Here is a 52,398-nt window from a genome sequence, read left to right on the forward strand (position 1 = left end):
CTCCAGGGGCATTTGTATCAGCAGCAGGCAGACGCGCTTCGGGGGTGTTGCGCGCCGTGGGGAGCTTGAAGGGCCCGGGCCCCCGGGGCAGGGCCGGGCCTCGTGGAGCCCAGCGGCGCCTGAGGCTTCACTCTGTCACAGCGAAGGCGCCCGTGACGTGGTCTAACCTCGGGAGCAGCGAGCGCGCCGCCCTGAGGGGTTGGCTGGGGCGGGCGGCCTGCGTGGGAGGGGCGCCTGGGGGCTGTGAGGGTCGGCGCGGCAGCACGCGTTTGGGAGGGGGGCTCAGGAGAGTTACCGGGGCCTGTGGGCGGTCGTGAGCAAGAGGAGAGAGCACGATGGCAGCGTTGGTGGCGGAGGCGCTGAACGGCCGGGGTTGCCTTTCTCTGAGGTGGTCGCGTCAGGCCAGCCAGTGCTGCCACGCTAGGGCCCCGGCAAAGCAGCGAGCAGACCGCGCGCTGTGCGTCAGGAGGGCCGCGAGCAGCAGGGCTAAGCGACAGACGTGCGTTCGGAGCCCAGGCGAGAGGTGGGGAGGAGAGACCGAGGAGGGAGACGGAAGTTAGTCATCTCGGGAGAAGTATATAACTCGGAAGGTGTGACAGGCCCGCGTGTGGAATGGCCACCTGAGATGCGGCGCACGCCCAGCTGTATGAACGGAACAGAGTGGGGTTGTTCCAGGCAGATGTCACAGAGCGAAAAAGGAACAAGGGACCAGGGTATTTGCAGGGGCGTGGTGATCGCGTCGAACCACCAACTCTGCCCCAGCCGAGAAGGGAAACTAGGACTCGCGTGGGGTGGCTGGTGAAAAGGCAGGGTCAGCAGATGAGGTCAGACAGCCAGCTACAGGACAGGTGCGGAGAGAAGGTGCTGGGTCGGGGGCCACTCACACACTCGGACGGACGGGGAGCCGCTCCCGGTAATGAGCGCAGGGGTCGCGGTGGGGGAGCACAGGCTTGCAGAGTCGAGACGTGCTGGGGGAAAGCAGGTGGAGCTGGGGTAGCCAGTTAGAGGCCGGGTCTTGGGTGGCTCCTCCACAGGTGTTAAAGGTGCGGGAATGAGGTGCAGGCGTGGTGGGACCTCCAGGTGCTGCCCGAGAAGACGACAGATAGAACTCTTGGTGGGGAGACCTGACCTTCGGAGGAGGGAAGGAGGTTTGGATCCGTCAGTAACCCAGGAAGGTAAGTGGACGTAGCCACCCCTACCCCGGCTCCCATGCCAGGGAGCTACAGCCGGTCTGGCACTGGGGGACTGAGTGATCCAGGGGCTGAGAGGGGAACGGCTCTCGTTGCGGAGAACACTGTAGAGGAGTTAGCTTCCAAGGGAACGCGACGAGGCTGCCTTTGAGTATTTTGTCGCCTTTTTCTCACTCGTCTTAATGTTGGACCGAACTAAGAGCATGTTTATTTCACACGTTCATAAATATGTTCAAGTTTGAGGGCAATTGACTGCAGACATTTTGCACCTGTTGAGAAGACAATTTCTCAACTCTGCTTAGCATCACAGAAACGCATTTTATGTTCTATCAAGTGGGCAAGCATCTTCAGTAGTTTATGATCTTTCATAAAATGAAAAGTGTTGGAAAGTAAATACCTTCGTTTCCAAGTAATGGGAGGAGAGAGAAGTTGCCATGTTATCACACAATGGAAGATATTTTGTTGAATAATATATAGAATGAGCGGTCTGGCGCTGTATCGCCTTACCTTTCAAAGGATGAAACTGCTGTCTCCTAAAGGATTCCCACACTTCTACCACATTTAAAAAAAACCAGTATGTGTTCGTGTACTGATATGTTTATTCCCATTTTACCAGAAAGAACACAATTTCTCTACTAATCAGAAAAAAAGTTTTGTAACCTCAAAACAAACGTTTACTCACCAAGCTGTAAATAGCTTAAATGGCTTAAATTGGAGATTTCTGTGGGATTTTGAGCAGTTAATAGGACCATCCCTAAACTCTTCAGTTATAGAATATTCAAGGCATACAAGTGTTGTTTTTCTACACAGCATAACTGAAATGTAGTTTAACCAGTGATTTACAAGGCAGTCAAATACCAAAGCTGGAAAGCATTTAGAGAACCATCAATTATGTATTTTCTATACCTTCGAAAACCTTTCAGCTGTTATCAATCATTTGTTTTCATTGGCCAAGTATGACTGCCGTAAAATGACCGTATTCACTAGCCCACCACCTAAAAAGCATTAAGCATTCATTTACAGAATGAACGAACGAGCACGTTTGCTTTGGTTCTTGAAATAGAATTCCCTCGTGTTAAGTATATTTTCTTTATTTACAAAGTATTAGGCTTATTTTACATGACTGCGCGCGCTTACAGTCCCGGCATCACGAAGCAGGAGTTCCCGACCCTGTAGCGCCCAAGGATGCCCAGTTCCGGCCATAGAAGTGCAAGCTGGGTAGAATGTTTGGTGCTTGGATTTCGGAGGTGCTAGTGGGGCAGATAAGGACCGCTTCCTGGTGTCTGGGGGAAGGAGAAGCGCCCCCGCCCCCCGTTCGGAACGCTCTCCATCTCCAGTCCCTCAGAGGAAGTCGTGGCGAAGAAGCTGCTTCCAGGCCCCGCGCGCGCCTCTCCAGGTGCCCGTCCCGCTCCCGCGGCGCCTTCGTCCGGGAGGCTCTTCGCGGCGGCCGGACCCGGCCGACTTCCCTTCCAGCCGAGGCGCCTCCTTCCGCTCAGCGCCGCGCGGCTCCGTTCGGGACGTGTCCGCGCCTCCGCGACCACCGGAGCCACTTCGGGGCGATGCTGGGGCCGCCGGTGAGTGCGCGGCGCAGCGGCCGCGTCTCGGTCCCCGGGCGCCGCCGCCCTCCGTCCCGGGCCGCCTCGTGGGGCCCGCGCGCCCAGGACACGCGGGGGCCGCCGAGGGGCCCGGGCGCCATCATAGGCACTCGCAGCCCGCGGCGCAGCAGCCCGGCCGGCACACGCACACGCGCACCGCGCACCCGCGGCCCACGCGGACCCCTGCTCGGGGCGGCGGCGGCGGGGGGCGAGCGGGCCGCCTCGGGGGAGGGCCCCGGGGTGCCCGCGGGCGGCGCGCGGGCGGGGAGGGCGCGCGGGGGCCGGCGTGGTCAGCACCCATCCTCCGGGCGGGGGCGCGGGGCGGGGGGCGCGGGGCGGGGCCCCGGGGGCGGGGGCGCGGGGCGGGGCGCGGGCCCCTCCTCCGCGCGGCGCTGAGCGCGGCCTGTCCCGCAGGTCTGGGCGCTGGTGGCCGGCGTCCTGCTGGCGCTGTCGCCGGGCCGGGCGGAGGGCGCCCCGAGGGCGGGCTGGCGGCCGGCGCGGGCGCGGGGCTGCGCGGACCGGCCCGAGGAGCTTCTGGAGCAGCTGTACGGGCGACTGGCGGCCGGCGTGCTCGGCGCCTTCCACCACACGCTGCAGCTGGGCCCGCGCGAGCAGGCGCGCAACGCCAGCTGCCCGGCCGGGGGCAGGCCCGCCGACCGCCGCTTCCGGCCGCCCACCAACCTGCGCAGCGTGTCTCCCTGGGCCTACAGGTGAGCGGGCGCGCCGGGGGGCGCGGGGGGCGCCGGACCTGCAGCGGCTCTTTCCCGCAGAGGCCGGGCAGCTCCCTCCGAGGGACCCGCGTACTCCGTTCACCTTTCCGGTCTTTCCGACGCCCCAGTTTCTTGAGCACCTGTACCTTGTCAGGTACGTGGTTAAGAGAGGTCTACGCGGCCGAGCCCGGGGACCCTTCGTTGATTGTTAGAGGACTCTGTGCAGGAGGCCTGTGCGGGGTCTGACGTGGGGTCTTGCGGACGTTTCTCGGGCGCCTGTGCTGGTCCAGGTGCTGCTGGCCTTCGACCCTCCGAGCTCGTCAAGCCTGTGGTCGACAGGAGGGAGGGTGGCGGTCATTGGGAGCAGACGAGGCGGGACGTGATTGGACATGAGGAGTTAAGTGTGCGGTGGTTTAAGCGGGGGGAGGGGGAGGACGGAGGGGCATCGAGCACGCTGGAGGACGGGCGTCATTCCGGGGTCGCTCGGGGGAGAGGTTATCTCGCAGGAAACCAGCGGCGTGCAGACAGGGCACAGTGTGGTCAGAGTGTCTTCAGCGCACGTATGGCCGTCCGCTTCTTTCCCTGCTGTCGCTGCGGAGTGTCACCGTCCCGAGGGGCTCTCAGGCTGGAGAAGGTGGGATCCTTCACTGCCACAGCCTCGGGAAAGGGACGGGGTGACCCGGAGGAAAGGGAGGGAGGAGCTCAGGCCGGGGCGGCGGGGGGCGGGGGGGAGCGGGGGACGGGGAGCGCAGGCCTGGGTTTGCCCTTAGCAGTGTTGCAAGGTTGACATTTATCCTTGAGAGTGTTTTTTCGTTCGAGGAAGCCATACAGCCACTCGTGTTTCGAGAAGCTGTCCCTGAGGGGGGAATACTGGACACACGCAGCTAGGATGGTGGAGGAGGTGAGACCAGGACCAATTTGAATGGCACTGCTTAAAGGAAAAGGGACAGGATTTAGTGGAAGATGGTTCCGTGTGGGACGGAGGGGCCCACAGCGTCCCAGTCCCCACGGTGTGCTGTGCGGGGACGTGCGAAGACCTCCCCCGCCTGCCATGGCGCCCAGCCCCCTCCGCCCCGCGTGCCGGCTCTTCCCACCAGCGGCTGGTGCCCTCGGGACACACCTGCCAGCCATTCACGCTGGTGCTTCGTCTCCGCCTTTTCCTCTTTCTCCCCACCAATCCCAGGGCCCCAAAGGGTGGGTTATTGTCCCGCCCCTCTCTTTCTAGCCTCATGTCACACCCTTGATGTGCGAGGTGGCATCGCGGAAAAACAGACTACACTCTCCTCCCAGGCCAGGCCTTGGCCCGTGGACCACGAGGACCACGAGGCAGCAGGGAAACTGCTAACTCAGGACCTCCTGTTGGGCGCGTCTGCCACGCGTCTGGCTTGGGTTGTGGACGCATTTTAGCAACAGGACGAGGAAGCAGGCTCCCTGGAGGTAACGAGTTTAGTGCTGGGCTGCTGAGTTCGGTCCCTGAGAGCACGCGGGCGGAGGTGTGGTCTCGCGAGAGGTCGGGGCTGGAGCGCAGACCAGGAGTTGTCAGCCCGAGAGCTCCCCGTGGTGGAGTTGAGCTGCCCTTGCACGTTGCTGGCACTGACGCCTGCGTCTCCCCAGGAAAGACCCCAGAGTGGAGGGAGCAGGGCGCGGCCTGGGCAGGTAGCTGTCAGGAAGGAACCCAGCATCGCGTGGTTCTGCTTGGGGAGCCTTTGCCCCTCGCGGGCCTGGGCCAGGAGCTACGCCTGCGTCGTTTTTCAGACATTTCGAGCCTCGTGAGGTTGCCCCTCAGTGAGCACGGGGAGGCCCAGTGGCTCCACGCTCTGCGGGAAGGATGGTTTCCAGGATGGGCACGGGCCGGGACTGCTGGTGGCTGGCCGCTGAAGCCGGCCCTGCCTGGTGCTGCCGGCAGACCCCGACCTGCGCCTTGACCTCGGATCACCTCCCCACCTCCCGAGTTTCTGGGAAGATTAGATAAAGCAATACACGTGGCACCCCAGAGCCTCTTCTAAGCGGTGTGCTTAGATGTTACTGCCGGGCGGGATCGCGGGCGGAAGAGTGGCCTCACCTGTGCTGTGTCAGCTCAGACTCAGAAGTGCTATTTAAGGCTACAAACAGAGAACTCTTCAAGATGGATAGGGAAATGGACTGCACGTCAAACCTGAAAGCCACAGAAAGGATCACTTCAGCTGGGTAAGCTAGGCTTTAAAATAGAAATTTGGAGTATAAGGTGGCTTTCCGTATCTTTAGGGGAGAGATGGATCATTCGATAAATAGCGTTGGGACTGGGTAAGCAGCTGAAAGGATACAATTGGATCTCACTCGTGTATGGAAATAAGTTCCCGATGACTCAGACTTAAACGTGAAAAGTAAAACCACAAACACACATAAAAACGCAGTCAATTATATTTATACTCTTGAGTGGAGAAGGCCTATTTTGTAGCTCACAGGCCCCCAAAGTCATTAAAGAGGAGATTGATAAATTTAATTACATAATTATCTGCCATTTCTTCTTGGCAAAATTGGAAAAAAATACAAGGCTAAACTTGCAACCCATGTGACAAAGGGCTTGTTTCATGAAGAGCTCCTACAAACCAAGAAAAAGACCCAGTGAATTGGTATAGGTGATCTTATTTACGAAGCAGAAATAGAGACACAGATGTAGCGAGCAAAGCGTATGGATACCAAGCGGGGAAGAGGGGGTGGGATGAATTGGGAGATTGGGATTGACATATACACACTATAGATACTATGTATAAAACAGATAAGTAATGAGAACCTACTGTATAGTGTAGGGAACTCTACTCGGTGCTCTGTGGTGACCTAAATGGGAAGGAAATCCAAAAGGGATATATGTATATGTATAGCTGATTCACATTGCTATACAGTGGAAACTAGCAACATTGTAAAGCAACTGTACTCCAATAAAAGTTAAAAAAAAAAAAAAAAAAAGACCCAATGAAAGGAAGACAGAGGCCATGGTCAGTCCTCATGGAGGGAAGTCACATGACCCCAACTCTGAAAGGAGGACAGACTTCGCCCTCAGGCGTATTAAAACTGTACTGGGGGGCTTCCCTGGTGGCGCAGTGGTTGAGAGTCCGCCTGCCGATGCAGGGGACACGGGTTCATGCCCCCGTCCGGGAAGATCCCACATGCCACGGAGCGGCTGGGCCCGTGAGCCATGGCCGCTGAGCCTGCGCATCCGGAGCCTGTGCTGCGCAACGGGAGAGGCCACAACAGTGAGAGGCCCGCGTACCGAAAACAAAAAACAAAACTGTACTGGGACTTCCCTGGTGGTCCAGTGGTTAAGACTCCACGCTCTTAATGCAGGAGGCCTGGCTTCGGTCCCTGGTTGGGGAACTAGATCCTGCATGCCGCAACGAAGATCTGAGTGCTGGAACTAAGACCCCGTGCAGCCAACTAAATAAATATTAAAGGGGCTTCCCTGGTGGCGCAGTGGTTAAGAATCCGCCTGCCAATACAGGGGACAAAGGTTCGAGCCCTGGTCCGGGAAGATCCACATGCCGCGGAGCAACTAAGCCCGTGTGTCACAACTACTAAAGCCCACGCGCCTAGAGCCCGTGCTCCGCAACAGGAGAAGCCACCGCAATGAAGAGCAGCCCCCGCTCGCCGCAACTAGAGAAAGCCTGCGCAGCAACAGAGACCCAACACAGCCAAAAAGAAAAAGAAAAAACAAAGCCAACTCTTCTTAAAAAAAAGAAAATCACTGTGCTGAGAGAGGTGTTTTGGTGGGAGTGCCCGTCCAGCCGAGCTGGCACGGTGTGAGGGGAAGGCTCTCCCTATACTGGGGATGTGACTGGTACAGCTTTTATGCAGTTAGGTATTAACTACGACAATTTCAAATCCCTATTTGCCCCTCCCCCTTCCCTCTCCCCAGTGGTAACCAACCACTAGTTTGTTCTCTGTGTCAGTTTCTGTTTTGTTATATTCTTTTTTCGGATTCCACATACAAATGACAACATGGTATTTGTCTTTGTCTGTCTGAATTATTTCACTAAGCATAATACCCTCCAGGTCCATCCACAATGCTGCAAGTGGCAAAATTTCATTCTTTTTCTATGGCTAATATTCTGTGGCTAGTATGTACGTCTTCTTTATCCATTTGTCTGTTGATGGACACTTAGATTGCTTCCATATCTTGGCTAGTGTGTAAAAAAAATGCTGCAGTGAACATTGGGGTGCATGTATCTTTTCGAATTAGTGTTTTCATTTTTTTTTTTTTGGATACATACCCAGGAGTGGAATTGCTGGATCATATGGTAGTTCTCTTTTTGTTTTTTCTTGAGGAATCCTCACACTGTTCTCCACAGTGGCTGCACCAATTTACATTCCCAACAGTGCACAAAGGTTCCCTTTTTTCCACATCCCTGCCAACATTTGTTATTTGTGTTCTTTTTGATGATGGCCATTCTGACAGGTGTGAGGTGATACCTCATTTTGGTTCTGATTTGCATTTCTCTGATTAGCAGTGTGGAGCATCTTTTCATGTGCCTGTTGGCCATCTGTATGTCTTCTTTGGAAAAATGTCTATTCAAGTCTTCTGCCCATTTTTAAATTTTTTTTTCTGTTTGTTTTTTGATATTGTGTTGTATGAGCTGTTTATGTATTTTGGATGGTAACCCCTTATTGGTCATAACACTTGCAAATATTTCCTTCCATTCAGTAGATTGTCTTTTGTCAGTAGTTTCCTTTGCTGTGCAAAAGCTTTTAGATTTGTTTATTTTTGCTTTTGTTTCCTTTGCCTTAGGAAACAGATTGAAAGCAATATTGCTACAATTTATGTCAGTGTTCTGGTTATGTTTTCCTCTAGGACTTTTTTTTTTTTTTTTTTTTTGCTGTACGCGGGCCTCTCACTGTTGTGGCCTCTCCCGTTGTGGAGCACAGGCTCAGCGGCCATGGCTCACGGCCCCAGCCACTCTGCGGCATGTGGGATCTTCCCGGACCGGGGCACGAACCCATGTCCCCTGCATCAGCAGGCGGACTCTCAACCACTGCACCACCAGGGAAGCCCTCCTCTAGGACTTTTATGGTGTCTGATCTTACGTTTAGGTCTTTAATCCATTTGAGTTTACTTTTGTATATGTTGTTAGAGAATGTTCTAATTTCATTCTTTTACATGTAGCTGTCCAGTTTTCCAAACACCACTTATTGAAGAGACTGTCATTTCTCCACGATGTATTCTTGCCTCCTTTGTCATAGATTAATTGCCCATAAGTGTGTGTGTTTATTTCTGGGCTCTCTATTCGGTTCCAGTGATCTGTGTGCCTGTTTTTGTGGCAGTACCATACTATTTTGATTACTGTAGCATTGTAGTATAGTTTGAACTCAGGGAGTGTGATTCTTCCAGCTCTGTTCTTCTTTCTCAAGATTGGCTTGACTATTCAGGGTCTTCTGTGTTTCCATTCAAATTTTAAAATTATTTGTTCCAGTTCTGTGAGAAATGTCATCAGTGTTTTGATAAGGATTGCTTTGAATCTGTAGATTGCCTTGGGTAGTATGGTCATTTTGACAGTATAAATCCTTCTAGTCAATTAACACAGTGTATCTTTCCATCTGTGTCATCTTCAGTTTCTTTCATCAGTGTCTTATAGTTCTCTGAGTACAGGTCTTCTACCTCCTTAGATTTATTCCTAAGTATTCTTTTTGATGATATGGTAAATGGGATTGTTTCCTTAATTTCCATTTCTCCCAGTTCATTGTTAGTGTATAGAAATGCAATATATTTCTGTGTATTTATTTTGTATCTTGCAACTTTACTGAATTCATTGATGAGCTCTAGTAGTTTTCTGGTGGTGTCTTTAGGATTTTATGCGTATAGCATCATGTCAGCTACAAACAGTGAAAGTTTTACTTCTTCTTTTCCAGTTTGGATCCCTTTTATTTCTTGTCTGATTGCTGTGGCTAGGACTTACAATATTATGTGGAATAAAAGTGGTGAGAGTGGGCGTCCTTGTCTTCTTTCTGATCTTAGAGTAAATGCTTTCAGCTTTTCAGCATTGAGTGTGATGTTAGCTGTGGGCTTATCATATATGGCCTTCGTTATGTTGAGGGATGTCTCCTCTGTACCCACTGCTGGAGAGTTTTTATCAGAAATGGATGTTGAATTTTGTCAAAAGCTTCTCCTGAATCTATTGAGATGATCATAATGGTTTTTATTCTTCAATTTGTTAGCGTGGTGTATCCCAATGATTGATTTATGGATGTTGAAAAATCCTTGCATCCCTGGGATAAATCCCACCTGATCATGGTGTATTGTCCTTTTAATGTATTGTTGGAATCAATGTGCTAATGTCTTGTTGGAGATTTTTGCATCTGTGTTCATCAGTGATATTGGCCTGTAGTTTTCTATTTTGTGTGATATCTTTGTCTGGTTTTGGTATCATAGCATGAGTTCAGATGCAGTCTTTCCTCTCTGATTTTTTGGAATAGTTTTAGAAGGATAGGAATCAACTCTTCAACTCTTCTCTAAATGTTTAGTAGAATTCACCCATGAAGCCATCTGGTTCTGGACTTCTGTTTGTTGGGAGTTTTTTTCTTTTTTTTTTCCAATTACTGATTCAGTTTGATTACTGGTAATTGCTTTGTTCATATTTTCTATTTCTTCCTGGTTCAGTCTTGGGAGATTGTACACTTCTAGGAATGTGTCCGTTTCTTCTAGGTTGTCCATTTTATTGGCATGCAGTTGTTTATAGTAATCTCTTATGATCCTTTGTATTTCTGTGGTATCAGTTGTAACTTCTCCTTTCTCATTTTTGGTTTTATTGATTTGGACCCTCTCTCTTTTTTCTTGATGAGTCTGGATAAAGGTTTATCAACTTTGTTTATCTTTTCAAAAAACCAGCACTTAGTTTCATTGATCTTCTTATTCGTTTTGTTTTGTCTGTATTTCATTTATTTCTGCTCTGATCTTTATGGTATCTTTCCTTCTACTAACTTTGAGTTTTGTTTGTTCTTTTTCTAGTTCCTTTAGGTGTAAGGTTAGGTTATTTATCTGAGATTTTTCTTTTTTCCTGAGTGTGTATCGCTGTAAACTTCCCTCTTAGAACTGGTTTAAAAAAAATTTTTTTTTAAATTGAACCATAGCTTATTTACAATTTTGTGTTAGTTTCTGGTGTAGAGCAAAGTGATTCAGTTATGTATATACACACATATATGTATATATATTCTTTTTCATATTCTTTTCCATCATGGTTTATTACAGGATACTGAATATAGTTCCCCGTGCTATACAGTATAGCCTTGTTTATCCATTTTATATATTGTAGTTTGTATCTGCTAATCCCAAACTCCTAATTAATCCTCCTCCCCTTCCCCTTTGGTAACCACAAGTTTGTTTTCTATGTCTGTGAGTCTGTTTCTGTTTTGTAAATAAGTTCATTTCTACCATATTTTAGATTCCACACGTAAGTGATATCGTATGGTATTTGTCTTTCTCTGTCTGACTTCACTTAGTATGATAATCTCTAGTTCCATCCATGTTGCTGCAAATGGCATTATTTCATTCTTTTATGGCTGATATTCTATTGTGTATATATATCACACCTTTTTTTTTTTTTTTTTTGTGGTACACGGGTCTCTCACTGTTGTGGCCTCTCCCGTTGCAGAGCACAGGCTCCGGACGCGCAGGCTCAGCAGCCATGGCTCACGGGCCCAACTGCTCTGTGGCATGTGGGATCTTCCCGGACCGGGGCACGAACCCGTGTTCCCTGCATCGGCAGGCGGACTCTCAACCACTGCGCCACCAGGGAAGCCCCTATATCACACCTTCTTGATCCATTTATCTGTTGATGGACATCTGTGTTGCTTCCATGTCTTGGGTATTGAGAATAGTGCTTCTGTGAACACTGGGGTGCATGTATCTTTTAGAATTAGGGTTCTCATCTTTTTAAAAAAATGTTTATCTATTTGGTTGCACCTGGTCTTAGTTGCGGCAGTCAGGCTCCTTAGTTGCAGCTCACCAGCTCCTTAGTTGTGGCTTGCGATCTCCTTAGTTGTGGCAGGAGGGCTCCTTAGTTGTGGCATGTGAACTCTCAGTTGTAGCATGCATGTGGGATCTAGTCCCCTGACCAGGGATCAAACCCGGGCCCCCTGCATTGAGAGTGCGGAGTCTTATCCACTGTGCCACCAGGCAAGTCCCTAGAGTTTTCATCTTTTTCAGTTATGTGCCCAGGAGAGGGATTGCAGGATAATATGGTAACTCTATTTTTAGCTTTCTGAGGAACCTCCATACTGTTTTCCATAGTGGCTGCACTAATTTACATTCCCACCAATGGTGTAGGAGCGTTCCCTTTTCTCCATACACTCTCCAGCATTTATTGTTTGTAGACCTTTTTAAAAATTTTTTATTTTATTTATTTATTTTTTGGCTGCATTGGCTCTTCATTGCTGTGTGCGGGCTTTCTCTAGTTGTGGTGAGCCGGGGCTACTCTTCACTGCAGTGCACAGGCTTCTCATTGCGGTGGCTTCTCTTGTTGCAGAGCACGGGCTCTAGGCATGCAGACTCAGTAGTTGTGGCGCACAGGCTTATTTGCTCCGCAGCATGTGGGATCTTCTCGGACCAGGGCTCAAACCCGTGTCCCCTGCATTGGCAGGTGGATTCTTAACCGCTGCGCCACCAGGTAAGTTCGCATGTATCTTTTTGAATTATGTTTTCTTCTGGATATATGCCCAGGAGTGGGATTGTGGGAGCATATGGTAGCTCTGTTTTTAGTTTTTTAAGGAACCTCCATACTGTTTTCCATAGTGGCTGCACCAATTTACATTCCCACCAATGGTGTAGGAGCGTTCCCTTTTCTCCACACACACTCTGGCATTTATAGTTCTTTTTTTTAATTCTTTTTAAAAAATTAGTTTTTATTTTTGGCTGCATCGGGTCTTTGTTGCGGCACGCGTGATCTTTCCTCGCAGCATGTGAGCTACTCTCTAGTGGCGCACAGCCTTCTCTCTAGTTGTAGTGTGTGAGTTTTCTCTTCTCCAGTTGTGGTGCGCAGGTTCCAGAGTGCGTGGGCTCTGTAGTTTGTGGCATGAGGGCTCTTGAGTTGAGGCATGCATGCTCAGTAGTTGTGGCGCACGGGCTTAGTTGCCCCATGGCATATGGGATCTTAGTTCCCCAACCAGGGATTGAACCCATGTTCCCTGCATTGCAGGACAGATTCTTTACCACTGGACCACCAGGGAAGTCCCGCATTTGTTGTTCGTAGACTTTTGGATGATGGCCATTCTGACTGGTGTGAGGTGAAACCTCATTGTAGTTTTGATTTGCATTTCTCTAATAATTAGTCATGTTGAGCATCTTTTTATGTGCTTTTTGGCCACCTGTATGTCTTCTTTGGAGAAATGTCTATTTAGGTCTTCTCCTTTTTTGATTGGATTTCTTGGTTTTTTTGATATTGAGCTACAGTGTTGTATATTTTGGAGATTAATCCCTTGTTGGTTGCATCATTTGCAAACATTTTCTCCCATTCTGTGGGTTGTCTTTTCATTTTGTTTATGGTTTCTTTTGCTGTGCAAAGCTTTTAAGTTTAATTAGGTCCCATTTGTTTATTTCTGTTTTTATTTCCATTTCTCTAGGAGGTGGATTCAAAAAGACATTGCTGAGATTTATGTCAAAGAGTGTTCTGCCTGTGTTTTCCTGTAAGAGTTTTATAGTATCCAGTCTTACATTTGGGTCTTTAATCCATTTTGAGTTTATTTTTGTGTATGGTGTTAGAGAATGTTCTAATTTCATCCTTTTACATGTAGCTGTCCAGTTTTCCCAGCACCCCTTATTGAAGAGACTGTCTTTTCGCCATTGTACATTCTTGCCTCCTTTGTGGTAGATTGGCCATAGATGCGTGGGTTTATTTCTGGGTTTTCTATCCTGTTCCATTGAGCTATATTTCTGGTTTTTTTGCCAGTACCATACTGCTTTGGTTACTGTGGCTTTGTAGTATAGTCTGAAGTCAGGGCGCCTGATTCCTCCAGCTCTGTTGTTCTTTCTTAAGATTGCTTTGGCTCTTTAGGATCTTTTGTGTTTCCATATGAATTAAAATTTTTTTGTTCTAGTTCTATGAAAAATGCCATTGGTAATTTGATAGGGATTCCATTGAATCTGTAGATTGCTTTGGGTAGTATGGTCACTTGAACAATATTGATTCTTCCAATCCAAGAACATATCTCTCCACCTGTTTGTGTCACTACACTTTCTTTCATCAGCATCTTATAGTTTTCAGACTACAGGTCTTTTGCCTCCTTAGGTAGATTTATTCCTAGGTATTTTATTCTTTTTGATGCAATGGTAGATGGGATTGTTTCCTTAATTTCTGTTTCTGATATTTTATTGTTAGTATATAGGAATGCAACAGATTTCTGTGTATTAATTTTGTATCCTGGAACTTTACCAAATTCATTGATGAGTCTAGTAGTTTTCTGGTCGTGTCTTTAGGATTTTCTATGCACAGTATCATGCTCCTATGTATACGCTCTGCCACTACTACCCGTCTCCATCTCAGTGTGCTTCCTTCTTTATATCTTTAGTTGTAGAACATCTTTTCTGGTAGTTTCTGGTCTTTTTTTTATTGGTAGTTGCTCTGTAAATATTTGTCATTTTGGTGAGCTTGGGGGTCTTCCTGCTCCACCATCATGGCCAAGCTCCAAGAAAGGGGCCGAAACATCTTAACTTTAAAGTGGAAAGAAGGGAAATTTACCAACCGCGAGGAAAGAGCAGACACTAAAGAAACGGAGCTTCAGCGGGTCACGACAGCCGTCGATTTCCCAAGAGTCTTGGCTCCAAGGGAACTGTTTGCTCTCGCCGGTTGTGGGCTCCCGGCAGAGGCCTTACTTGCCTTCACGGAGGTCAGAGCCCCCGGGAGCCACAGCCTGGGGACACAAGGAACTGGGTGGGGAAAGCCAGGACCCAGGTCCAGACCGCTCTGGTTCCCCTGGCTGTGCTCCCCACATATGGGCTGTTAGAAAAGCAACATTCAGCCTCCAGAATATAAAAATATTTTCTCACTTACTTTGTGTCATCGTGTTTGTTTCTCTTAAGCTTTAGAAACAAATACGACAAAAATAAAATCAATGTGATTGCTCAGTAAGTTTTTTAAAGTCACATTGACACAGTAAGAAACATATTGTAGGAGTACTGAGGTTTATTACAGTTTAAAGATACACATTGACACCCCGAAGATACACACCCACCAACACTCCAAGTAACTTGTTTACCTTTCTCAATTTTGGGTCTTAGTCTAAAGGTAGCTTTTCTCTAGGATGTGAATAATGCACACAATTTATTTTTAGGCTTTGCTACTTTTCTTTATAAATTCCTCCTGGGCATTTAAGCAACTACACCTACGTTTATTTTGCAATAGACAACTCCATGGGTCACAATAGCAGCAAGGGAATAAATGGAAAGAAAAAGAAACAGGACAGGGAGGTCGAGGGACCTAACGGGAGGGGCAGGGGGGCCACCCGCTTGTGGGCACATCGGCCCTTTACGGGTGAGCCTGCACTGGGGGTACCAGCAGGGGCGCTGGCCAGGTGTTAGGAAGCGCCAGGAAAGTGGAATCTTCGCACGGAGAACCGAGGTTGGCTCTGCTCTGTGGCCGGGACTCTCAGCAGGGGACTCTGGGAGCAGGGCGGCAGCAGCGACAGCCCCCAGCTCGTGGCGGGGGGAAGGTCACCACTGTCTCTGGCCTGCACGTTCCCACGAGCCGGTGGGTGGATATCTAGCCACGCTAGTTTCAGGAGGGCTGAAACAGGAAGGGCGCTTCTGCTCGCCCCTCCTCCGACCCTGAGTCCGCCACGCCACCCCCGAGCGTCGCCTCCGCGCCCCTTCCCCAACAAGTGTCGCCCAGTTGTCCAATCCACTGTGCGAGGCGGTGCTGTGGACATCGCTTTTTCTTCATTATGTTGTCCTTCAAATTGTAAAAGAATGTTAATTAGAGAAAGTACAGAGGTGAGAAGCATCATGTTAGAGAAGGTCCGCCCCCTTTCTAATGTTCCCGCTTGTTTCTCTCGTGCGCCCCCTCCCCCCGGGTGCACGGTCAGACTGTGTCCCGGCACCGAGAGCCCAGGTCCCCACAGACAGGAGCCGCGGCTCCCAGGGAGGTGGCCGGCAGGGGGCAGCACCGGCCAACCCACCCGCCCGCCGGCCCCGGTCATCTTTGAACCTGGGGAGACCTTGCTTCTGTCTGTTTTCCGCTGGCAAGTTCACTGACGCCTGGCGCCGGGCTTCGTTATTCTAATGATTTAGAAGCACAGCCTTTCTGCCTTCCCGGGTTTCTCAGTACAGGTGTCGTGTCCTCTCTGTTAAGAAGGGCAGGGAGGGAGGAAAGGACGGAGGCAGTCGACTGCCATTGGGGGTGGGGCTCCAGTGACAGCACAGGACATTGGGCTCGGGAGGGGACATCGTCAGACTCCGTGGTAGAGAAGGAGAAACTCATCGTTTAAGGCAGCTTGGTAGGAAATGGTGGTGTTTCTCCCCCCAAATATTTTTATGCGTAAGTGACTCTAATGAGCTGCTCGGCACACAGCGGGCTGGGCTGCGGCCACCAGCGTTCCAGAGTAAGAAGTAGAAGCGTTGTCGGGAGCGCCGTCGTGGGGTGACGGTCTCTCTTGAAAATAGGCCGTTCGTTTTGCTTTGAAGGTTGTCTTCTCTGACTGCTGGGTCTTGTTCTACGTAAGATGAGTGAATATTCCATCCCGTCGTCCCCTGAATAAAACGTCTGTGTCCTTCACGCGGGTGGAAGGATTGGGTGGCGAGCACGCCTGCCGCGTGCTCTTGGCCTCGGTCTTGTGGAAACGACACACGAGGCTTGAAGGAGGGCAGTGGGTGCCTGGCTCCCGCGGTCAAGGGGAAAATGACCTTCCAAAATGCTCCCAGGATGAGGCGCAGCGTCTGGGCTCGTGTTCCGTGTGGATTATTCCTCACACCGCGCACGAGGTGCTTGGCCTGCCCGCCCCAAGGACGGACGCAGCGGACGTGGCTCTAACGCCAGATTCTGCGGCTTCCCTGGACAGAGAGTCCAGGCCGCCGTGGCAGGAGCTCTGTTTTTCCTCTGAGGAGATTCTTCCCAGCTGCCCGGAATGTGTGGCATCTGCCCTGAGGGAGAAAAGGGCCCTAGAGAAGCTCTGGCTCATTCGTTCCCTGGTTCCCTTTCTCTGTCCCTCGGAATCGTCTTCCAGATTCTTTCCAAGTGTCTCTGCTCTTCCCTGAGCTCCCAGGTGGTCAGGTCTTGCATGGAATCAGCGGGTCACCCTTTTCCAATGGCCCCGTGGTGGTAGGGCTGAGCCCCTGGGGGCCTCGGGCCCCTTGTGCGGGGCTGGGCCTTGGGGGGTGGGCCGGGCCTTCCAGGCTCCGCGGGGACCAGCCTGGCGGCAGAGGAGCCGGTGGGTCTGCATCGGCCTCCCTGGCTTGGGGTCAGGGCTGTCCGAGGCCAGGCTGAGGATCGCAGCTCGGTGGCCTCGGCCCAGGGTCACTGACCCCTGGACGTCCTCGCCGGCATAGGGCCAGGTGCGCCCGCGGGGATGGCCTCAGGGTCCATGCGGTCAGGTCCCTCTGCCTCCCAGCTGGTCCCATGTCCTCTTCCCCAGGGACACACACTCAGGTTCTCGTCGGGTGGGGCCGTGTTCGGGGCTTACTGGCAGCCGTGGTGAAAGCCCGTCCGGCTCGACCGGAGCAACAGGAGGGCCGGCGGCGCCGCACGGGGGGCTGCTGTCTCCTGTCCCTGCGCCCCAGGTGGTCAGACCCGTTGGCACAGGGAACCACAGACCTGCCTCAGTGCCCTGTGGTCTCTCAGACCCGGGCCCAGTGGCCTCCCCCGGGTCTGGTCAGGACTGTCCAGGGGGCTTTTAGACCTGGCCCGGCCCAGCCCTGCGCCCCCCTGAGCTCCACAGCCCTGGGGAGGGGACAGCGTCCCAGCAGGGAGCAAGCCAGTCGCAGCGCTGCTGTCCATGCTGGCTCAGCAGTGACCTTGTGGGCTAATTAGACTCCCTGGCATGGGTGTCCAGCGGGAGGGTCCTGAGATGGGGGCTGGGGGGATGGGGAAGTGCCCCGGTTGTGTGCAGTCACCCCCTCGGAGGTGCTGGGGGGCTTCTGTCTGGGGCTCCCAGACACGAGCCAGGCGGTCACTTGGCAGCCAGCGGGCTGAGCTCCTGAGTGTGGAGGGAAGTGTGGGAATCCGGGGTTGAACAGGCCCCATGCCACACGGTTCTGAAAACCACAGTTTGGAAACCTTGTTTCTGCCTTAATTGCCCACGTCCAGGAGAAACAGCACTTGGGAAAAGACACTGTCCCCCTCAGCTTCCCCGAGGGCCGCCCGATGTCCTCCCGTTACCAGCGTCTTGAAGGCGGGTAGAGCAAAGCCCTTCCTGTTCTTCCTCGCAGCTGCTTAGACTGCTCTGGGCCCTTTTCTCTCTGTACGAGTTTTAGGATCCGCCTGCCAAGTCCTAAGAGAAATCTACGAGAATTGCACTGACTTCATAAATTACTTCGGGGAGAGTCTCTGATATCTTAGAAACTCAGGGGATTACAGGCGTCTCTTCTAAGCAGAAAACGTTGATAAAAATATCACTTTATTAGTCCTGCCATCAAGAAGGTGGAGGAAGCAGCCCGCCCATCAAATCCATCCCATGCACTTTGCAGAGAACCAGCAGGGGCGATGACTCGTCCAGTGTCACTGGTTGGTAACCAGGTTGGACCAAAATTGTAGGTTCAGGACACTGACTCCAGGCCACCCCTTTAAGAAAGTCTGTTTTGACCTTGGGATCTGGGGACCCCGGACTGTTGAGGCCACTTGGTTCCATCCGTTGCTTCTGGGCGGAGGGGCCTTCCCCACTTCTTCCTGGCTTTGGGGCCTGGGGTCTTGGGATTGCTGTGAAAGAAGTGATCACACAGCCTCTGCTGTTTGAAATTAAACTCATTTGTGTTTTGCAAAGAGGGAGGATGGGTTTATGCATAAACACGGTGGCGGCTCTGCCGGTGACCTGCTGCACTCCTCGGGGAACTGCCTCGAATTGTTTCCTACCCTGTCCAGGGCCCGAGCGGCTCTTTTTCTGGCCCTGCCGTCACTCACATTCCTCTGGGCTCGGTTTCCATCCCTTCTCCTCACGTCCTTTGTTCCTGGATTAAGCTGGGCCAGCTGTCGCTCCCTGCGGCCAAGCTTCACACGTGGGGTCCCTGCAGAGGGGACCTGGCCTCGCTCCTGCATGTTCCCTCTGGCTGGGTGCGCGCGCACGGTGGCAGCAGAAGCGGGAAGGCTGAGGCAGTGGGCGCTGGGGGCCATTCGACCGTGTGTCCTTGCGGGGCGACAAAGGATCCCTGCTGGCAGATTTCTTTACCCCGAAAGCACTCCTGAGGATTTTCCCAGAATCTCGGGGCAGGGGGGTGGGGTGACGGGCCTGCGTCTGTCCCATGTCCCGAGGCTTCTGGACTTTGCTCCTGAGCCCCACACCCCGTCGTGGTCCCCGCCGGCCCCCACCTGCAGTGCTGGGTGTCGGGTGGGATGGACGCGTTGCACCCCGTCCCGTGGGAGCACATTTCTATCCTGAGAGAAACGCCGGCCATGACTGCTGAGCCATCCATGTTCCCATCCCAGGTGGGGTGGGCAGGGGTCCCATGGTCACAGTGCCTTGGCCAGAGGTGTCCCTGTGACAGTGGAAACTTCAGTCCCTCGGGCCAACTGGCGGGAGTCGGGGGGGTATTTTTAGTCGGATGAGGCTTCTGACCTGTCACCACATCCAGGCGGCCATCAGGTCCACCTACAAAACTAGCACGTGACACGGGGACTGTCACCTGTGTAGAAAGAGAAACCCCAGTTGTTTGAAAGGAATCTTTACGCCCTCAGGTTGGGGCCTCCCTCCCACACCCGATTCTGTCCCATGGCTGCGTCCACACAGCCGTCTACACTGCCGTCGGCACGAGCTTCCTGTTGTCAGCCTGAACCTGTCTGCGTCTCACAGCCCCTTGTGGCTTCCGGGACCCGTAACTCCAGACTCTCTGCTCTGGGCTCAGGGGTCCTGCCACGTCACAGATTCCTTCGCAAGTCCCTGCCCCACCACACACACGCGTGTAGACACACACACACACACACACACACACGCGCGCGCGCGTGCCACTTCCCCTGGCTCCCTCCCCCACTACCTGCGAGCCCAGCCCTCTGGCCTCACCTCACCCCTGGGCCTCCCCTGGGTCCTATGCGCGGGTGTGTCCGACCCCTGGCTCCGCGGCGGGAGCTTGAAAATCGAGGCTCACTGCCTACCTGCCGAGACAGGTTCAGAGGCACACGGTCACTGTGTGTGTGTGTGTGTGTGTGTGTGTGTGTGTACACACAAGTTTGGTAGTTTCTCTAAAAGGTAAAGACTCTTTGTTAAACAAAACCACAATACCATTGAACACACCTAAAATTGAATACTGCCTTCATATCTTCAAATAGTCCAGTTTAGATTTTCTTGATTGTCTCGTATTTTTAAAACTTAAAGTTTTTTCTTTTATTACTTAATTCTTTGCTTTGAAATTTAAACGTAACAGGAAAATTTGTGAAATTAGTACAAGGAAATCCCTGTACCCTTTACCCAGACTGCCCAAATGTCAGCATCACAGCTCAGCAAAGTTACCAAGATGAGGCGCTGCGTGGATACGGCGCCATATTCTGAACTGTGACCTTCAGAGGGTTCCTACTCGTGCCTCTTCCCTGCCCCAGGGTCCAGCCTCTGCAACTCAGGGCCCTTCAGTCTGTGACAGTCCCTCAGTCCTTTGTCTCTCGTGGCTGTGACACTTCCCATTGTTTTGTCCAATGTCCCTAAGGGTTTGATATGTTTTTTTAAGCAACCATATGGTTTCTCATCCAAATGAAAACACTTGGGAATTGGGGCTCAACTCCTAGCTGCACCTGGTCGGCTCGTGTAAACCAGGTCAGCGATGCCCCAGTACTTATATCGCTCTGCTCAAGGTGCTCCATTTTTTAAATTGAGATACAGTTGACATGTTATTATTAGTTACAGGTGTGCAATATAATGATTCAGTATCTGCATATATGGCAAAATGATCACAGTAAATCTAGTTAACGTCCGTCACCACAGAGTTACACATCTTTTGTGCATGATGAGAAATTTTAAGATGTACTCTCTTAGCAACTCTCGAATATGCTATATTGGTTTTTTTATACATCTTTATTGGAGTATAATTGCTTCACAATGCTGTGTTAGTTTCTGCTGTATAACAAAGTGAATCAGCCATATGCATACACATGTCCCCATATCTCCTCCCTCTTGTGCCTCCCTCCCTCCCACCCTCCCTATCCCACCCCTCTAGGGGGTCACAAAGCACCGAGCTGATCTCCCTGTGCTATGCAGCTGCTTCCCACTAGCTATTTTACATTTGGTAGTGTATATATGTCCATGCCACTCTCTCACTTTGTCCCAGTGTACCCTTCCCCCTCCCCATGTCCTCAAGTCCATTCTCTATGTCTGCGTCTTTATTCCTGTCCTGCCCCTAGGTTCATCAGAACCTTCTTTGTTTTTCAAGATTCCATATATATGCATTAGCATACGGTATTTGTTTTTCTCTTTCTGACTTCACTCTGTAGGACAGACTCTAGGTCCATCCACCTCACTACAGATAACTCAATTTCGTTTCTTTTTATGGCTGAGTAATATCCCATTGTATATATATGCCACATCTTCTTTATCCATTCATCTTTCAATGGACACTTAGATTGTTTCCATGTCTTGGCTGTTCTAATAATGCTGTGATAATAATGCAGTGATCATACGTCTTTTCAAGTTAGTGTTTTTGTTTCCTTGGATAAATACCCAGCAGTGGAACTGCTGTATTATTTAGTAATTCTATTCTTAATTTTTTTGAGGATTCTCCATATTATTTTCCAGTGTCTGCACCAACTTACGTTCCCACCAACAGTACACAAGAGTTTCCTTTTTCTCATCTTCGCCAACACTTATTTCTTGTCTTTGGGTGGGTGGGGGGGGGGCGTGTTGTGTCTTCGTTGCTGCGCACGGACTTTCTCTAGTTGCAGCGAGCAGGGGCTACTCTTCATTGTGGTACACAGGCCTCTCGTTGCAGAGCACGGGCTCCAGGTGTGTGGGCTTCAGTAGTTGTGGCCCATGGGCATTGTTGCTCCGCGGCATGTGGGGTCTTCCCGGGCCAGGGCTCGAACCCCTGTCCCCTGCGTCGGCAGGTGGACTCCTAACCACTGCGCACCAGGGAGGCCCCTTGTCTTTTTGATAACAGCCATTCTGACAGATGGGAGGTGCTTTTGATTTGCGTTTCTCTAGTAATGAGCGATGTTTGAGCATCTTTTCACGTGCCTATTGGACATTTATATGCCTTCTTTGGAAAAATGTCTATTCAGGTCTTGAGTGCATTTTTTAATCAGATTGTTCTTCTGGTATTGAGTTATATGAGTTCTTTGTATTTCGGATATTAACCCCTTATCAGATATATGCTTTGCAAATACTTCCTGCCATTCAGTGGGTTGCCTTTTCATTTTGTTGATGATTTCTCAAGGCTCTTTTAATATTTAGGTTCCCCTGCCTCTTTTTTCCCTCTTGGAATGAAACCTCTGTTGAGTTTCTTTTATTTGGTATCTATACACTTATGTGAATGATCTCACTTAACTACTATTCATATCTAATAATTTAAAAATCTCCGTCTCCAGCCAAGATCTCTCTTGGGCTCCAGACCGGCTTCCACTCTAGTCTGAGAGACCTAAAATTCCGTCTGACGGGGTCACTTCTCTTTAATATCCTTCCTCTTGCCTTCAGGGTCAGATCCAAATTCCTGTTAGGAACTGGAGGCCCCCCCGGAGGCCCCCCCAGATGGCTCCAGCCCCAGCTCTTGGTTCTTCTCCTGTGCTGCGGCTCCTATAACTGACGTGGTCCCTCACATCTAGGCTTTGACCTCTGCCCTAAATGCCCTTTCTCCTTCTTCATCTGGATGAATCCACCCAGGTTCCACTTTACCAGGAAGCCTCCTCTGCTGTGATGGCCTGCTTTAACTCTTTGTTTCTTTGTATATTTATCCCCTGAGAGGGTGAGTCCTTGGATGGTAGATTATTATAGTATTTCATCTATATTCCTACTGCCTGAAACACCACTGGCCCTTAGGTGTTTGTTGAATGAATGTTGAATGTGATTGCAGACATTATAAATTTCTTTTCCTTCAATGTAAGTTAGGGTCTAATCTTGACCTAAGGGTCTGGAGGACAGGAAGCTGAGGAGTCCAGACTCACCACCACCCTCTTACCGTCTACTGAACTCTTCCTCTATGCAGGCGCTGTGGTGGGCTTGTTAGAGCATGAGAGTGAGTCCAGATACAGTCCTTACCCTTCCCTCCCAGGGGAAGACGTGGAAAATGTGCAGTTCTGTCTGAGAGGCCCAAGGTGTTATGAGAATATGGGGAAAGAAGAGGTTAAATCTGACGAAGGAAATCTGAAAACTCTGTAAGATAATGATTTGGCATTGGACCTTAAAACATGGCAAGTCTTCGCTGAGTTGAGATTGGTCTGGGGGAGAGTTCATCTTGAGCCAAAGCTTAGCCGTGGCCCCTGCCAGGCGTCCCGCTCTGGGGGCGGGTGTCGGGCACGCGGGCGGCTGGGAAGGTATGTGGGTGAGGGGCAGGTCGCGGAGGCCTCTGAAGGCGAAGCCGAGGAGCTGGGATTTTTCCTGACATGACCGCCCCTGCCCGACAGGGGACGTGGGGGGCCTGTGCCCCGGGAGGGGGTGGGAATGAGGCATTATGGGGGTGGAAAAGCTGGAAAAGTAAAGTTCTTCCAGAGGCAGCACTGAGGGAAAAGCGATGAGACGCTTATAAAAGATTTTCACCTCCTTGTGGTCATGCGGGCCGGGTGGGGTTGCTGTGGGTCTCCGTGTCCCGGGGGCAGGCAGGTGCCTTCGCAGGCCGGCCGCGCTGCCCTCCTCCTGGCGCACAGATTTCCAGGGCCCCTCCTTGCACAGCAGTGAGAAGGGAGTCAGAGCCAGGCCTCCCTGCCCCCCCCGTTGCTATCCTCCTGGTCACCCCGACTTCTCCCCTGACCTCATCCCCACATCCACATGGTGGCCAAGGACTCAGAAATGTCCCTCTGGGCTCTGGGCTGCTCAGGGGCAGGGCGGTGTGGTCCGAGTTTAAGCACCACCCTCCGTCTGGTCGCATCCTGAGGCCCGCCCCTCCCCGCCCCTCCCCACCGGCTTCCTCCCTCCCTCGGGCCCAGCTCGGGCCCAGGCCTGACCCCGCCTTAGTTCTTTCCTGCTGTGTAAGTGGCACGCAGTTGGTGTCAAGCGTGAAGATACCGTTCCTGAGGCTGTCCACAGGCCATGGGCAGCTGGCCCGGTTGACGCGGCCTCCAGTCCCCCACGCTTGACAGCTGGTCAGGTTCTGCCTCCCGGCCCAGTTTGCCCAGTTCACCCATTGTGTGCCTTCCCACCTCTGCGCTTTCGTTAACTGGTTGTCAGAAGGTCCTTCTCATCTGGAAACTTCTTAGCTTGGCTGGTGCCCTGCAGTCCTGCACGGTGAGGGCCACTAGTCCACAGAAGTTGCGTGTGAGGGACAAGAAGCTTCTGGAAGCCTGGCCACGCCCTCCCCGCGGAGCCCCAGGTCCCAGGGGTGGGCACGCTTGGGCACATCTTGCTTGGCCCGTTTCCTTCCTCGGCTCCCCTCGGGCCAGCGCTCGGGGGCCTTCCCGGGCGTGGTGCTTGTGGACGTATGGATGCGTGTCCCTTGAGAGGTCAGGTCACGGCTGTGACTCAGACTTCAGCGTCACAAGGACCAGCTCCAAAAGTGAGAAGGCAGATGAACAGAAGTGAGGTTTGGGGTCTTGGCAATCCCACGCGGCGGGGCAAGCGTCCCCATACAAGGGGCCGTCAGGAGGGCCCTGGGCTCCATCAGGGCCTCCTGGTCTCAGGGAGGCGAGGGCAGGGTCCAGCCAGCAGCCACAGGATCGTCCTGGGTGCCGACACTTGGCATCTGACCAGAAAGCAGGGAGACCTGGAGGAACACGGAAGTGGTCCAGTTCAAGGCATCCTTCACTTCCCACCTGTCCTGGGCAGCCAGTCCTTCCTGCCCGCCCCCCACCGCCTGCTGTGACTCGGCCCCTTTCCCACACGCGGGAGGGAGGGCACGTGGACCCTGATGGACAGTGGGATGCAGGGTCTCCTGGACAGGCAGTGTCTGGCACCCGCCTCTGCTTGAGGCTCTGTCAGTGGCGGGGAGGCCAGGGTCGGCCCAGCCTGGGCCCGTGGGGTGGTGAGGGCCCAGAGCAGGGTGGCTGGGGGCACCTCATGGAGCACGCGGGCTGTGTGGTGTACACCTGTCCTGCGGGCACTGGTGCAGAGTCTGAGCGTTTTCAGGGAACGTGGCGGCCGTCAACCGTCTTCACTTTAATACAGTGAAGGCCAGGGGCTGCTCGGCTTCAGCCCCTCGCGTAGTCAGTGACCCCAGCCCCACCGGCCCAGAAGCCAAGCCCTCAGGGCCCGTCCTCTCCCCGCAGGATCTCCTACGACCCCGGCCGCTTCCCCAGGTACCTGCCCGAGGCCTACTGCCTGTGCCGGGGCTGCCTGACCGGGCCGCGCGGGGAGGAGGATGTGCGGCTGCGCAGCGCCCCAGTGCTCGTGCCCGCGGTGGTCCTGCGCCGGACCCCGGCCTGCGCGGGCGGCCGCGCCGTCTATACCGAGGAGTACGTCACCATCCCCGTGGGCTGCACCTGCGTGCCCGGGCCAGACAAGGATGCAGACGGCGCCAACTCCAGCCTGGACAAGCCGGCCCGGCCCTGAGCACCCATCCCCAATCCGGGGACCCCGAGGCCCCGAGGAAACTCGGACGGAGCACCCAGCGCTGGACTGGACTGGACTGCGTGTGAGCGTGTGAGCCTGACCTCCTGCATCCCCCAGGCTTCCTCTTGGGCAGGAGCGCAGGGCGGTGAAAGGTGGCGGGAACCACCCACGTCGCAGCCCTGTGTGGGCGGCCCAAGGCTGGGGCCACCACAGGTGACCCGCTTCGCCAGAGTTCTTTGAGGCCCCCGGCCACCGGCCCCTTGCAACCACGGGTGATAGCACTGCAAGGACTGCTGGGAGGGGACAGAGCCTCGAGGACAAACACCACCTTTTTTTAAAAAAGTAGAATATATACCTTCTTGTTTATTCAGGTATTTTCAGTAGGGGCAGAAACTTTTTATATTAGCCGTTTTGAGCAAGTATATTAAAAACACTGTACCTGACAGGTAAACGTTCTATAAACATTGTTTCCACTTACTTCCTCGGCAGGAGTTTTTAGAAGCACACCCTCTAGCCCGCCTTGGGGCCTGGGTCCCTGAACCCCGCCTGTTGCCGACGGTCACCAGTGGACATGGCTGCCTAGGACCTGCCCTCCCTCTGGGAGGCTCAGCTCACCCCAGAATCTCACACTTATAAGGTTTATACAATTAGAAATTTTTTTCACTTGCAGACTTACGATTCCCAGAAATCAGGAGTGGAGTCCTCTTCTACGACCGCAACGTGAGCTAAACCTTTATTTACCCTTTTCTTTAGGCTTAAGAGTTCTTTAAAATCCTTAAAACAATGTAGGGGAAGGGCATGCTGGCTGTGCATTTCTCTCTGGGCTCCACTGATTTTCAGAGGAAACAGTGGTAATTAAGGTCTATCACTGTATCTTAATTTTATGGTTAACGTTCAAGGAAGATGATCTGCAGAGTCGGCCTCGTTTATATGCTCTTGTCCCTACTTACAATCAGTCTTGGTTTGATCTGGACAGAAGGTCAACCGAGAGAACTTTCAATCTGTACCAAATATTGACAGAGGTTGTGCATGAAAAACACTGCTGAGCAAAATTCCAAATAAAAAATTCAAAACTGAAATTGATAGCTGTGGGTAGTTCTATACCATTTGGGGAACTTAACTTCTGTGCTCAACCTCTGGGGAAAAAAAAAAGGTAAGCCTAGTGGTGGTATATCTAGCATACGTCAACAAAGAAATCCACAAATTAAAAAGAAAAACTGCCTTTCAAACCTTGGGTAATTATTTCAAGCATTGCCACTGTGGTGTAACATTTTCTAGCCACTCCTCAAACGTAAATAGTGCAGACATCAGAGGAGCGGACTGAAGCAGAGTAAACAGCTTGCATGGGGATAATACTGCTATTCCATAAACTGTATTAAGCATCAGTTTAACTAACGTTAGCTGTTAACAGGTAACGCATTTCCAATGGAAGAATCAGCTTTCCCTTCCAAGATCTAGAAAGGCAACCTGTATTTGCATTTTTTCTCTGACTGGAACACTCAACAAATACTTACTGAGCATGTGCCCTCTTCTGGGCACTGAGCTCCTGGAAGGCAATTGCGAACTGGACACAAACCTCGTCCTCAGCTAAAACTCCAAACCGCATGGCTGTCAAAGCACACGCAGGTGTCTGCAGCCACCCGTAGTACACAGGATGCGCCCAAGGCAGAGGCCAAGGTCCTGGCCAATCACTAAGCCGCCTGTACTTCTGCTCTTTACCTGCGTTAAGTGGAGAGTAGACTAGATGGCTTCTATGACTTCTCCAAATATAATTCCACTGATTCAAGTTGGCACAAGCATCCCAAGCTCTAGGGATGCCCTCACTAAGGAAATCACAACAAGATGTTGTCTTCTTCATCTTGAAAGTTAGGCCAGGGGAGCCCCAGTTTGTGAGGGCGGAGGGGAGGTCGTAGCTTTTCAATCTACTAAGAAAATAAAAAGAGGGAAATGTCACATGGGTCCTTTACTACATTGTATTACCAGCTGCGTTCACAGTTCACGGTCCAGCCCAGAATCGTAATTCACGTAACAGCGAAATTCATTTCCCAAGGTTCGAGTGTGTTTTGGAATAAACTTGCACATCTTCACTCCAAGAAGTTTTGCTGCCTCTTCCTCCATGACGGCACCTGAAGAGAACAACCAGATGAACCTGGAGACTGAGGCACCAACCATGTCTCAGCTCCACACCCACCAGGCCGGCCAGGGAGGTATTCTCGACCAGATGCGGGAAGCGGTGAGTTGACGGTACCACTCAGCGATAAGGGGGCAGGTCAGTGCTCTATATTCCTTTTTTACTTCCTCCAACATTTATGCATATTACCTATGTTTTCCCTTCTCTTTTTCATTTAATAATTTTCCTACATCTGCAAGGCTGAGATAATAATTATATTCCACAAAGTAACATAAGGAAAGCAAAAATAATTACTAAAAACCACCATTTTCCAACTTCGAGTCAACAACCCCTTTTTCAATAGTAGCAAATCGTGCAAACTTGTACCAATACATTCACACCAGCCCATTCCTCCCTCCAGCCCTGTCCTCCGCACCCACTGCACTGGGGGAAGCAGGGCCCACACAGCAGGCCTGGATGCCAAGCTGCCCGGAAGTAGGGAGACCAGCACTTAACGTTTTCGTTCTCAGTCAGATGCCAGTATATCCACCTTAAGAAAATAGATCCACATCACCAGTGCGGAAGTCTCTTTCTCAGCTTTGGTAAACCTAATCTAATGTCTAGCGCTGTAACCTTTGGCATCCACTTTAACCCCCGAGATTCCTTATCAATTGTACGGGCTGAGTGAGATACTGTTACTGTTACTGCCGTTGATGAGTACAAGTAACACTCCTGGTGCACTCACCCGGTGGCGAACCCCGATTCCCAGGCATCATGCCACTTAATTCTCCCCAACCCTGAGAGGCAGGCAGCATCTCAGCCCCACTGTACAGATAAGGCGACTGGGGCACAGAGAGGGGAAGAACCTTGTTTATTAAAGTCATGGGATGTGTGTTGCCAATCTGGCACCTACCTGTGCACAGCAGAATCTTGCCCCGGGTCAGGTACTTGATGGTTTCCGACGTTTTTCTGAGACATTCCTCAGAGAGATAAGGGGGATCTGCTATTACAATGTCAAAACTGTGTGCAGCAATTTTCTCAGGTAAATCCACTGGGTTATTGTAATCATAGAAGATAAACTCCTCTCCGTATATGGCAAACCTGTGGTCATATTCGAAGATGCAGATGGAAAAGTCGTCTCTGTGCAGCTCTCGTAGCTTCTGGTAAACGCTGGGGGCACTCACACATGCTACTCTGGAACAGAAGGAGCCAACTCGTGACTGAGCTTTGTGACAGCACATGGCGTCAATAACCACTTCACTGAAAAGCCACAGTCCCCGTGTCCAGATTTTCTTAAAGGAAACAATAATGCAAACTGAAGTAATAACAGCAGTACATTTTGAAAGAAGACTTTCTACTGCCTCACTTTTAAGGAATCTACTGTTTACAAATCTACAACTCATAATTTTAAAGTATGAAAGGATAAATGTGCTTTTCATGGTAAAAAAAAAAAAATGTATAACATTATTAGGACAAGGGTTATGAAGCCCATGGCCTGAATTTACTTAGTATTTTCATGGTGGTCTCTTAACATTTATTTCAAATACTTGTTAGCCTCAAACTAAATATTTTGAAGTTACTTTGTAATATAGTCTTGAAGAAAAAACTCCAAATAACTTCCTAAACAACTTTAGTTTTCCAAAAAAGTACATTAAAACTAGGTCTCAGTGCAGACAGACTACTTCGAATTTCTGCTGCTGTTTTGTATAAGTAAATTAAAGAATCTGTCTCATTACAAGCATCTCCAGTTTATGAATGGGTAGTGTTCCAGTAGTTAACTTTTAAAGCCAACTGCCAAAAATGCTAGAAGTACCTTAAATGTTGAATTACTCAGTTGACTGTGGTACGTCTATTACAGTGGAATACCATGTTGTCATTACTCTCCAACACAGTCAAGTTCCCCTTTGTCACTTTTAGATTTTTATTATACACACACACACACACACGCACACACATAAAATCATTCAGAAAACTACTTATTTAGAGAATTAAACTCAGCTTTAAAACTGTGAGATGCATTTCTTCAGAGAAGTGTTACACGTCTGGTTAGGTGCCCACGCTGGGCTCAAAGGCTTCTTGGCCCAAATGCACGTGAAGCACGTAAGAAGTCTGGGGGCATCCTGACCGCCTTCTGTGGGGACCAGACCCCAGCCCGCCTGCTGCCAGAGCTCTGGGCCGGGGGTGCAGAGGACCTGAACCACAGCAGCACCTCTTTCCCTAAAAACCCCAGAGGAGGTACTTCCGGCGGAAGGACAGTGATCTGAGGTGGAGGACGGCACAGGAGCAGGGTGTGGCAACAGTGGCAGGGGAAGCGGACGGCCTGCTGCTCCCAGCTGGGGCCCTTGTGCGAGTGATGTGACCGCGTGGGCCTCAGCGTCTGTCTTTAGGATGGAGAGGATAACAGGAACTACCTCCAGAGGTGTGAGGGTTAAACAAGATGACCCTCAGAAAGCACTTACCCAGGAGACAGGACACACAGTAAGTACTCAATAAATGCTACTCTTACTACTCATCTTTAAAATTATGACATAACTCCTAAAAATACTGAAGATGCCTTTCAGAAAAAATAAGTTGCTTCCAAAGCCCTTATATGTAAAAATAAGAAAATACAGGTAAAAACATGTCATTAAGAAAAACGTAATAAACTACATAGAAAAAGGACAGAAAAAAGAAAACTTTTGTACTTCCAGTTGAACTTCCAGCTCAAGATGGCAGAGGGAACACATTCATTTAGCCAGGTCCCCAACTGGCAGCCAGGAAGGCTGAGCAGGAACCCGGCTGACAGCACAGCACCCGTGGCTCAGGAAGCTGCACAACCAGGTGACTCAAGGAGCGGGGGGGACGGTGGGGCAACAAACAGGAAAATGCACCCCCCCAGGATTCTCTTCCCTATCCCAAGCCTCCATAACTGTGGTAGGAAACTGGAGGGATGTTCTCTGGATTGGGGGGGGCTTGAAGGGTGGGTGCCAGGCACCATGTGGAAATGGCAAGGATCACGTTAAACCCATTGGATGTTGGGACCCCCAACCCTCTTTCAGAAATAAGCCTTCTGGGATGAGGTCAACGAGGTGCGTGACTTCCAGGCAGGAAGACTTCCTGGGGCTCTAACCAGCCCACAAGGAAAGGCCTGGACATGCTGACCCTGGGCGTTGATGGGGAAACAGCCATCTGCAGACACCCAAGTAGAGAAGTCCTGCCCAGGTATCAGAACCTCCAGCCCTAGAGCGCCTCACCCTTAAATACGGACGGACAGCAGACATTCAATAATACCATTAATATTATTAGAGGTATTAATATTAATAACTCTAATAATACCAGAGGCCAAAGTAAACAGAAGATGCATGTGTGCAGTTCGTTAGAGACTGCGTAGGGAGCTCTTTTTTTAAAAAATCCTATAATATCCTCAGAAGGATGAACAAGATACAATAATAAATATTCAGAGACCCAAAAAAGAACTATGGTATAGATGACTAAGTACATGACAGCGGAAATGGTAAATTCAGTAGAAAGTTTCAAAGATACAGTTGAGGAATTTTCCCAGAAGAAGGTCAAAAGACGGAAAAAGGACAGAAAAACAAGTAGATAGGTCCAACATTCAAATAATAGGCATTCCAGAAAGAGGAATCGAAAAAAAAAGTGGGAAGGAAATCAAATAATTTAGGACTATTTTCCCAAACTGAAGGACTTGAGTTATGAGGATGGAAGGGCTTTCACCCAGTACAACAGATGGACGCTCCACACCAAGACACATCGAATACTGGGGATCAAGAGAAAATCCTAAGCTAGCAGTAGGCAGGGATGGGAAAACAGGTTTCCCACAATGGCACTGTATTTTCCAATAGCACTACCGAAACGTGCAGTCAATGAAGCAATGCCCTCAAAACCTGGAATTCGACAGCCAACAAAACTAACACATGAAGAGAATGGGTGGAATAAAAACATTTTCAGACATGAAAGGTTTTAAGAATTTCCCTCCCATGGAAACTATTGAAGGATATACCCAACCAGGATAAAGCTGTAAACTAAGACCTGGGGTACTGGACAGAGGGAGTCTGGAACACGAGAGAGGTAGACCAGAGCTGCAGCAAACCCAGAAATCAACCAGTCCACACGGAACAGGGTGCAAAGCCCTGGAAGTCATTTTTTTCAAGGAGCTGAAAAATATGTTTGAATTTGTTGATAAGAGATTCACACCACTGGGGAGAATTTGAGAGTTAATTAGTAATATGGACATAGAAATACTAAAAAAAAAAAAAAAAATTATTTTCTTCAGGGAAGATGAAACATTGCACAGAAAAGGAAAAGACTCAGCTGTAAAGAACATCTATGTTGTCCTAACAACATAAACCCTGTTCTAACCAAAATTAGGATATAACTAACACCAATTCTACACAATCACTTCCAGGAAATAGAAATACAGGCAATACTTCCCAGCTCATTTTATGAAGCTACCATTAACCAATATGAAACCCAAACCAAGAGAATAAAAGAAAACTTCAAACCAATATCACTCATGAACATAGAAGCAAAAATCCTCAACAAAATATTTGCAAAGATGGGGCTTCCCTGGTGGCGCAGTGGTTGAGAGTCCGCCTGCCGATGCAGGGGACGCGAGTTCGTGCCCCCGTCCGGGAAGATCCCACATGCCGCAGAGCGGCTGGGCCCGTGAGCCATGGCCGCTGAGCCTGCGCGTCCGGAGCCTGTGCTCTGCAACGGGAGAAGCCACAACAGTGAGAGGCCCGCGTACCACACACACACAAAAAATTAGCAAAGAGTCCAGCCATTAAAAAAAAGAAAATGAAAAAAGGATATAACTCTATCGGGAGAGTGGACAGAAAGCAGACACGTATGTGGCAGTTGTGGCCAGCGAAGGGAGCCAAGTCCTCATTCTCTTAAAGTGAGAAGTCAAGAAATAAGGTCCATGAGTGACAAGTCAAGAAGTGCCAAGAGAAACGTTATTTAGAAATGTCTGTAAATACCAAGAGGCCAATGAAAGAGCTGAAAAGGCGAGCGGGTGGACCAGGGGAAAATTAACAGTGGATTATTTTCTGAACAAGTCTTTTAGGACCATTAGACTTTATATGCGTGCAGAGTTTTGACAGAAGTAAAAACCAAATTTAAAAAAAAATCTATTCTTAAAACTTCAAAAAGGTCAAGATTTTTTTCTTTTAAAGCAAACTCTAGGGGTATAAAAGTAACAGGTAGAAAATGTTAAAATAAGGAACAGAGATAAGGTATCTTACACTGAATAGATTTCTGTGTGTGTCCCCAGACTCAACAGTGAAGCAGTTCTTATTTCCTCATGTTCTGCGAATCACAAACTACAGGTTTTGCAGATTACAGTTCAGCCTTCTTACCAACCATGTCTCATCTAGGAAGGACATTTAAAATATTACTTTAGATTAAAAGGCAAAAGAGAAATGAAACTGATCTCACCTGCCACCTTCCCCAGCAGCTGCCATGGCTTCCTCTGCAAGGCGCAGGGCGGTCTCTGGAGTGTACCAAAACTGGCTCAGCTGCTATGACAGAGGAATGAGTGAAATAATTTTACAACTGGCATAGAGTTTATCCTTTTAATTTATATCTACTATATCAATATATACTATATCAATTATCAGTGTTCACTGCTGGGCCAAGTAATATATGGTACCTCGTTTTTCCTAGAGTTAATACATGATTGTTTCATTTGCTTGGGTTCTTTGAACCTATCCCTAATTCTCCCAACATCCTGCATTCTGAGACGTGGTGCGTAGGAGGTAAATGTTGTGAGACTTACCATGTCTAAAACATTTTACTTTTATCCTCACATTTGACTGATAACTCAGCTGGGTGTAGAATTCTAGGCTGAACAAATTTTCACTCTAAATCTTGAAGGAATTGCTCCACTTTTTTCTAGTTTCTAGTAAAGCTACTGAGAAGTGCAATGTGACTTGTAGACCTGAGACTCTGTAGGTGTCATGCTTTTCTCTGGAAGGTTCTAGGATCTTCTTTGTCACCTATATCCAGAATTTTCAGTCATAATAATGTGTCTCAGTGAGGGTCTTTGGTTCTGGGAAATTTCCTAATATCATTCTTAGAAGGTTTCCTCCCCTCTTTGTTTTCAGTTCTATTTTTCTGAAACTCCAGTTACTTGAATATTGAGCTTCCTGGATTTATCCTCTAATTTTATGTTTTCTATAATTTGTATCATTGTCTTTTCCCCCCCCCCTCAACTTCCTGGGAGATCTCCTTAATTTTATAAACAAAACAAACCAAAAGAAAGTGTCAAAAATATACAAATAGTTAATTCAGGTAGTGGAGTTACGACTTTTGTTTTTTTGTTCATGTTTTTATATATTTTCTACAACAACCATAGATTACTTTTAGGATCAGAAAAAAGTACATAGTATTTAAATTAACAGAAGGAAAAGAGAAAAAGACCACCTCAAGAATAATAACGTACTTCAAGTTTCTAATATTGACTATTCAAAGAATCAGGCTAAAGACAAAAGCACATAAAGAAGGGAAGCAGTGAGAAAGAGGCATCTGAGTAAGTGGAACATTTAGAATAAATGTAAAGGAACATTTTTGTCCCAGTCTCAAACAGATGGTAAACAGGGAAATTTTATATAACTTAAGAGATCTGAACTTGACACAAAATGTAAACGTCTGCTTAAACACACACACACCCCTCCTTCCGGCTGCAAAGAGAGGCAGATCTATTATCAAGGGGTAGTCACAGACAGAAATTTCAAGCCTCATCTATTTCTCAACTATCTCCTTCAAAAATGTAAATTTCTACATTCCAGGTTAGGTTAGTTTTTCTGAACTCACTTTTTTTAATTCCTATTTTTATTTGGACCATAAAAATACAATTAAAGTAGTGTGCCCCAGAAGCGATTAATATCTTCTTAAACACTCAGTTTCATCTATTTGTTTACTACATGTTTAAGTCCAGTTACCCCATTACTGCAATGATCAATTTTTCCCTTTTCTCAAGGATTGCTGGGCTCCGTAACAACCAACAGAATGCATCTGTATACAAGAAGGAAGCAGTTTGTGTTGGATATAATGATATGCTGTTCTTCTATCTGAAATGTCCCCTCCTCTGATCACCGGGCAGCCTGAGAGTCAGAATTAGGAAAATCTGCATTTATACTGTCTTAAAATGTTCGTGGACTGCTTTCTGTCTTAGCTCCTGAACAGGTTATCAGCTTCGTAGTGACAAGTGAGATAAACTTGGGTATTAGGTCAGATACAGACAAACACTGGACTAGGTACAGAATAGGCTCCACACCAACACTTCCTGATGGGTGGGGAATGCACTAACTTACCCAGTTCTCTTCTATTATTCCAATGTTATACTTGTCATCGCCACCAAGGTCGGTGTACTGTTTCTGCTCAGCATAAAATTCCTGCAGAGCTGCCAGGGCATGGGAAGAGAGCTGGGGGAGGTCCTCATCTTCAGAGTTGCTCATTTCACACCTGCAGGGAAATGAGTATAAGTGATGTTTGTTTTTTCTTTTCCATCAAACAACAATTAAAAAAATTTTATCTCACAGCAGGGATCCAAACTGAAAGTGAGTTGTATAAAGGAAACACACCTGTATGATCCCTTGCAGAGTGAAATCTTTACCATAAATACTATAAAGACGTTTCACTTTCTTCTGGTGCCCCAACGGCCACATGCAGCTAATTCACAGTAGATTCTCTTAATAAGATCTTTTTATGTGTGAACGTCACTGTTTTTAGGTGACCTAAGGCTCCTGGGTGTCACTGACAGGATAAGTGAAGGATCATAAGGGAGGGGTATAGGAAGAGATATGAAAAATAAAAAGGACGAGAGAATGCAAATTATGATAATAATGAGACACCACTATATACCTACCAGATTGACTAAAATTAAGAAGACTGATAATACCAAATGTTTTGGGGGATGTGGAGTAATGGAAATTGCCTGTTCTGCTGTTGAAATGTAAACTGATGAAAACATTTTGGAAAACAATTTGACCTTACCCCTGCTTCAACTCAGTAATTCTGTATATACATATAGATCATATAACTATATGAAACTCCTGTAATTCACATAAATGGACATGTAAAATACGTTCAAAGTAGAAATGTGTACTAGCAACAACTAAAACTACTGAAGTATCCACCCACTGGACATTATAAAATATACTGCTATATTCCTACAGTGGGATACTACTATACAGCAATGAAAACATTTTGTATCACCCTTTTCTCCTTTGTTGGCTTGCTACCTATAGCTTTGTTATTTAAGTGGTTGCTTTAAGGTTTACAGTATATATATATCACAGCATACATTCAAATAACATATCACTTCTTGTATTACATAAAAATTTTATAATTGTTTATAACTTCCATTTCTCTCCTCCAATCCTTCGTGTTACTGTTTGACCAACATCTTATTTTTACATTTGTTATAAACTCCACACCACACTGTTAAATTTAAAAACCTTATGTATTTACCTACTTCGTAACCACTTACACTGCACTTCATTTTGTTGTACAGATTAATATTTCCATCTGTTGTCATTTTCCTTCTGCTTGAATGGCTTCTTTTAACATTTCCTGTAGCACAGTTCTACTGCTGATGCATCCTTTCAGCTTTTATGTCTAAAACTGTCTTTACGTTGCCTTGCTTTTTGAAAGATTTTATTTTTTGGAGCGATGGAATTCTAGGCTGAGTTTTTCTTCAGTACCCTAAAGAGATTCCTCCACTATTAGCTGCATTATTTCCAACATAAAATCTGCTGTCACCCTTAGTTTTCTTACTTTTTGTTTGTGTCTTCCTTCCCTGGTAGCTTTTAAGATTTTTCTGTCACTGGTTTTGAGCGTTTGGTTATGATGTGTCTCAGTGTAGTTTTCTTCATGTTTCTTATGCTTTGAGTTTACTGAGCTTCTTGGATCTGTGGGTTTACAGTTTTCCTGAAATTTGAGAAGTTTTTGACCACTATTTCTCCATTTTTTTTTTTTTTTTTTTGCGGCACGCGGGCCTCTCACTGCTGTGGTCCCTCCCGTTGCGGAGCACAGGCTCCGGACGCGCAGGCTCAGCGGCCACGGCTCACGGGCCCAGCCGCTCCGCGGCATGTGGGATCTTCCCGAAGCGGGGCACGAACCCGCGTCCCCTGCATCGGCAGGCGGACCCCCAACCACTGCGCCACCAGGGAAGCCCTCTCAAATATTTTTCTGCTGTCCTTCTCTTTCCGGGATCCAAATACATGAATGTTAGGTAACTTGAAATTGTCCCAAAGCTCTCTGATGCTCTGTTCACTTAAAAAAAAAAAACAAAAAAAAAAACTTTTTTCTTTGTGTTTCATTTGTGATAAGTTTCCATTTCTGGTCTTCGAGTTTGGTAATTTTTTATTCTTCAATGTCTAACCTGATGTTAATCACATCCAGTGTATTTTTTTTTTCGTGGTACGCGGGCCTCTCACTGTTGTGGCCTCTCCCGCTGTGGAGCGCAGGCTCAGCGGCCATGGCTCATCGGCCCAGCCGCTCCGCGGCATGTGGGATCTTCCCGGACCGGGGCACAAACCCACGTCCCCTGCATCGGCAGGCAGACTCTCAACCACTGCGCCGCCAGGGAAGCCCCAGTGTATTTTTTATTTCAGATATTGTAGTTTTTATGACCAGAAGTTTGACTTGGGTCTCTTTTATTGGGTTGGCCAAAAAGTTCATTTGGGTTTTTCTGTAAGATGGCTCTAGTAGCACTTAGATGTCTTTACCTTCATTTGAAACAGTTTTGTTAGATTGTATTGTGACAGCTGTCATATCAGCATGCATTTTAAAAAAACTTACTGATGTGGAGTTTGCATCTCCTCACAATTAGGGCACCTACCAGCTGCTGGTGGGGGACCTCGGACACCTAAGGGGACGGGAGGAACTCCCAAGTGACTGGGTAGGACGTGGGGGGGAGGGAGAGGGGAGGAGAAATGGAGGCAGGACAGGACCAGCATCCCTGAGGGGTGGCTGGGGGAGGGGCCCACTCACAGTGAGGGGATCAACGGGGACAGGGAGAGACCCTTGGGGGATCAGAGGATCAGAAGGGAACACAGCCAGAATTTCCCCCGCCCACTCAGGCCCCGGGGAGCCTGCTGAGGTCCCAGGCCTGATCCTCCGCACTCTGAGGCCCCCTCCAGGCATGCTGAGCCTAAGCCCTGTGCCTGCCCCGCCCACTCAGGGCCTTTTCTGGCTGTGAGGGTCCAGAGCCTAAGCCCCGCCCCCCACAGCCAAGGCCTTTTCTTTTTTTTTTTTTTTTTTGCTGTTGTGGTTGTTTTAACTTGTTGTATTTATTTATTTATTTGTTTTTTTGGCTATGCTGGGTCTTAGTTGCAGCACACGGGGTGTTCGTTGCAGCATACCGGATCTTTAGTTGTGGCAATGTGGACTCTTAGTTGCAGCATGCATGTGGGATCTAGTTCCCCGACCAGAGATCAAACCTGGGAGCACAGAGTCTTACCCACTGGACCACCAGGGAAGTCCCTGTTTTACCTTGTTGTTGTTGTTTCATTTATATTTTTATTTTTTCTAATATATTTTTTATTTCTCTAATTTCATTTATTGTTATTGTTCAGCTCTTTTGTTTGTTTGTTTGCAAGATCTTGGTTCCCAGGCCGGGGTTCGGGCCTGAGCTCCTGTGGTGGGAACACCAAGTCCAAACCTCTGGACTAACAGAGAACTCAGGCTCCAGGGAATATTAAGGGGAGTGAGGTCTCCCAGAGGTCCTCATCTTGGCACCAAGACCCGGCTCTACCCAACTGCCTGCAATCCACTGCTGGACGCCTCAGGCCAAATAGCCACTAAGACAGGAACACAGCCCCACCCATCAGAAAAAAAAAAAAGAGATGACAAAATATGTTATAGGTGAAGGAGCAAGGTAGAAACCTACAAGACCAAATAAATGAAGATGAAATAGGCAACCTACCTGAAAAAGAATTCAGAGTAATGATAATAAAGATGATCCAAAACGTCAGAAATAAAATGAGGAACAGACTGAGAAAATACAAGAAATGTTTAACAAAGACCTAGAAGAACTAAAAAACAGTGATGAATAACACAACTGAAATGAAAAATACACTAGAAGGAATCAACAGCAGAATAACTGAAGCAGAAGAACAATAAGTGAGCTGGAAGATAGAATGGTGGAAATAACTGCTGAGGAACAGAATAAAGAAAAAAGAATGAAAAGAATTGAGAACAGTCTCAGAGACCTCTGGGACAACATTAAACACACTAACATTCAAATGATAGGGGTCCCAGAAGAAGAAGAAAAAGAGGAAGGATTTGAGAAAATATTTGAAGAGATTATAGTCGAAAACTTCCTTAACATGGGAAAGGAAATAGCCACCCAAGTCCAGGAAGCACAGAGAGTCCCATACAGGATAAACCCAAGGAGAAACACACCAAGACACATAGTAATCAAACTAACAAAAATTAAAGTCAAAGAAAAACTACTAAAAGCAGCAAGGGAAAAGCAACAAATAACATACAAGGGAATCTCTATCAGGTTATCAACTGATTTTTTCAGCAGAAACTACAGGCCAGAAGGGAGTGGCAGGATGTATTTAAAATAATGAAAGGGAAAAACCTAAAACCAAGATTACTTTACCCAGCAAGGATCTCATTCAGATTCAATGGAGAAATCAAAAGTTTTACAGACAAGCAAAAGCTAATAAGAGAACTCAGCACCACCAAACCACCTTTACAACAAATGCTAAAGGAACTTCTCTAGGCGGGAAACACAAGAGAAGAAAAAGACCCACAAAAACACACCCAAAACAATTAAGAAAATGGTAATAGGAATATACATATTGATAATTACCTTGAATGTAAATGGATTAAATGCTCCATCCAAAAGACACAGATTGGCTGAATGGATACAAAAAGAAGACCCATATATATGCTGTCTACAACAGACCCACTTCATACCTAGGGACACATACAGACTGAAAGTGAGGGGATAGAAAAAAGATAATTCCATGCAAATAGAAATCAAAAGAAAGCTGGAGTAGCAATACTCATATCAGATAAAATCGACTTTATAATAAAGACTGTGACAAGAGATGAGGGAGGACGCTACATTATGATCAAGGGTTCAATCCAACAAGATGTAACAATTTTAAGTATTTATACACACAGCATAGGCGCACCTCAATACATAAGGCAAATGCTAACATCCATAAAAGGGGAAATCAACAGTAACACAATAATAGTGGGGGACTTCAACAGCCCACTTACACCAATGGACAGATCATCCAGACAGAAAATAAGGAAACACAAGCTTTAAATGACACAACAGACCAGACAGATTTAATTGATATTTATAGGACATTCCACCAGAAAGCGGCAGAATACACTTTCTTCTCAAGTGCACATGGAAAGACAACCCTCAAAATGGGAGAAAATGTTTGCAAGTGAAGCAACAAAGGATTAATCTCCAAACTATACAAACAGCTCATGCAGCTCAATATCAAAAAAACAAACAACCCAATCAAAAACATGAGCAAAAGACCTAAATAGACATTTCTCCAGAGATGACATACAGATGGCCACAAGGCACATGTAAAGATGCTCAACATCACTAGAGAAATGCAAATCACAACTATATAATGTGATATCACCTCACACTGGTCAGAATGGCCATCATAAAAAAGATCTACAAAGAATAAATGCTGGAGAGGGCGTGGAGAAAAGGGAACCCTCTTGCACTGTTGCTGGGAATATAAATTGATACAGCCACTCTGGAGAACATTATGGAGGTTCCTTACAAACTAAAAACAGAACTACCATATGACCCAGCAATCCCACTACTGGGCATATACCCTGAGAAAACCGTAATTCAAAGAGACACATGCACCCCAATGTTCATTGCAGCACTATTTACAATAGCCAGGACATGGAAACAACCGAAATGTCCATCGACATATGAATGGATAAAGATGTGGTATATATATACAATGGAATATTACTTAGCCATAAAAAGGAACGAAACTGGGCCATTTGTAGAGATGTGGATGGCCCTAGAGTCTGTCATACAGAAGTAAGTCAGAAAGAGAAAAACAAATATCGCACATTAACGGATATATGTGGAATCTAGAAAAATGGTACAGGTGAACCTAATTCCAGGGCAGGAACAGAGACACAGACATAGAGAATGGAAGTGTGGACGTGGGGGTGGGGGTGGGATAGGGAAGGGGAGGGTGGGATGAATTGGGAGATTAAGTTTGGCATAAATACACTATACCAATGTGTAAAATAGCTAGTGGGAACCTGCGATATAGCACAGGGAGCTCAGCTTGGTGCTCCGTGATGACCCAGGTGGGCAGGATGGGGGAGGGTGGGAGGGAGGTCCAACAGGGAGGGGATCTATGTATACATATAGCCGATTCACTTCGTTGTACAGCAGAAACTAACATTGTAAAGCAATTATACTCCAATTAAAAAAAACTTATCAGGGCTTCCCTGGTGGTGCAGTGGCTGAGAATCTGCCTGCTAATGCAGGGGACACGGGTTCGAGCCCTGGTCTGGGAGGATCCCACATGCCGTGGAGCAACTAGGCCCGTGAGCCACAACTACTGAGCCTGCCCATCTGGAGCCTGTGCTCCGCAACAAGAGAGGCCGCGATAGTGAGTGGCCCCCGCTTGCCACAACTAGAGAAAACCCTCACACAGAAATGAAGACCCAACACAGCAAAAATAAACTAATTAATAAACTCCTACCCCCAACATCTTTTTTAAAAAAATAAAAAAACCTTATCAAAATTGGTGAATTTTTGTGTAGCCATTTTAATATTGACGATGGAAGAAAAAAAGCAACATTTTTGGCATATTATGCTTTATTATAGGTAAAAACACAACTGAAACGCAAAAAGGGATTTGTGCAGTGTATGGAGAAGGTGCTGTGACTGGTCGAACGTGTCAAAAGTGGTTTTCAAAGTTTTGTGCTGGAGATTTCTCACTGGACAATGCTCAAGGTTGGGTAGACCAGCTGAAGTTGACAGCGATCAAATCGAGACATTAATTGAGAACAATCGACATTATACCACACAGGAGATAGACGGCATCCTCAAAATACCCAAATCAAGTACTGAAAATCATCTGCAACAGCTTGGTTATGTTAATTGCTTTGATGTTTGGGTTCCACATAAGTGGAAAAAACTTCTTGACTGATTTCCACATGCGATTCTCTACTTAAATGTGATAAAAATGTTCCATTTTTAAAACAAATTTGTGAAGAGCAATGAAAAGTGGATACTGTACTCTTGGAAGAGACCGTGGGGCAAGCAAAAGGAACCACCACCAACCACACCAAAGGCCAGTCTTCATCCAAAGAAGGTGATGTGTATATGGTGGGATTGGAAGGGAGCCCTCTATTATGAGCTCTTTCCGGAAAAACCAAACGATTAATTCCAACAAGTACTGCTCCCAATTAGACCAACTGAAAGCAGCATTCACCAAAAAGTGTCCGGAATTAGCCAACAAAACGCATAATCTTCCATCAGGATAACGCACGACAGCACGTTTCTTTGATGATCAGGCAAAAACTATTACAGCTTGGCTGGGAAATTCTTTTTTTTAATATTTATTTATGGGACTTCCCTGGCAGTGCAGTGGTTAAGAATCCACCTGCCAATGCAGAGGACATGGGTTCAAGCCCCGGTCCAGGAAGATCCCACATGCCGCGGAGCAACTAAGCCCGTGTGCCACAACTACTGAGCCCGCGCTCTAGAGCCCACGAGCCACAACTACTGAGGCCCGCGCGCCTAGAGCCTGTGCTCTGCAACAAGAGAAGCCACTGCAATGAGAAGCCCATGCACCGCAATGAAGAGAAGCCCCCACTCACCACAACTAGAGAAAGCCTGCGCGCAGCAACAAAGACCCAAGGCAGCCAAAAATAAATTAATTAAAAATATATATTTATTTATTTGGCTGCACCAGGTCTCAGTTGCAGCCTGCATGTGGGATCTAGTTCCCTGACCTGGGATCGAACCCGGGCCCCCTGCATTGGGAGCACAGAGGCTTAACCACTGAACTACCAGGGAAATTCCAGCTGAGAAGTTCTGATTCATCCTCCGTGTTCACCTTTGCACCTTTGGATTTCCATGTTTTGGTCTTTACAAAATTCTCTTAATGGAAAAAATTTCAGTTCCCTGTAAGACTGTAAAAGCCACCTGGAACAGTTCTTTGCTTAAAAAGATAAGACATTTTGGGAAGGTGGACTTATGAAGTTGCCTGAAAAATGGCAGAAGGTAGTGGAACAAAACGGTGAATACATTTTTCAATAAAGTTACTGGTGAAAATGAAAAATGTATCTTTTACTTAAAACCCAAAGGCACTTGGCCAACCCAATCTTTCTTTCATATTTCTACTTAACATGTTCGGTCTTTCCTCTAGCTTTCTGAATGTGCAGAATACAGTTATAACTGTTGATTTTCCTTGTCTACTAGTTATAACATCTGTGTCTGTTCTGGGTCAGTTTCAACCAACTGATTTTCTCATTATGGGTTATATTTTCTTCTTTGCATGGTTGGTTAATTTTTTTATTGAATGCTAGATATTATGAAATGTAACTTGTTCGATGGCAGGTATTTTTGTACTCCTTAAGTATATAAACATAAATTAGTATTTATAAATATAAGTATTCTTGAGATTTGTATTGGGACACAGTAAAGTTACCTGGAAACAATTTTAACCTTTCGGGTCTTGCTTTTAAGACTGTTAGTAGAGAGGAGAACAGCAGTTAGTCTAGCACTAATTACTGCTCACCACTGTAGCAAAATAGCAGTATCTCTTAAGTACTTTATCCAACGCCCCATGAATTATGAGGTTTTTCAGTACAGCTGGTAGAAACAGTCACTATTCCCAGTCTTGAGTGAGTTCTGTTCCTTCAAATCCTTTCAGGTATTTGTCTTCTCTAGCCTCAGGTCGTTTCTCAAGGAGGTCCCTCTGCAGTTCTCTAGGGTTCTTTCTCTGGTACAGCACTCTGCCTTGCACTCTGGCCCCATGTGGCTTCCCCAGGATCTATGAACTATTTCCTCAATTCAGAGAGGTCTCTGGATTCTGTCTGGGTTTCCCTCCCCTGCACAGCAGTCTGAAAAGTCTCTCAGGTAGTAAGATGGGGCAATCATCAGGCTTATTTTGTTTGTTCCCCTCTTTCAGGGACCACTGCCCTTTGTTGTCGTGTGGCCAATATTTTCAAAGACATTTTTTTCCCACATATTTTATCTGGTTTTTTTTGTTGTTGTTTTTTAGTTATATCAGATGGGAGGGGAAATTTAGCCCTTATTACTCCAAGTGGAAATTCACAACAGTAAAAAATAATTAACTACAGCCATATATATGCTAACAGGAATGAATCTCAAGAACATGTAAGTCACTAAGTTACAGAAGAATACGTATAGTATAAATAATTCTATTTAAATGAAGTTCAGAAACATGAAGATAAAAGCAAGTTAATGAAAAACTGAAGCTTAAAGATAGTGATTACCTCTGGGAGTGAGGATACACATAATTTTTTAAATGTTTATTACATATCTGCAGAGACCCATGGACTTGATTATGTAAGTAAAAGTGCCTAAAATGGCTTCCAAACAGTTTGATGCCACCCCAGGGCACTAAACTTTTTGAAAGAACTTAGAATAAATCTCGTGGAACAGCTCATCTATTCTTCTATCCGTGTTTTTCACACTGTACAGTGATCTCCCTTAAGTTATGAAGTCAATATAGTAGGACAACATCAGCTTTTTTTTTTTTTTTTTTTTGTGGTACACGGGCCTCTCACCGGTGTGGCCTGTCCCGTTGCGGAGCACAGGCTCCGGACGCGCAGGCTCAGCGGCCATGGCTCACGGGCCCAGCCGCTCCGCGGCATGTGGGATCTTCCCGGACCGGGGCACGAACCCCGTGTCCCCTGCATCAGCAGGCAAACTCTCAACCACTGCGCCACCAGGGAAGCCCAGCATTTTTTTTTTAAATAGAAAAAGTTGTATCGAAGTATATGGCTTATAGTAGAAGTTAAGTATTGCTCTGTGAAATGTTTTAGCAAAAAATACACATGTGTGTACAGGGTCATGTATCACGATACAACACTTCTTACTACAGGCTGTCGTTTTAAATGTTTGAAATTTTTCATTGTAAACTATCTGTAATTTGTGCACACACCCATCTCAAGATGTAGATGTTCTAATACTTTACTGGACCAGATCATATAAACAACTCTTACTCGAAGCAGATGATCACATTTTTTATACTTGATAACATTTTTTATACTGATTGTGAAAAAGTATTTCTGCTATTATTTAGACATTCAGAAAAACATGATACAGGATTAAGAGCATGGCCTCTGGAGCCAAATTACCTAGGCTTAAATCATGGTTTTGCCACTTACTAACTGCATAGCTTAAAGCAAGTATTTAACCCCTCTATGCCTCAATTTTCTCATCTATAAAATGGACAAATATTAACAAACACCTACTTAATAGGGTTATTTTGAGTTAGATGAATTACTATCTATAAAGTGCCTAATAGTCCTTGGCACACAACAGGAACACAAATATTACCTTCAGTACTCCCTGAAGTTGTAAGTATACCACTAATAATATGGTATCTGTTAGAACCACTAAATAAGACAGTTTAGTACCTTCATATGACTGTCTACTTTACAAAAAGTGAATTGGCAGAAGAGGGAATGAGTGAAACTGGAGCACAGGAAATTAGTAACTAAAGGGAATACTATGAAGTGTGACAGGAAACTGCGTGGAGCATGGTGAATGCTGTCTGCCTGGAGCACGGTGGATGCTGTCTGCCTGGAGCAGGACTGACTTTGACTGACTTGTCACATGTATCACATTCAGACTTAAGATACACATTTTTTTAAATTACTTTAACAAATGGCTTTAAAATGAGTGTAAGTTTAATTGTCAGCATGTTTTCTTGAGATTTGATAAAATACAGTTACCACTATTATCACTTTTAGACAAAATGCAGATATAGCAGATCTATCATTTTACAGCCTCAGAATAAAGTGGTCAGAGACGTGAGACTTGTTCTGAAGGTTGACACCATCAAGGTGGTATCAGTGGGAGTGAATGGTGAGAGAGTGTGTATAAAGGTTATTAGAAGGTTCTGGGAAGACTGTCTCCATACCTAGATAATTTTACTGGCAAAATCTACCTGATGTAACTATCTTGGATCCCTAGAGTCTATTCAAAGGCTTGCAACTCCCAGGGGAAGACTTAACATTTGGTTAATTTCACTCCATTTGGGCACTTAACTGGGCAGTGGCTACCCATTCCTCACTCCTCATTCCTGCCTCAGGAAGGTGTGCACAAATACCTGTTTTGTGCTCAGGGATTAATTTATACAGCTGAATGAGGATATGGAGAGGTCAATGCCACTGAAAGAGGAGTTTGTTATTCACAGTTCCCCAGGAAATGAGAGGCACAGCACATGGTGAAGGACCACATGAAACCTGTCACATGCAGGAACAAGGAAGCAGAGAGAGAACTGGGACAGTGTCTTTATTGTTAAGACAGTGGGCAAGAAGGGAAAACACACATTCTATAATGTGTGGTTTGGGAGGTCTGTGATGTGACTTTCACGTGCCCATGAGAGCTAATGTGCAGAGAAGATGTGAGGAATTACAGGGCCATTACTTTGGCCCTGTAATTAATGGATGCCAAGTAGACAAACATAATAAAGTCTGAGAACACACAATTTCAACAGCTCCAGGAGCAGCCTGTGGGAGCAAGGTGGGCAATAAGGACCCGCCCTTCAAATAATGGGGATCTGTATTCTGATCGTTGACAGCTACTTCTAATCATGGAGGCAAAGACAGAGTCAGGCAGCCATCGCTGCAAGGCTCATATTGTTGTTAGCACTTCCCCCCTCCAGCAGAAGCAACTTTGAGGGGATTTAAAGTGCCAGCACCTCCCCCACTTCCATTTTTCTCTTTTCGCCCTTTTGGGGGCCACACATTTAAGGACTAGACCATTATAAGCAGCAACTGAATATATGGAGGAATTTAGAAGGTCACTATGCATGCCCAGGAAAAGGTGTAGGCTTAGAAAGACCTTAAGTTTCCTCAGGCTGATCCGTGGCACAAAAACAGCCTACAATAATAGCAACAACAACAGAATGACAAAAAAAGCAAATCCTGGGGAAGGGGGAGAATCTGAGATTTCCAGCGTTTTCCACAAAAAAATCACAAGGCATACAAAGAAACAGGAATGTATGGCCCACTCAAAGGAAAAAAGTAAACCAACAAACCATCCCTGAAAAAGATCAGATGGCAAAACAACTGTCTTAAAGATGCTAAAAGAACTAAAAGATGTGGAGAACAGTAAGAAAACAATGTTTGAACAAAATGGAGATATCAGCAGAGATGGGGTACACCTTCAGGTGGCCCAACATACGCACTGTGGGAGTCCCAGAAGAAGAAAAGAAGAAGAGAGAATTATTAGTGTGTGCAATGCTGAGCTGAGGAAGTCTGAGAACACAGCAAACTTATCTGCAAAGTACTAAGAGGCTTCATTTTAGTCCTGTATTTCAAGAGTCAGAATCAGGCAAATAGTAAAATCCAACGTCTCCTGAGAAATTTGAAGTGTACAACCGATTCCTGATCCAAGCTGCCCCACAATACTGTCTAGAAGAATACTGTCTAGAAGAGTACTGTCTAGAAGAAGGACAAAGAAAAACATGTGTGTCCACATACAGTCATATATACACATATACGTGTGTATCCTTCATACAGACAGGGATATCTGAATTTTTATTTATTAGTACTAAACACTTTCCACAGCTGCATTTGTGGACGGAGAAAGGTTTTCATTTGCAACTTGGAATCTGTTAGCTAATTATTTAGAAATAACACATGAAAACCATAAAAAAAAAGTTGACTTCGTTCAAATGAAAGAATTCCAAAGAGCAATTTAAGAAAACTGCCTACTTTTGTGGCCGTAAAAAGCAATTAAATTTCAATCTGTATTTCAATATGAATTGGGCCCTAAAAGTTTATTTTTAAAGCTGATAATCATTTACCAAGGCACTACCTTGCACTAGCACTATTCTTGGTGATGGGAATCCAAGTCCCTGTCCTCTTGGCGCTTACGTTCTAGTGAGGCAGGGAGAAAACAAACAATAGGAATAAAATATATTTTGGATTACGGTAAGAGACGCTCAATGGAGAGACATGAACTGCAAATGTTAGCAACCATACACTGTTTCACATAATTAGAGTGAGTTCATGAGAGCATCACAAGTGGGAAAAATTAAAATCTGTTTATATAATAAACATTACTAAACTCTAAATTAACTGAACTTTAGTTGTAATACAGTAAATTTTTTTAAGCTTAAGTCACTACTTCATCATATCTTTAGCATCTTTAAAAATTTTTCTAAGTGGGCCTGTGAAACTGCTGTGAGATTTTCAATTCCAAGAGAGTTGGGAAGGGCATTCCCTGGCAGTCCGCTGGTTATGAGGACTCCATGCTTTCACTGCCCGGGGGCCGGTTCAAGATCTGGTTGGGGAACTAAGATCCTGAAAGCAGCCTGGCGCAGCCAAAAAAGAAAAAAAGGAGCCAAGAAGAGTTGGGAAGTGCTGTGCTACACTGCTGTTAAACTGATGCTAAGCCTCGTGTGGCTGCTACTGCAGCTCAGTGGTTCTCTGCGGAGGGTGCGCTGGCATCTCATGGGTAGGGGCCAGGGATGCTGGTAAATACCGTACGGTTTAGAGAATCACCCTCCACAGCAAAGAACTCCCCGGCCCCAAAGTCACCAGCGCTAGGGCTGAGACCCTGCTCTCGGCAGAAAGACGCACAGGAGGCAGCTGAGTGTGGCACCGTGCCGAGCCCTCTATCCGAGGGGCACCGCTTAGTGCCCTGAGAGCAGAACGAGCAGCGCGTGCGGGTGGAGGGCGGAGACAAGCAGCAGGTGGCTCGTACCTGGGCCTTGAGGGACAGGCAAGGATGCGGAAGGGGGCGTGCAGGCGGACAGCACGCGCGAAGGCTGCACGTCAAGGAGCTGCGTCAGCAGGGAGGAGCGGGCTACCCTGCGTTGCCGCGAACAACTCCACAAAGCCAAAGCGACCCTCCCACAAGAGGCAACCTTAGGCCATGCACGTTTCAAACGCACACAAGCCTACTTCCACGTGTCAGGTTTACAGCCGGCCGCTCCTGCCTGTCCACACCATGCACACAGTGTCTCCTGGCCAAGGCCACCCCGGGGCCGCGCAGGAGGGGGGCGGGGCGCGGGGGCCTCCCGAGTGACCCGGCGGAACAGCCCGGGCGGTCCGCGTGGTCTCCCGCTCCGTACGGCTCCTTCGAAAACTCTACCCTGTTATTTTACAACTAAGACACGGGGGTGAAATCCACCTGCCTGAAGCGCGGCTCGACGCGCACGAGCCCCCGGCCCGCCCCGCCCCCTCTGCCCGGCCCGCCCCGCCCCCTCTGCCCGGCCGAGACGCCTCAGCCCCTGCGGCCGCCCTGAGGGGACGGAAGGCGGCAGCCCCTCCGCCCCGCCCCCGCCAGCCGGGGCTGACCCTCCTCAGCTCCCACCTACCCCGGCCCCGCTGACTACAGCCGCAGCCCCCAGGCTGCGCCGGGAAACCCGAAGGAGCAGAAACCCGAACACAGGAGCGCGGAGGCTGCTCTGGTTACTCACCAACGCGCCCCACTCGCCTCCGCCCGTGCGCCGCCGCCTCCCCTCGCTGGCCCGGACAGCCGACTGCCTCTGCGCGTGCGCACACTGTCCCGCCAGGCCGGAAGCGTGGGCCCGCGCACGCGCAGTAACCAGCAGAACAGGGACGTGGGCGGGGTGGCTGGCTACGCGCACGCGTACACCGCCCACTCGGGCGCTTCCGGCAGGCGGTTGGGTCCCGCGTCAGTCGCTGGGCCGCCTCGTGCTGGTGGGAGGCGCCGTACTCAGCAGGTGCTTCAGATGGAGGCAATAAAAGGTACTTGAGGTTTTAACTAGATTCCCTTCAGGTCACACGCATACGAAGGGACGTGCTCTTTTGCACTCGATACGCTTGTACGTTTCACAGACATTAAGGCTCTGTCTGCTCCGTCTCCTCCGTCTAATCGAGAAATTCGGACATTAACCTGAAGCTTTATAGTAAAGATAGCATTAGAAAAAACCTTTAAAACCCTGCGCTCGACTTCCTCCGCGGTGTGCTCTCCCTTCCCAAACCTGACGTGGTTAAGGTGAGACCAGCACCTGCACCTGTCACGCTGGGGTTCGCTGTGAAGAGGGCGAGAGGCGCCTGAACCGAAGACGCACGCGCTGTCTCCGCGCTGAAATAAGACCAGCTACTACTCCGGCAAATAGTCTCATTATGAAGCCACTACAATTTCTATGGAAATGACCCAAACGTAGGATGGTGTTTGGTCAGCCCACTGGCTCAGTCTTTCAGAGCCTCCAGGGAGGAGTGCGCTCGCAGGCCGGCTCTAAGGCACCCAACACAGCACCTGCACACGGAAAGGAAGGCTCCCTTCCACCCTGGCAGTTACCAATTATAAGTGATGTATTTACCTTCCATTCTCCAACGCTATCTATCTGTATTATGTTCCTACCTTCTTTTCCTTCATTTTCCTTACCAATTCTATGATCTTGTTAAGTTAAATTCTGCTGAATAGCTTTACATCCTTTTGGTGTAAGGTAAGGATATAAATGAAAAAACAGGTTTACAGCTTTGGCAGTACCATAATTTCCATTTTAAAAACTGTTTCCGGGCTTACAGCAATCCATACTTTTTTTTTTCTTTGATTGCTTTGATGACAACTCCACTAAGCCAGGTATTTCAAAACCAGCTGTAACTTCTTAGCAAAGGAGCAGGAAAGAAAACATACACAAGCTAAAAGAAAGCAACATGAACCGAGAAACAACCACCAACTTTTATGGCAGTATACTTTTTACAGAGGTAGTGTTCCATACATAGGAAACTGCCTTGGCTAAACAGGAAGGCTTATGTTAAAGCAAATTAGTTTTGGTTTGAAACAGATCTACTTTAAGCTTTCAAAGTTTCAGTTGCTTTCATATCATGTGACACGATAGTGTTATCTGCATGTAATGTGTATTACTATGTTGTTTTTATAATTAAAGTGACCATAATTGTCAGGAAGTTCAAATAGTTACACCTCCACCAATAGTGCTGACTGCTCAGACAGCATGTCACATTGATACATGAAGAGCAGAATTTTCCAGATGAAACTTCTGCAATGTAATGTAACGGTTTTTGCAAATCATAAAAAATTTAAAATATTAAGAGGCAATTTTATCATCATTGAAATAAAGGGGAAATTACAGGAATTCCGTGGCGGTCCAGTGGTTAGGACTCCACGCTTTCACTGCTGAGGGTCAGGGTTCAATCCCTGGTTGGGGAACTGAGATCCCACAAGCCGCGAGCTAAGTTAAGTAAATAAATGGGAAATTATTTGTCCAGTAAACTGGACTTGCCAGGCAAGTTCAAATCAACCTTAATTCAGGAATTACTCCTTTTGTGTATTCAGAAGTGATTTTTGTTCGTCATGCTACTCTTCAGAAACGGGGCATAAAAGAAATGGAGATTACTCTGGAAAGACCTCTTTAGAGATGGAGCGAGACTTGGTTTTCCTCTCTAAAAATATCTAGTATAACCTATACTTACAAGAACACAGATTCAGGTTTTTCTTCCTTCTTTTAGTGGTTTGTTACCAAATTACTCAAATTAACCCAAGTATGCTGCAAAGGATAGTCCCTAGAAGTCTAGTCCCATAAGGTGCTTTGTGAAGAGGCCACCACGTAAGGAAAGTCGGATTAAGATCTTCCCCTACAGCCTCCCAACGTGCACTTGTGCAGTAAAGCATTTAACTTCACACAGTAAAGAAACTAGTTTTATTTCTCCAATTACTTGGTAACAGCTAAGTTCTAAAGAATTAGTGGCGCATGAAACTTATTTGGGGAATCACTATTAGGCCTTTTTGTTGTGGGAATAATACGAGCATATTCAACAGAAACTGAAACCACTGACTTAAATAGATCAATTCTCTCATTTAGAAAAGAAGATGCAGTAAATAATACAGTTAACTCTATCATAATACCACCGGAGTGAATGACTATCAGGTGTCAGACTTTGTGTCAGGACACATTTATCTAATGGAGCAAAATGTGTTCTTATCAATGATCTTTAAACAGAATGGAATTTATTGAGCATCTACTATTATATTTTATCCATCACTGTGCTTTCAATTTGTTCTTTGGGAATTAACAACACTTCTGGTCCTATGATAAGATGACAGACTGTGGAAATCCATGTAAACCCTAAGTAGTGTAGCTGTGAACTGAATCTAGGTCTCCCGGCCTCTACCCTGTACTCTGCCAGTTCAAAGAGCTTTACCAAATCAGTCCTCAAAAAGGACCATCCAGGGCAGTGCTGTTATGAGCTGCAAAATTGCAGCCTAAGATTTGGAGCTTACTAAAAGGAATACTTGAAAACTGACCTGGCAAAGTAATCAGTAGTGAACACTATCGAAACTTAAAAACAAAACTGCTAACTACTATGGGAATAAAAATACTTAGCACATCCCTGTTTAAACTCTCTCTGCAGGACTTCCCTGGAGGTCCAGTGGTTAAGATTCTGCGCTTCCAATGCAGGGGGTGCGGGTTCGATCCCTGGTCGGGGAACTAAGATCCCACATGCTGCGTGGCACAGCCCAAATTTTTTTTTAATAAAATATAAATAAATAAAAATAAACTCTCTTTGCTTCTGTTTTTTTTCATTTATCAGTTCTGGGAAGCATCAATGACTTAACCACAGTTCACTCTCTTGCTGGATCAAGTAATTTGCACTGCAAGAGCTCAGCAGGATGTTGACTTACGTGCTAGAACCGACAGAGTATGCTACCATTGGGACTGTATGGAGACTCCAAGCAAAAGATTTTCTCCTTAGTATCACCGAATATGCCCTTTGCTTCCATTTAGTTTTAAAAGATCTGCCATTCGAGATTACAAAGAGTGCACGATCCTATGTTTAAGAAACAA

The 52,398-nt window shown here is 47.5% G+C and overlaps 2 protein-coding genes across 4 annotated transcripts; one reads left to right on the forward strand and one right to left on the reverse strand.

The window, feature by feature from the left end:
- Positions 1–2,749: 2,749 nt before the first annotated feature.
- On the forward strand, positions 2,750–25,282 carry IL17D (interleukin 17D; the record flags this gene model as incomplete). The annotated part of the gene is made up of 3 exons (XM_082859398.1): positions 2,750–2,764; positions 3,200–3,495; positions 24,990–25,282. 3 exons carry the CDS (start codon positions 2,750–2,752, stop codon positions 25,270–25,272), a joined length of 594 nt encoding a protein of 197 aa, XP_082715524.1. The 3' UTR covers positions 25,273–25,282.
- A 67-nt stretch (positions 25,283–25,349) lies between these two features.
- On the reverse strand, positions 25,350–49,096 carry EEF1AKMT1 (EEF1A lysine methyltransferase 1). Of its 3 annotated transcripts, none has more exons than XM_082859397.1 (5): positions 49,042–49,096; positions 34,696–34,846; positions 32,819–32,898; positions 28,296–28,576; positions 25,350–27,398 (listed from the first exon to the last, which is right to left on the reverse strand). In XM_082859397.1, the coding sequence occupies exons 2-5, from the start codon at positions 34,837–34,839 to the stop codon at positions 27,262–27,264; spliced, it is 642 nt and encodes a 213-aa protein (XP_082715523.1). In that variant the 5' UTR covers positions 34,840–34,846; positions 49,042–49,096; the 3' UTR covers positions 25,350–27,261. The 3 variants fall into 3 exon arrangements, with proteins under 3 accessions (XP_082715523.1, XP_082715522.1, XP_082715521.1); XM_082859396.1 differs by lacking the exon at positions 49,042–49,096 and adding an exon at positions 48,940–49,021 and having other exon boundaries at positions 25,354–27,398; positions 32,819–32,901; XM_082859395.1 differs by having other exon boundaries at positions 25,356–27,398; positions 32,819–32,901.
- Positions 49,097–52,398: the final 3,302 nt, after the last annotated feature.

Source organism: Leucopleurus acutus (genome assembly GCF_964270905.1).
Source record: "Leucopleurus acutus genome assembly, chromosome: 18".
NCBI classification, from domain to species: domain Eukaryota; kingdom Metazoa; phylum Chordata; class Mammalia; order Artiodactyla; family Delphinidae; genus Leucopleurus; species Leucopleurus acutus.

Coding starts and splice junctions, on each gene's coding strand:
- EEF1AKMT1 (XM_082859396.1), bottom strand. CDS start 34,839: ATGAGCAACTCTGAAGATGAGGACCTCCCCCAGCTCTCTTCCCATGCC. Junction 32,902..34,695: donor GAATAATAGAAGAGAACTGG/GTAAGTTAGTGC, acceptor CCTCTGTCATAG/CAGCTGAGCCAGTTTTGGTA. Junction 27,399..28,295: donor CAAGATTCTGCTGTGCACAG/GTAGGTGCCAGA, acceptor TGTTCTCTTCAG/GTGCCGTCATGGAGGAAGAG.